We start from the raw sequence: 72,089 nt of genomic DNA, 5'->3' as shown, positions 1-72,089 counted from the left end.
ATACAACAATCCAGTGTGTATATAAAGGCAATAACTATGAGCGCTCATGTGATAAGAGAGGAGATTGGAAGGGGGACTCTCCAATTCTCATTCTTTTTAGGTCTTGTTTTAAAACAATTGTAATATATTCCCCAGCACACGCAAAGAGAAAATAGAAGGATGAAAATCAGATTATATCTTATACATTCACTTATGCCCTGGAAAATCATATTTATTACAAAGTATATAGTAGAAATGGGGTTTTACTTTAGCAACAAATTAATCTCAAATGCATTTCCTCATGTCGTTGTGTGTGTGTGTGTGTATGTGTGTTAGAAATGTGTGTCTCAGATGTGTGTGTGTGTGTTTCATTCAGCAAACACAAATGTATTCAGCTTCCTTTTTCGTCTAATATACAAGAAAAATTATTAGAAATGCATTCATGTTGAGCAATTACCCATGCATTAAAATTCATCTTCTTCTCTCTGCTTTTTGAAGTAGCTACATCTATTCGCTCGGTATCTCTCAATGTATTCATAACCTCAGGCAAATACTAACAGAATAATTGCTTTACAGTTTTTTAATGACATTAGCACCTGAAGTCACATCACCTTGGTTACTTTTCTTTTTTTTTTAATTGTGATGATGTATGCTGTTCTAGGTGATGGGAGAATGTGAATAATCAGGAGTGTTTAAATCGCTGTTCGTCCACAGGCCTAATGATGAACACTTGTAATAATAACATTGTTATTATAATAACAACTCATCTCGGGTTTTAATAGTTTCAGTTTAACCTGAAGTCTGTTATGCCCCTGCAAAAAAAAAAAAAAAAAAAAAAAAAAGAGAAGAGAGTCAATTACACTTATCGTCGTGGCTTGGAAATTTACATTGAAATGCTTCTCAAACACAATTCCGCGGTAATCGTATTCACCGTGCGCGTCTCTATGCACGAGGAGGGCATATTGGAACAAAACAAGCTCGTTCAAAGCATCCTTGACTGATTGGGTGGCGCTTTCCGTCGGCTCGCGACGCGACTAGACCGCCACTTAAGCGCAGCCCGGTGAGCCGGGTTCATTAGTTAAGACACCGCGCTCCGGATAGCAGATTAAGCGTGAGAGGCGACGTAATTTTCTTAAACTATCCTTATGTCGCCTTCGCAAAGTACCATATGGACGAGGAGGGCCGGGGTATTTCCCCGAAATGAAAAAATTGCTCGCGAATATGACAGTCTTAATTGCTTTAATCGTTGCTCAAAATTGAAAGGCATGTAAAAAGTCTTGCGATATGATGGAAGAGATTATGAGTAATTATTAACACCTCAGGAAAACACTTTATCTCACTCAGAGAGCGCCGCTCTGCCTGGTGAGACCGGATTAAGACAGCTGGGCCATTCATTGATTGTACCTGCTTCGTGACAAGTCTAATTCTTTATTTGTATGCAAACTAGATGCACGCAACATCAAGCATAGACACCAATTTCAGAGGTAAAGGCCCATTTTAAGAGCCATCCATCCGGCAACTTTTGGGATTAAATGCTGTTTTCTGTGAACGTATGGCGCGCGCCTGAAGTGGCGTCTGCAGTGATTAATCTTGATAAATATAGGATCCAGGAAGAGATGCTTTTAGGAATGAGAGATCCATCGAGCCATGCGTCGGGGGCCCCCGCGCTCAGCTATCCCTCTCCCGGTTAACGCAGACCAAACGTAAAGAGCTGGCATTTGAAGCGGCGGCGTCTTCATAAAAGGCGTATCAACGACCGAGATCGTGTCTAACATGCATTTGAGGTGCCCGCGCGATAGAAACCACACATGCATAAAATTGGCGGGTCCCCATTATGGTGCACTCCTCAGCGTGTCAAACCAGGCTCCATGTGATGGAGGCCATCACGGAGAGTGAATAGGACTGATGATCTGAGCCCACTCTGTCTATCCACATAGAGGTAGTGTTAATTGAGGAAACTACGATGAACTGATTTTTGCTTGTATGCTAGATAACCCTACGTAGCTCCACATTGTACTGCCAGGTTTTTAGTTTTGGTTTTAAGGGAAAGAAAATCAACAAAAATCCAATTCAGGATTGTCTTGAGAGTGGTATGAGACCATGGCCATCTCTAGCAATGCAAGACTGATATGAAAACAAGGAAGTTCGCGAGCAATTCCGGACTGGCATTCCGGCTTTTCTAAAATTCGGAAGAGAATTGAGCAGCGCGCTAATCTGCGTTGTCAGAAAAGTATGAAGCATGCCGACGTGGATAAGACAAAATTCAGTGCATCCATGTCCCTGGGCACTGATACTCAGCATTCGCTGGATGGGAAGTCATTTATGAAGTCCTTTGCAACAGGCAGTGAAAGAGGTTAATTGAAAAATTTCTTAATGTCATTATGAAAGAACTAGATTAACCCAAGCTAATTCACTTTATTGTTCGGAAGAAAGAGAAATAAGCATTGAACTCTCTTGCAAATTTGAGCCATGAATTAGGGGTGAGATGTTGTCTTTAAGGACTCTGCCAGTTTAATTAAGATATGGAAAATTACTCATTGTTCTTCGCCACTAAAGTGCAAGGAATTAGCTGCCAAATGCAGTGCCTGGCCCTTTCATATCTCATCCGTGTGTTTGTTTGTTTAATACCCACAAGGCGACATCATTAAAACTGAAGCACTTATTTTTACTCATTTAGCATTAAAGCTGGCGAACGGCAAAGCCATTTTGCGTGTTTGTAAAATTTTAAGAGGTGTAACTGAGCAGGAGAAAATGAATGTTGCCAAATTATCTTGAGCAGGATGACATCATTGCTATCACAGAGATGATGATGGCGACAGCTATTATTATTATTATTATTATTATTGTTATTATTATTATGAGAAGTGAACAGCTATTTTCGTTTTATTTTTCACTCGAAAAGAAGGTGCCTTTCGGCAGAATGACTCATTTTATGTCCGTGTTGTTGCGCTTGCAGGAGGTGTTACTGAAGAGAGCCGCTGACCTTGTGGAGGCTCTGTACGGAATGCCCCACAACAACCAGGTAAAGGCACCGCGCTTCTGCACGGGCATCTGTGCAGACGCCTGGAACCGGCCTCTCTTTTGTGTACACACGGAGTAATTAAATCAGCACATTTCCCTGCCCGGTCCCCCCCCCCCCACACACACTTTGTACATTTCAAAGCTAGCTTCAGGCCATTGTGCTGTGCTACGGTGTCATTGCTCTTGGAAAGCAGTTTAGTCCTTCCCAGATCCATTCCTGGCCACTGCACACATCTGAGAGAAGAGTTAATCACTCAAAACGCACACGCGTGCACCCACTCAAATGAGAGAATAACCTTGAACGGGGTCCAAAAGATTCCGTACTCGGTGCAAATTCCTGAATAAATCTACGGAGCAGAGCTGCTCAAATATAGGACTATGTAAATTCAAACATAATTACCGTTTTTTTTCTCTCTTTTTTTTCATTGCTAATTCTGCTAGCATAACGTTGCACCAATGTAGTGTTGATACAGGGAATTACAGCTTGGTTTTAGGAACATTTAGAGTAATACCAGTTATGGCTGAGTGTGTGTATATACACTACGTGTATATACAAATATATATTATGTATATACACATATATTATGTGTGTGTGTGTGTGTGTGTGTGTGTATCAACACACACTTTCATAGTAATTTCTATTTTCATGGAAATAATTATTGGCTGCTTGCAATCAAAGACATACTGTAGACCTTAAAAAGTTTTATATATTTCTGATAACGCATGTGAGAAACAAGAAAAAAATAGACTGAGTGCAGAACATATCATTATTTACGATGATAACACCGGAATCGTATTATTTTTTCAAGCTGTCGGAATGAATTGCGACAGAGTGCGTCCACACTGGTCAGCCATGCAGTGCGGGGCTGAGAGGAGAAGAGAAGTACTGTGTTGATGATAACCCTGGTCCCCCCCCCCCCCTCCCCCACACTCCTTCCTTCCAGGAGATTATTCTGAAGAGGGCGGCTGACATCGCGGAGGCCCTGTACAGCGTACCCCGCAATCACAACCAGATCCCGTCCCTCGCCAACACCGCGTCCCACGGAGGCATGATGGGAGTAAACTCCTTCAGCAGCCAGCTAGCAGTCAACGTCTCAGAGACATCTCAGGGTAATGACCAGGGTATGTAACTATGAGAGGAGATAAGCTCCGCGCAGCAGCTAATCTACCTTACCCTTCAATATTACCTGGCCGGCACTCACTTCCCTGGCCGCGGCTATATCTTCCCCGGCTGCCTCTAATTAATCTCCCAGGAGGTTGCCTGACACTGTCGCTGCCTCCGCTGTTTACTTGGCGGTGAGTGACCGCTCCTGGTATTCACTTAACGCCAGAGCTGATAATAGTTTTACATCTGTTCTGTGTTGCCGCTGCTAAGGTCAGGTTGAAGTGGAAATTTCTCTCTCTGTCTCTCTTTTTAACGACAGACACTTGTGTGCGCGTCGAACGCTCACGCGTTCGCACGTGCACGCGTGCCGCCAAACCTAAATTCTGACACGTAGAATCGCACGTGTCCTGTGTATATTAGCTGGCTGCTGGCTTCAGGGATACAGGCAGGCAGATGCTGTACAGCATGGTGTTCTTGTGAAGTAAAAAAATATATCTGCAATACAGGGTTTCTTTTGTGTTCTCTTGTATTTGAGATTAGCGTACATATGTACTGATATGTTGAGTTTTAAAGGTCAACTACGACTGTTCTGAGAACAAAAAAATAATTACTGGTATAATATGCATGGATATTAGGAATCGGTGATAGGTAATTGAATTTAAACCTAGAGAAAGTGTTTAGTTGTACGAAAATGGCCTGCACCAAACCGGTTTATAAACGGTCTTACCGATGGTCACACCAATGAGCGGCCAACCAAACACTTTCCTTGGGTTTAAATTCCTCACGCGACAGCCTTCTGAAAGGAGCTCTCTGCCTCTCTTCCGACAGTGGGATACAGCCGCAACACCAGCAGCGTCTCTCCACGTGGGTATGTACCCAGCAGCACCCCACAGCAGTCCAACTACAACACAGTAAGCAACAGCATGAACGGGTACGGGAACGCGGGGATGCCCAATTTAGGGGTTCCCAGCTCCCCGGGATTCCTCAACGGGTCCTCGGCCAACTCCCCCTACGGCAGTAAGTATCAAGGTAATACGACTTCCATTTTCTCTCGCACTTGAAAGCGCCTTGTTTTTTTTGTTTTTTTTCCGGTTATTCCTTTCGTTGTTTTGATATTTTGGGAATGTGTGCTACTGGATAAAAGGAGGGGTGACTCTGGAGGCTGAACACCCTGGTCAGAAAGTTTCAAATCCGGAATAAATAAACAAATAAATCAAATATTTTTTTAAAAGGCAACAAAAAAAGTAAATCTGGACCATGTTACTGAAGCAGTGGGAAAAAAATCTATATATATTTTTTGCAATGAGTTTTGCCCCGGATATGTTTCACAATCAGAGTCCAATACAAAACCTATTATCCAGAGAGTGGCCATGGCAGGACATTTCACTCCCCACTCCCAACACCAATGATTTTATTGCCTTTTTTTGTTATATATATATATATATATATATATATATATATATATATATATACACTCCCATACCTCATGATTTCCTTCCCTCTCCATCAAAATTTAAGTTGTTTTTATTTATTTAATTTTTTTTTTTTAAATGATTCTTTTCAACAAAGAGGCAAGGCCTGATTTAATAAAAAAAAAAATCCAAATAAAATAAAAAAACATTTTTGAATCTCCTCTTTGCCGTGAACTCCTCTCTGAGTGGTGCTTATTTTTGCTTTATTGCAGTAGTGCCGTCGAGCCCTACCATGGCAGCCTCTTCGGTCAGCCTCTCTTCAAACTGTAGCAGCACACACGGCATTTTCTCATTCTCACCTGCCAATGTCATCTCTGCAGTGAAACAAAAGAGCGCCTTTGCTCCCGTTGTCAGGCCCCAAGCCTCTCCACCTCCCTCTTGCACCAGTGCAAATGGCAATGGACTTCAAGGTGAGCCGCGCGCCCTCCTTTTACCCGCGATCTGCAGACGCCTTTCCTCCTCCTCCTCCTCCTCCTCCTCCTCCAGCGCCACCCTACCCGCCCGCCCCCCCCACCTTAAATGCTCTGGCCCTCTCCAAAGAGCGGGCCCGTACCCACGCGTAACTTTTCGCCGGGTTACGCGGACGTACGGCGCCCGACATCGATCACGCGCGGCTAGATGGGTTGAACGGAGAGACGAATGGACGGGGGTGGCTAGACGGGTGCATTATGCACGCTTGCATGTATGCATGTGCATGTGTTTAAGAGTTTTATTTATTGATTTATTTATCTTACCATCAATGATTAAGGGAAGTTAAGAGACTCCGGGGACTGTTTGGGTACTTATGGTTTGATGCAGCGTTTAACCTGTTGTATAGTAAAAAGGAAATAAAATGTAAATGAGGGTGAATCATGGCCAGGGCCAGTAGCGAGAATGCAAAGCTATCCTATTCCTTTTTTCGACTGCTATATTTGCTTGGAGTCCAGTTTGGAATCTGATTTCCAGCAAGGGTCCTGATATTAATATTCATGTGTGCTGTAGGAACTCGAGGCAAGTCCTTAGATGTGAACTACGTTTCCCAGAGAAGCCCACCTGGGTTACTGTGCCCCAGATCAGAGATTACACTATATAAAATTTGTTTACACGTATGTCAATGTTCTGCGCTCTTTGTAAGATAAACGCATATATATTATAAAATATTACATCTCAGGTAGTTTTACTGCTTTGTCCTGAAGCCAGTCCCACGGCAACCAATTGCAATTGCAGAGCAGGATGGCAGAAGAATTCAACAATATGAATTATTTTGGATGATCTATATTTTTTTATGGAAAGTCAGACTTGTTTGCATTGACTACATGTCTTAGCAGTAGTGTGTGCATCCAAGATTAATAATGTTGGAATTAATGAAGTGGGAAATTAAAGTTCATGCTGTTACATGCATGCACTTATTAATATGTGGTTTGCAGAAATTAATGAGGAATGCCTTGTCACCACGGGCTTTTGCTAACTTAAAATCACCCGAACCATGACGTTACAAACAAACCAAAAAGGACCTAAATAGTTTTCGTCCTAGCCCTTTCGCCAGACACCTAATTGTTTCAAATGGGCGAAATTACCGCGAATATCAATCTCGAGTCTTTGGGTGGGACCCCCTCATAATGACTTCCAAGCCCACGGTCTCCTAAAGAGAGCCTTTTGATCTCAGGGTGGCCCCGAGATGCACGCTCAGATATTCGGATGAAACACAATTAAGGGAACATGAAAAAAAAAAACCGGGAAGGTTTGCCTTTCGGGGGCGTCGAGGACACGGGTGGGAGAAAGAGTCGAGGATTTCAATTTCGGAGGGGGAGAGGGGAGCGGCGTCTGGGCCTCGGCTGGCGAAGGAGCCGGCCGTATCTGACGTTACCAGAAGTGACCGTGTTGTTTCTCGGCTGTCAGCATGGACGGCCTCCTGGGAGGCCAGGCCACTGTTTGCCATTAACAAAACGCTAAGAGAAATATCACACGTGGGGGAGGCAGGATGCTTTCTGGCGAAAATGTCAGAATGCTCCTCTTTGAGAAGTGAAGTCTTTTCTACCATGTCTTGTTCGGGAAGCACATTTCACTTACCACCCCGCTCACCCCCCACCCCCCCCCATCTCCCACACAACCTTTACCCCCCCCTCCCTTCATCCCTCCTTCCCCCCACCGCCATCTTACGCACATTTTTCTTCCCTCACCCAGAGCAGGCTTATAAATGTTTGCATGAAAAAAGAGGAAAGAGGTTGCATTTTAATACGCTACTTCTTCCGTATTCGTTACTTGATTGTACTTGAAATCGTGTGTTGGTTTTGTTTTATTCTGTTTGCTGTGCGGTTGAGGCCTGTATGCCTAATGCATCTTTCTCTTTCTCCTTTTCAGCGATGTCTGGGCTGGTTGTCCCTCCCATGTAAACTGCACTTGCCTCTCTCAAGCCTCGATCTTCACAAAACGGGCTTCATGGGACCTATTTAGTACATACGGAAGATTCTGGTCGAATCAGTGTCATCAATCATGAATATAATCAACAACAAATTCTGTTATTCAGAAGAAAAAAAAAAAAGAGACTTTCTTTCCAAGATCTTATTCAAATGAATATGAATTAACATGCAAGCGACTTCTTTCATGAACAATTCCATTTTATTGACTGAATTTCTTGTCATATTTTCACATTTCTCAGTCTTGAAGAAAAAAAAAAATGAAGGAAAAATGCCTATTTTGTATAAACGTTTCTGGTTACATCTTGGCTATGTCTAGTTCTTGTTCTGTATTGGGAGAAACTCTGTGGATGCACCGTTTGATGAAAACACTGATGAAAAATGCCTCTGAACTTGTTTCTCTTAAATTGATGCTCAGAAATTGGCATCTATATAATGTGAATTTATTTCTTTTTTTCTTTCATTTTTATGTTTGTGGTTAGAATAAAAGGGGGCCAAGAAAGGGTGAGCCATTGAACTGGAAATAATAGAAATATATGATTAAAAAAAAAACAAAACAAAAAAAAAAAACAAAAAAAAACAAACAAAGTAAATAAAACTAAAACTGTGGGGAGGGGCAGATGGAGGTAGGGAGATTTTATCATGCTTACTTCATCTTAAAAAATGAACTTTGTAACTTATTGTAGTTAGAAATAGTAACTTTGATATTGCAAAAATCCTTCTCTTGCCTTCAACAAGCACACTGACAGAGAAAAACGCTACTGTCTGTTGGTTAAAAAATATACTTCCACTGCTAGAGCTTCCTGTTTAAGCAAGTGTGATCTGCAATGTTTTTCAACTTTTTGCTAGCACTGTATACTATTGCATTCTTAGGCTACTGTGAAGTCTATGTTTCTTGTACCAGAAAGTTGTCCTTTTACTTCTAGCTCCTTATTCCCTGATGTGTTTTGTATGTGGTTATACGATTGTAGACTTTTGTGATTTTGCCAAAGTTGTAGCTAAATATTTATACACTTGTCTTGAATTTTTCCAGATCCACTTAAATATTTAGTACAGAGTTTTATTCCTTCTAAAATGACAAGGAGTAAAATAGTCTTATACATTGCAACACTTTCTTTCACATTACACACTTGCGGTCACTAAGGGAATTTTTGTAACATATCAATTATAAATAGTGTATTTATCTTTGAAATTTTGTATATTGCTTTCCATCATTTTATTTGATCTTGTATGTATTGTTTGTCATAGCCTGACATTGTGATGCAGCACAGAGCGTTAAGCCAAGAATCATTGCCTACATCTGCTTTTTTTGTATCGATAGATTGCAATGTCCATACATTTCATTTGTATTTCTGGAAATTTTGTTACTTTGCTGAGACTTTCCGTCCATTTCTTTTATTTTTTTTTTTATTTTGAGGAAAAGTCAAATTCATTGTTTATTTTTATATTATTTTTTAAGTTATGTAAACAAATACTTTTTTGAAATAAAAAAATGTTTGTTGTATAGTCAAATAAATTGTTTGTGACACATGGCTGTAATAATACTAGTAGAAAATGTGCATGTCAAGCCACCTTTGGGTGGAATGATTCAATTTGTGGTTGTATTTTCTTTTCTATTTTTTTGTAGAATGTAAAAACTCATTTTGATCTGCCACCCATGACTTTGCCATATAGCTTAACTGTGTTTACAGGGAACAGAAATCAAAACATCTAAATTTGGAATGGAATCGTAAATCAATCACTAATGTTTATTAAAATTTGTCAAGAAAAAAAAAACAAAACAAAAAAAAAAAACTCTTATGATGCCTTTACAGTGGACTTCTTGAGAGTAACCTTTTTTTTTCTCTGTCGTTTGAATGACAACTTTACACCACAATTGCCAATCATTGCTCCATAAGGATTATCAATGGTGTAAAAAGCACAAACATTTTTTTTACTAAAATAAAAAAGAACTATTGTGACCCCTCACCTTTTGGACTATTTTTTCATTATTTTTTTATTGTTTTGCTGTATTCTGCAAACCAGTATGAAAGTCTGAGAAGTGTTTAAAGACTAGAATTTTTATATTGTATCATAGAAAATGCCAGGATTTAAATGTTATATATTGTACACTACATTTTGTAACAATTCCAAAAAAAAAGTACTGTAGCATCATCGTAGCTATATACATATGGCCATTTTTGTTGCTTTTTTTCTGAGATATTCATTTTCCTGACAGTGCCAAATTAACAGATCGAGGCAAGTGACTTTAATGTATTTGTTTTATTATTATTTTCTTCCTTTTTATCTTTTCCTTTGCACTGAAGCCTTTGTAAAATGGCATGTTGTAATGTTTTGCAGACTACAGCATTAAGGCTCAAACGAAAAGAGGCGTTCCTCTTTGCCAAACTGCACACAAGTTTTATTTTTATTTTTTGTCTTGAGGACGCGAGGGTGGGACCTGTACGAATATAAATGATGAATGGGCAATGCATTTGCTTGGTGATAGCTCAACAAGGCTGAGAGGGGGAAAAAAAACATAAGAAGTCACCTTGAAAGTAAGATAGACTCAAGGTCATGCAGCAAACATGTGCAGATTTCATCATTAATGCAATCTGGTTTCTGTTTCAGTCTAATTAGTCCATGCACTCATTGCTTTGTTAACTTCAGTTTGAGGATTTCACTGAATGGTAGAACTTACTGTTGGGGAAAAACTACAGTAAATTTGTTTTATGTGTACATTTTTTCCAGATATTTAACTGTATAAAGATGTTCATTTTACACAATATTTAATTAAAGTGTTTCTTGTCTGTGAATGACCTCTCCCAGTATTATTAATTTGGATTTTATTTTCGCACCTAAGTACCTGAAAAAAGAAATACACAGAGGGAGAAAAGGAAACCGAGACACACTAAATTATAATGACCACGATCTCTCAGAATTTTATGTTTAACAAAAGCTTGTAAGTTTTACTTCCACAGACAGATTGTTTTTCAGTTCATATCATTTACTCTGCCCCACTAGATAATTTATGCAAGGACAAAATATTAAATCCAAGGTCTCCGATGTGTCAATCAGTTCTCATCTTCCTTAATACATGCAGATGATAGTGCTCTAGCTACTAGAGTGCAACACTCCTCATGTTATCCAACAAGTAGGAAGTATGGCCACTCACATAGCAAAACATACATGCCTATAGATAGCCAATGAGGGACAGGATAAAAGACCTGCAGGGGTCTCTATCTCTATCAAGAATGAAGGTGTGCAATGCATTTGTCCATTTTTTAAGTGGTAGAAGCAAGCATGCCGAATGTTCAAAAGTGTTCTTTTATAAGTAGCAGTGTATCTTTTCTTCATAAGGTTAACTTTGAGAAGCTTTTTTTCTTTTTTTCTGGCCTGCACTTCATTAGTCCAGTGAATAACAATGGCTGGAAGATAATACTGTACCATCACGGGTGTTTTCAGGCTAAATTAATTAATGTAACGCCCAAAAACCAGAAGCAAATACGGTTTGCAAAAAACAATTTCTCACCTGGAATCCAGAGCCTTTTGATCCACTATGCAGGTCAAGCCGTTCCAGTTTTAGAAACAGTCCGCCTTCGGAAAGCAGAGGCAGGTCACGGAGGTGCGCCTTAAGAGATAGACACAGTGTTCCATCAGAGTGGTAAACAGCCCATTTCCAGCTTTCCATGACCCTCTTAAGTGAGACCGAAGGAGACCATACTTACTGTACAGTCACCAGAATTAATGTGGGTTAACACATGCAACTCTGTAATTTTCCACTGCTTTGAGCTGGTAATGCTGGCCTTGGTGGCCAGTAATGTTCCCATCGTAATGACATTTACACTGCAGCAAATGGGACTGACACTACTGTTAAAATGGAAATTTCTGTTTAGCTGCAATCTATGGTGGACCGTCATTGGTGTAACAAAAGGAAAATGACAGTAACATGTATATTATAAAATAATTCTGGATAGCATAAATAACTAGACATGAACCAATATTAATTGAAAATGTATTTTAAAAAGAGTTATACAAGTTTTATTGAAGCCTTTGAGAGATCAAAAAGGGCATTCTGTGAGTGTGATATTTCATGTTTCACTGCATTGAAAGGAGCCTTGATTATTGGGCAATCAGGCAGGGAATACACTACAGACTGTCAACCCTCCCTCCCTGTGTAACACTATAGCCCGTTATGCATTGCTCTACTGGAGCCAAAAATCACTGGCACAATGGCACAATCAGGTTTCAGTTCTGGACTATGGGATATACTGTATCACTATGCTGAGTAGCTGTACTTCAGCTGGATACAATACCCGACATTTTCTAGATGTCTTTGTCCTGCTATATACTTCGAAGGGAGGTGTGCATGTGGCTCCTACTTCATCCTCTTTTAGAGAGGAATAAATGTTTGTCATAGTTTCATTTGTATATAAACAGGCCAAACATCTGAGAGAAGATGAGGTCCATACACATAATACTTATTATGTTGCTGGACATTAGAGGTAGGGACTGTGTACAGCTCATGTGTTTGAATGATTCTTATTTGCGCAATAACAGATATAATATTTCCTCATGGGCTTGGATAGACTTACCATAGCCTTGAAGTGGTCTTGGATCTTAATGGGGTGTTAGTTTTTGGGTGAGCTGGTGGCTCAAGACTTCCATCTTATGTTTCTGTGAGTTCCTGGAATACTCCTTTCTCCGAGGAACTGACCGCCTAGTCAAGGCAGTGATCCCTAAAGAACATGAGCAGATTTTGGCCTGTTGCACTGCCCACATAGAGTCCAATGAATCCATGGCTCTTTTGTCTATAACATGCATTAAAGATAGAAGTACAAACATTGCATTTTAGACCCACTGAGGGTTGTTTTGTCACAACTCCAATCCAAACACAGTTTAGAAACCAATATTTATTAAATATTAACATTCCAACTAAACTATTCCAATTTTCTTATCTGATTCTCTCAAGCAAAACAAACGGAGACCTCAAAAACTGCGTGTTCTCCTCAAATAAATACTTCGATTCTATGTTGCTTATTTTTATGTATTTTTAAAAATAATTTTATTTTTATATGTCATCCCCAACTCCACCGTTATACAACAGTCCTCCACGCTAGCTTTGTTGACACAAGCACTGCACGTCCTTCGAAAGGAGTCGTTACATAACGGCTATGACATAGTTACACTAAATATAAAACCATAACATAACTAGCTGGAAGAAGTACCACAGCAAACAAAGACAGGATGAAATCTGCCAAATGCCTGTATTGTAAATCAGGCCCTATAGACTGACAAACATGAACCTACTATGCAACAACAGCACCATTGCAATTCCCTTGTGATTTTGGTAGTCAAATTCTGGTCAACAACACAATTCCAAATATAAATGGTATTGTGTTGATAGTACAAGTATAAAATATCATGGCAAGGTTGACTGGTTTCATTCCGGAGCATGCCGCTGTCTCGTTCATGTCACATCCTGAGATTTCATAACTTTTCCTAAATTAATTATCATTAGCAACTTCTTCAAAATCTTCAAAAATGTTCATTAGGTCAAGTAAGGCAAGATGATTTGTTGTTTATCTATGGACAGAGGCATTATGACGTTGAAGAAAATGGAGTCTTAGCAAATTACAAAAGAAACCTAACAGAACCTAACAGAACCTTTTTCCACAAATCAAAATAAAAATATCTAAATAAAAAATCCCTACTTTCTTAAAACACTTCTTTAATGCTGTTGAGAACTGATTGACAAAATGTTTGATTAATAAAGTATTATTGTTGAACAGAATGATTATGAATTATTGTTATTATTTGCAGTATATATTTTCAAAATTGTATTACACTCACAATTGTACATGAAGGCCCTGTTTATAAGTCAACCAATTATTAGCCTTTTAAAGTCTTGCAAGCTTTTTAAAGATTATTCAAAGTACTTGAAATGGGCTTCAATCTAATGCTGCATTTCATTGCATTAAACTGCCTAGTTAATAAAGAATCAATATATTCAAAGGGCAAGGTTATCTTTTGTCTATAAGGGGTGGTATCATTTTGATCCTTTTATAGTTCAGATGCTGAATAGGGGTTGATGAAATCCATACTCATCAACTGGGTCAACCAGACCCAATATAAAGGCTCAAAAAGAATGGCTGCCCTCCTTTAAAACAACTATACATCTTATCTACCTTCCTGAGTGGGGCGTGGGTCAGAAAATGTCAATTTCTCATCAAGACAAGGGCCTCAATGATCATTTTTTTCCCCCAGTATACATACAATTAAAAGAATGCAGAAAGGCAACATCAGTGCTTTGCGCCTTATTATGTCACCAGCGAGCTCAGATCTTGCAGGGCAGCCAGATAATGAGGCACTGCTGATAGCCAGAGTGTCAATATACCGAAGAACAATATTTGAATGTAAGCCCTTGTGCTTATTTACCTTTGGCGGACGATCTCGGGGCCTGATAACCAAACACCTGCTCTCTGACACCGAACGCCTCTCCCCCGCTCACAATTAACACAATGAACAAACAGCACAAAAGAGTTTGGGCCTCTTTATCCTCCCTGAGACAATCCCGTGCCTGTTTTTCTGCTTTCTTTTTTTTTTTTTTACCCTTAGAGGACTTCTTTTATCTTCAAAAAACAGACTGCTTGTAATGAAAGCCTACCACCTAGCTCCATTAGAGGAAGGAAGTAAATAAATAAATAAATACATAAATAAATAAATAAATACTCAAATCAGATTACAAATTGATTTTTGGTCACTTGTCATTAGGTCCAGCAACCACGGCCATGGGACATTCACTGGCCAGCACACTGACCGTGATGGGATTGCGGGTCACCGACGTCACCCTAAAAGCTGCTTTCCCATACAAATCTAGAGCATCGCTGTTTCCTTCGCACTACCCCAAATATGACTTCCATCCTTTGTTATGCATCAGAGTAGGGATCGCATTTCAGCTTTGGCTCTTTAATGGCATTGCCTCATTAATGCAATTATCCACTGAAAATATCTGAAATGTATGATACTGAATTCCAGTCAACTGAAATGTTTGCTTTTGTAATATCAGTCATTATAACTTGTGAGTGACAGATGACTAAGTAAAGAGAATAACAACCTCCCATTATCCATTCTTAAGCCACACTCAAAATTGATTTAAACCAATTGATTTGTTAAAAAGAAAATGTTCCCATCTTCCTGAGCAATTTTGAAAATGAGGTACTCAGTGTTTGTACTTGAAGTGAAATGAAAAAAAAACAAAAAAACAAAACAACCTCTCCACTCTGTTCCAGTGAAGCTCTCCCCTTCTCAAAGGGTTCCCTTCTAATGTTTCACAGCATCCACCCCACCACTCAATCACAACACAAAAGCCTCTTTATTGTCCAACTCTAATGGCTGTCCTGTACCATATTTTTAATGTGAACATTAAATATTTATAAATTCCAGGTCAATAATACCTCATAACCAGAATCTTGTGCAGATTCATTCACTGCGGCCGGTACTCTCTCAAATAAGGGTCAGGGGGGTCATGCAATCAAAGTGGGATGCTGCCAGAAGATTGCATCTGTTATCATTATTATGATACCAGCAATTATTTATGCGGTAGGGGCTATTTCCTTCCCAAAATAAAGCAAGATAATATCGACCTGAACTTTTTGTGTGCGTGTGTGTTGTACCAAGCTCATGTATTGGTATATATCATAGGACCCTACCTTTCAATATCTGGGATTCGGGCTGTAAATCTTGCACCTCCATGTTAGTTCCCAGTGGAAAACACTCATCGACAGCACTGCCTTTCGCTACATAAACACACACATCCAACAGTAACGAGAAATATAGATAACAACTTTGGCCCGGATTCAATCTAACTGCAAAATTTTTTACATTACTTCAATAAGAACTTTCATCTGATTTCCTTGTGCTGAATGAGAAAAAGACTGGATCCATGGCACTGATAAGCTCATCTGAAAACATGTTAGTGGATATAAATTCTAGAATTTTAGAATTTTAGACAAAATAATTTGACTCTAGCTAAGATTAACATAACTAATTCTACATCTTTTTTTAATAATTCTTATAAACGTATTATAATTACAAAAAATAAAAACTTAACCTTTGTATCTCAATGTAAAGATCCAACAAACAGACATTTTATTTTGAATAGAGGATTACAATTTGAGCATTGGTGATGTTACACAAATGTTCTTTAAAAAAAAGAAAAAAAAAGAAAGAAAAACAGAAGCTCATTTATTCAGCATCTCACTAAAGCTTATTAGTTTCACCTACCTATTTAAATCAAAATTTAACCCCCCCACCTGATTACAAAAGGTAGGCCAGTATAAAAAGACATAGTAATCACTGAATCAGTGAAGGTCTAGAATTTATACAAACAATATATACTTTATACAAATTACAAAATATAGTTTATATGAGTGAGTTGAAAAATTAAATCGCTACATGCAATGGAATTTGCAGTCTTTGCAAAATACACATCAGGTTTGACAAAAAGAATTAAACACATGGGACTTGCGAGAAAATATGGGAAAAGCTGGAGGTGGCTCAATACAGAATCAATTCTGAGCTTCACGGCGTGACCGCCACATCAGAAAGTATAAGGTCAGAGGGTTGCACTGGCCATTGTCAACTTTCTTGGAGTTGATATGAAGCATAATCATCACTAAATAGGCACAGAAGATCCCAGCCAAAGGGATAACTGCTCAGAATAAAATGGTAATCATACAGTTTGCCAAGAAACTTAGTCAATATAAAAACTGACAAGGGACCAAATATTACCCCTAACATGAAACTAAAGCAGAATCCACCGAGTGAAGAATCATTGGCTGCTGTTCTATTCAGACAGACTGGCCAATGGAAATCCATTTAAAGATGTCAATGAGGTGAGACATGGAAGCAGGATCCTATCAAATATGTATTACATATTTAACAATGATGTATATAGTCCTCTAAAGCCATATGCGTTACACACACGCGGGTATGCACACACACACACTTACAAACACCTCTCAATGGAATTGTGAAATATGAGAACAAATGTATATTTACAGCAAGCAAAGGAAAATTGTGATCTCCACAGTGCTTAGCGACCCGTTCTCATCAAAATAAAAATGATCTTGTCTTCTTAAATGTTTTATGAATATGCCATACAATTTTGATTTACCGTCAATCTGTAAATGGCAGTGCATCCGCCCCTTACCCCAAAGTGCTGTGCCAAGTCATCTGGGCGGGCATTGACACACACGGCTGCTGCATCCCGTATCGGGTTTCTCTAAAGTGTGATATCACTTCCTCCGAATTCCCGCTCCGTGGCGTAATCTCTGTTTGGTGGCTCCGCTGTCCGTACCCATGGCAATGCCCCAGCGTGTCTAAAGCGCTCCCGCCCCCCCACTGTCCGCTGGGCGCAGAAACCCCGTGCCACCGCTGGGCCTGGTGATCGTTGGCTCGCCCGGGGAATTACAGCCTCATCCTGTCTGCCCAAAAACCCTTCATTACGCATGCTGAAGGCATTCATGGGATAAAGTAGTGAAGTGCTGAGCTCGAAGCACAGGCTCTTATGCACATCTACAAAGCTCTGCATTTTGCTGGGCGTTCCTGATATCGATAATAGTAATTAGCACTGAACAACAATATGGTGTCAGCTAGATGTGTGTTTAGCTTTATTTATTATTTTAGGAATTTATTGAACAATCAGGGCACTGGCATTTCACATTTGTCTTTATACTGAGCTTGGACAAGGCAGAATCTACCTTAAAATCGGAATTCTTCAAGTGTTGTATGTGCACACATGCCTGAAAGCAATAATAATAATAATAATAATAATGTCTTAAAAAGTATATCTATATAAATGTTCAATCACTGTTGGTATGTAATGTATTCTTTCATAATGGAAGAATGAGGCTGCATGAACTGCACAATGGGTGGATTCACCACCTGTTATGACTAATTGTTCTGATCCAACTGTAGTGAGTCACTGACAACAGGTGACAGTGACTCACTGATCAGCTCCAGTTTTTCTGAGAAGAGCATTGAAGTCTCTCATTGTTTTTTTTTTTACAAACCAGTGATCCACAGGACAGTTTAGCAAATCAGTCCCATCAGTACTTAGTACAACATTCAGCTGAATCACAGAGGTTCCAAGGCTTGCTAACAACAACCGGTTTGACTCAAGGGGTCACTGTATATGGGATGTAGAAAAAAGTGTACAAACTTATTATTACAGTTACTAATGTAGTATGCATGCAGTTCCACTGGCACACATTTCATAAGAAATATGCACAGATTATTGGCCGCCTACCCTGCAAATACACAGGCGATTGATCTCTCCTGGCCTATACTTGCACTCTCCTCAACAGATAATTCCTATGATGATATAATTCATTAGACGGATCAATTTTGCAACCATCCCACAAACCAATTAGTCTTATAACTTATTGCGATTGATTAATTGCCAAACACTCCTGTTGACAGAGATGCATCCAATACGCGCCCGACAGTTAACGACCGGAGCGGCGCAAAGTGTGTCTGAAACTTAAAGGCTGCCAGGATTCAGAACACCTGGAGGCTTCAGCGATTCACAAGATTGAGCGTAAATGTCAACGTTGGAAGGTGCTGTCATTTCCTCCGCAAGCGCTTGTTTTCTCCCATTTTCTCACATAAGCAAATTGAATGAGGGCTTGTAACTTGTCACCTTGACCATAGTACTGTAACACCTGAACTGTGCTATAACAAGGACTGAGTGACAAGTGAAAAGAGGCTTACTAGTATCTCAGAGCTCACAGAATCCATGGCCACGGCTGGCTCTTCGCTGTGTATTAAATGGTGACCGAGGGTATAATTACAAAAGTTACTTGGAGGCTCCGATTCAGTGAACTCTGTGGGAAGAATAAGTCACTAGGCAGATAACCAGAAAAGCTCAAAGACCAGTAAAAATAGAAAGAATAAACCTTGATGGTAAGCTGAATATAAATACTAAAGTGGCAGGGAATCACGATGCAGAGATTAGTCTTTAAGTCCTGATGTAACCACACGCCGGGATAGTGGCTTACTGTAACAGTCCCACAACAGTTTCATTTTGCACCCATCAGTTTGGCTTGTACACTGTGATGCTGCCCTGATTCCTGCCGCTGCTAACTACAAAGGCCACGGATCTATCATTGTTTCCGCTTAAATCAAACCAGGACTCTGTGTTTTGGTACTGGACTTTCATCACATCGCCTTTAGCTGAGCGGGAAAAGGACTGGATCTGTGGTGCTGTCAGAAGCCCAGAGAGCTGTCTGTAAACATGTTTGTGGGTGACTTTGTAGTGAAAGACAGATGGTGCATTTCAGAGTGGTGCTCTTGTATTTGGGGGAAAAAAACACCAGTTTGTGCTGAATCGGGAGAAACATCAAAGACCATCTTAATATCGCCGAAATACCTGCCTTGTGACGAATAACGTGAAACCATATACAGAACATTAAAGTCATCCTAAGTGTTGTCCCTACAGCAACAAGGCCTCTCAAGCAAGAAACAAACAAGAAATGATTTACTGAGTAAAAATGAAATTAAAACATGTGCACACAAGCCTGTGCACAAACCAAACCTGCTAGAACGGAGACTCATACAGTCCATTGCTGCAACATCAAGTGAAAGGTTGACATTCCTTCTTGTTGAAGTTGATTTAATTAAATTTTCTCATTGATGATTCGTTTGTTATCCATTATTCATTAACGTGGGAATAACTTAATGAAAATGCAGACACTTTGCAGCATATAGCGCACCTGAAAACTGTAAAAATTTCCCATCCATCTACATTTCTGATGGGTTCTCCACTGTATGTTGTACACCTTCCATCTAAATAATGCGTTTGCTTTTCTTGCAGTTGCCAAGGAATCACTACTGCTGCGGCGGTGGTGAAATGTCAGTGAAAGACGCCTGTGACATTTCTCTCTAAATTCTGTGCTGCTTTCTCGGCTTCGTTGTGATATGCGGATTGTCCTCCAGCAAGATCCATCGTACCGAGGTCAGCTGGAATTCAATGCCCCTTCTCCTTTAAAGGGAACTAAATAGACATTTGCAAGACATACCTTTAAATAATCCAGGAGACAGCAGACATCACTGTCCAGGGTTAAGCAACAAAAGCCTAAAGACAGATATTAGCAGTTTAGACCAGGCCAGAACATGTACTACATTGTGAGAAAACTGAATGAGTGTTAGGGCTAAACACCAGTCTTTTACAGCAGCTATCATTCTGCTAGTGCTGCTTATGAGAGCTTTTTTTCCATGAATAACATTGAAGACTCCTTTGAGGTCCCAAGAAAGTCGAGACTTTATCAATCACTTTTCTTCTCCCCTGAAGTTCAATTATCAACAACAGAACTATACATGAGAAAATGTACAATTCAAAGATGATAGATAATAAAAATGCGTGTGTGTAATGTGTCCGGCCTCATACACTCATACACGTTCACTGTATGTGTCATATTTCAATGAGGATTTGTTCATTTGGCTCCTGGGTGTAAGACAATAAATGACATCATCATCTCATAAGAGAGTGAATTGCCTTTTAGGGATAATTAGCAGCTGTATTCCAGAATCTGTCAAAAATGTTGATGTCTGCAGTGATGGCCTCATTGTGATTTGGCAATATTGTTTTTCTTTCCATTTCAAGCAACCTCTGCTGAGCATTTAGTTTGAAGATTTTCCTTCATCTTTTCCAAGTGACACTGCATATGTGGACACAATTTTTCATATACACATCTCACAAAGTAGCAGTGAGCATAAAACAATAAATCACTTTATACTTCAGAAGAATTCAAGACAAAGCACACAATTCAACTTTTAAAAAATATCTTAAACCCATTGTTCACTAAAAAAACATTGGGACATATTTTAATTTGATTCAATACTGTGCATCGACTTAATTACCTTTAATTTGTTGCTATTTGGTTTATATAGTAAAAGTGAATGTGTTCATTTTCAATAAAATAACATATTTTAAAATATCTTATAGATGAGCTAACTGCACAATGAAAAATGTTAAGGTTTTATATATAAAATATAATAATATTAAATTATTATTTTATTAATATTTAAAAATATGTTTCATTATTTTTAACCATGTGGAATTGATAATTAAAGTTGATAATCACTGCCAACCTGGTCTCACAATGAATTTGTATCTATTCAATGAACACCCTAAAATCTGTACTGATCTACCAATGACAAACGCCTCACATCTGTAGGTTAATGCAATGGAAAGACATTTTAAGTGTAGATTAATATACTATGCATCACAGGATACACTATTTATTTCTGAGAATAATAGGACCCATGAATACATTTCTATCATTGGGGGTTTCATCCTTACCAAACAAATTCGTGAAATTTTTGTGCTGCTCAGATTGTCTTGAAAATTCACAAATAAGTGCAATGTGATGCACAAATGTGAACTAGTTACATTTATTTGTGGATCAGTTGCATTTATTTGTGGATCTGCTACACTTATTTGTGGATCAGCTGCATTTATTTATGGATCTGCTACATTTTTTTGTGAATCACCTGCATATATTTGTAGATAAGCTACATGTGGCAGTGCCCATGCAGCATGAAACAGCTAACTGGACAAGAAATAGCAACTGCCCACAACAGCCCCTGCGACAATACTTTATCAGTTGTAACATTTTTTTTTCCATTAAGGTGGCACAACAATAGATGGACAAAGTGAAAGCAAACTACAGCGAAGAAAATAAACTTAACACTCAAAAAAAAAAAAAAAAAAGTTTAGTAGATTCACGTTGTAAGAATGGAGATGTATGAAGTCCAGGCACACACACAAACATAGTCATAGAATTAGTTTTTCTGAAGTTATGGTACATTAATGGTAGTGTGACATCATCTTCAGGTAGTACCATGTGCATGCATTACTTACTTCTCCATGAGCAGACGCACGGTGCTCTGGTGCTTATTCATAGTTTTGTTTGGCTCCATCTGATGTGACTGAATATTCGGTAATTTTGGTCATTTCACTTTTAGAAGTGTGTTTTTCTGGTTTTGATGTGAGCATTGCTGCAAAGGCAATGTGTCAGTTCCCATCACAACTATATACTGAGTGCTTGCAACAGAAAAAAAAATCACCAATTTGAAACACTTCCATCTGAGCGATCAATGTAAATATCTGTAGATGTGTTATGACTTAAAAAGAGAAAACCAATGACTACCATGATGGTAAATAACATACAGTGGAAAAGAAAAAGGAAAATAGCAACTTTCTTTTTGTCCCCCATAGAGAACTGGGAGGAGTGAGGAACCTGTGACCTGTGTTTGGATCACTGAACCAGGTTGAGGGAAAACAATAAGTGAAAGAAAGCTGACCTCCTGGATGACCGCACTGTGGCACCAGAACCATGTTGGTCAACCGTAACCAAGAAGACCACACAAATATTCAATAATGGTTGAATTCAACCAATGTTGTCCTTATCTTTGATTTACAAATAATTCCATGTGTTACATTTTTGTTCGCTGTATAACTGCATGCTTGCAAATCTAAATATCACTTTAATGATGTCAACTCAAAGGAAAAATGTTGACTGAATCTCAGTTAAAACATTGTCTTTAATCTGGACTGAGGCCTTTACTCCACTTTAGATACACCTTTACACCAAATAGCCTGCTCATCCCATTGGCGAATCATATGACTGCTATTCTATATGGAGCAGTGGTCTCCAACCCTGGTCCTGGAGAGCTACAGGGTCAGCTGTTTTTTGTTTTCACCTTAAAATCAGCACCCAATTGAGACCCAAGACACCAAGTGAGTTGAGTTAACTGTGCAATCAACTGCTCTAATTGATTCATGAAGTGCAGAGTCACTATGAAAACCAGCAGAACCTGTAGCTCTCCAGGACCAGGGTTGGAGACCACTGATATGGAGTATGCGACATGGTGAAGAGCAGGGGTATCCAATCTCATCCGAAAAGGGCCGACGTGGGTGCAGTTTTTTGTTTTAGCTCAGCATTACAACACCTGATTGTAATTATCAAGGTTGATTGACAACCATGGTTAGTTTATTAGTAGTTAGTTTGTAGAACTGGGTATCTTAGTACTGGGCTAAAACAAAAACCTGCACCCACACCGGCCCTTTTCGGATAAGACTGGACACCCCTTGTGAAGAGGTTTATCTTTTTTTTCAACCAAACATTGGTTATCTAATGATAACCAAACATTCAAATGGGCAAGAGGAGTGTGACTTTGACTGTGGTATGATTGCTGTTGCCAGCATCTCAGAAACAAACTCGGTCCTGGGGGCCCCTGCGTATGCTGGTTTTCATTCCAACCTCCAACCTCATCCCAGTATTTTAACAGGCTGTTAATTGTTCTTAATTAGGTGCTTTTCATGTTTTAGAGCTGGGGACCCCAGTCTTATCCAGAAGGAGCCAGTGTGGGTGCACACACCTGATTCTACTAATCAACCACTGCACCTTGATTAGTAGAATGAGGTGTGTGCAGATTGTAGTTGAGGCTGGAATACACAGTGGTCTACCAGGATTAATTTTAAGAACTGCTGCTCTAGAGTTTCCAGAGAATGACGTGATACAAAAACGACCAGTGAGCAGTGGCTCTGTGGACCTCTGAATGCACAATATGTCAAACCTTGAAGCGGATGGGTTAATGCAGCAGAGGACCACGCCAGGTTCCGCTTCTATCAGCTAAGAACAGGAAAACGAGGCTACACCCAAACTGGATGATTGAAGATTATAAAAAGCCTGGTCTGACAAATCTCAATTTCTACTGCAACATGCAGATATCAGTGTCATATTTTGGAGTAAACAACATAAATTCATTGTTGCTGACCATGTACATCCCTTTGGGGCCACAGTCTACCCTTCAAATGTATACTACCAGCAGGAGAATGTACCATGTCACAAAGCATGCATATTTGCGAGCTGGTCCCACAAACGACAGTGACTTCTGTTTACTCCAATGGCTTGTACACTACTCAGAACTCAAGCCAAAAAAGCACCTTTGGGATGAGGTTGAACGGGAGGTTCACAGCATTATGCGGTCAACAAATCAACAGGAACTGCATTCCGTCTAGTCAGCATGGACCAAAATCCTAAAGGAATGTTTCCTGCACCTTTTCGAATCCATGTCACAAATAATTCAGGCTGTTCTGGAGGCAAAAGAGAGTCCCACCAGGAGCTCGATAGGTGTGCCCACTGAAGTGACCGGTGAGTGTATATCTTTTTCCTTATACAGAGCTAGTTTTGTTCCATGCATTCAAATCCAAAAAAGGGGTATAATGTGTGAATTATCTATCTTCTGGTCTCGAGCACCTCCCTTTTGAGAGATGGGTGTGAAGTGTCTCGAAACAAGAACAATGCAATCAAAATATCTTGAGGTTAAATAAATGTCATGAGTGGTAATCAATGTCCTTTTCTGATAGCTTTTGTGGTGCATCTGGTGATGACCTGTCTGGTGGTTTGTAGTCACAAAGAGATCATTTTTAAAACAGAAATGGGGACACAGTTGCCCTCATGAGCCAACATAGGTTATGTGCCTTAATAATATTATGACTGCCAACCAACTTAAAACAAATTTAGTTATTTTAATTGATACATTAATCAGGAAAATATAAAGGCATAAAATACATTATAATAGAAAGATTCTTTGGAATCTGCAAGACTTCTTCCAACCCCTTGGGTTGACTATGTTGCTTGGTTGGCCATTTGATGCAATCCAGGCCGCAATTCAGTTGGAAAATGTTTTTTCTTGTCAATGCATTCTGTGCTGTTCGTTTGGAAACTACTCATTTGCTTAACGTTATGTGCTGCTAGTCTAGCTGAGTCAGATGGGTCGTTGGGAGTTTGCCCATCACCATGCTCATTTAGCTGGCTAATAGTAGCTATACAAAGACGCTTTGCCTGCAAAAAAATCAGTAAACTAGTCTCACTATCCTTATACGAAAGGTTCTGTTTACAACACATAAGCTGCATGATGTTTTCTACTGCCATGTTTCCCTCTGCTAACTAACCACCAAAATGTCAGTTTTTATCCTGGTCAACTTTACAAACTTCAACAGCAACTGCATTACATATTTAAAAAGTTCAAATTTCATACTGATCAGGTTTATCGAAAATGATTTGATGATCAATGCATTAGTCGATTAATTGTACAAATGAATATGTTCATTGACACAGCCATACTTAATGTCATAACATGATAATAGGTTAGACTTGATTTTAGTAAGCTGTACTTAGTTAGGTTATATTGGAGCGGTGCAGTGTGTGTGTGTTTGTGTGTGTGTGCATGCGTGTCGATCAGATGAACACCATTTAGAAAATGGTTCCCATCTCCACAACCACTGCACATCGTCATGCTCCACACTCCAGTCGCTCTGCAGTGTTAACTCTTAGGGGGAGCAGAAGTTACATGGATTTCTGACCCACTGTTAAATAGCCAGAGCTTTCCAAGTTTTAGGCACTGCCAAGCTTCCCTGGCCTAATATTTCCACTTTAATTGTGCCACTTGAGAAATTTACGTGCCTTGGAATATGGCATGAATCTTACACTTATTGCAGTATCATTAGCAGCAACATTTAAGCAACATCTGTGTGCTATAGAACTAATTGAAGTAGCAGGAGAGGCAGCTGTAAATCCGCAAGAAGATGGCAGTTCTTAGCCGGCACTGCTGAGCTAGCTCGTAACCGTCAGCCTGTTCTCGCAATCTGCTCAGAGATCCACGGCGCCGATACACAATGTCCAAAAACATACAGAGGAGGGGCGGTTGGGGGTGGGGGCGGTGGAGGGGGGTGGGCGATGATCCTGTTAACCACTGTTGCTGTGTCAATTTGGCTGTTTTTCAGCATCCTTGTTTAATTGTCATTACATCTCCATGCAGGAATGCTAAACCTCGAAAAAGGGTGAAGCAAGGGCCCAGAGGCCGAAGGCCGCCTGGGTGATTTGCCACCTCCACAGAACCGTTTCGTCTCCTGGAAACGCCTTCATCTTGAGGGGTATGTTCAGACTAAGCCACTCTAAGCGGTTCCGGTCTCAAATCGCTCCTCATATCTCGTCGTTCGGCGTGCGTGTGGCCATGCCGGCCAATTCTACTGTACCGTAAGTGGACCTGGCTCTCCGTTCAAACTGTTTGTCAGCTTCAATTCTGGCACCCCTTTGTTTGCTGTGGCTTTGCCCGGAAACAAAAAAACGAACGCTTTGACAGAGTCTAATCAGCGGCAACATTTAGAGTACATTAGATAGGAACTGAAATGGCTTGTTTTTGTTTTTTTGGGCCGGTATCTGTAGACAGTAGAAAGAGCTCATAATTGTTTAACGGGTTCATTCAAACAAAATTCAGATCGCAAAGGGACAAAAGAAGGAGCCAGGGGTGTGTTGTGGGGGGGGGGGGGGGGGGGGGGGTGGATGGCTGGTCTGTTCATATTGATGATGATTAGTGTGTTTGTCAACTACTCAACTTCATTAGGAACCTGGCACGTCCCTCTCCCTACCTCTGTGCTGGGAGCTGGGCCTCAGAGGTTACTGTTGCCAGAAGTGAAGGAGCAAGCTGATAAGAAGATAGGTTTTAAATTTGCTGCATTACACACTTTGGGTGGCATAGATCCTTAAAGTATTGAAAATCAATGATCACATGACAGCTAGCAGGTCAGGGGCCATCTGCATTAAGTGTTTTAAGCACTTTGGTAGCACTGTCTGCTTGTCTGGGAATGCTCTTGACACTGTATATACATATCTATTTAAGACCCAGAGTGGCTGATAGTTACATTGCAGAAATAAGTAATGACTTTTCTTGCCTTTTTTGCAGTGAACTCCTGAGATGTTGATGTCAAGATTATTGTTAGTAGTCCGTCCAGCTTTTTACAAGATCTGAATGCTCTTATTGACATTCCTGTGCATTTATTATTGTTACCTTTTCTGCAGCTTGTCAGAATCAGTTGTGTATGAAGTCCTATATATGTGCACAGTACTATGTGCACATGGACACAAGACCAATATCAATATTTATACCGATATCCTGTGAAGGGAACTGCATTTTTAGAAGACTTCAGGATATTGTAACCACGGTAAAGAGTGGAGATGATTGTGAAGTGATTATTCTGTCAGAGATGAAAATCTTATCTTTTTAGCTGCCAAGAGTTAACAGTGCCTAAGTAAATGAAATTAGTCGCATGAAATTATAATGGAGCCTTATCTACAGGTAATTGGCTGATTGAACACTGAAATGCATTACTCCTGCATGACGGAGGGTAAAAAAAAAAATGGAATGGCCCCTCTTTTACGAACAGCATCTTTTCACACAAAAGATAATGAATGATTATTAGTCTGCGGGCTCTGGAGATTTAAGAGAGCAAAAGTTGCACCTCTTGAGAAAAACCTACTGTGAAAAAATAATACAGTAAATTAAGAGTAAAAATGCACTTTATACATTTATTTCCCTGTGGAATACACTCTCCTCTGATTTTTACTGTTGTAAAAACACAATTATGCCTTTTTCTTGAAAAAAAGTATTATTTATTTATTTTATTTGGTTTTCAACACGCAGTCCTGATGTGGCTAATACAGTATACAGTCTAGTCTGTGTCCATTTGAAATCAATTCAGTTCAATTTTTGTACGAGTATCTTTCTGTAATAACAAGGCAAAATAATGTCTGAATTAAATTTGTTTGCCTGGTGTGAAGATGGTAGCTTTGATAGAATGAAGACTGCATGTGCAGGTTCATTCTAAATAAGAAGGGTAGACATCATATACTTTCATAATGATACAGATTCTCAAGGGTAGCTTATCAACTGTTAAGAACACATACTATATTAAGGCTTAGCTATATTGGAGCTAAGCTTGGTTAATACTGTCACATAATACAGCTTTACAGGGTTTTAGTGGTCAACATTGATTTGACTCGTTCCATTGGGGTGTTTTCAAAATTCATATTACAGGTGACTACTGGCTTTGACAAGAAAATGTTACAGTGGAATATGGCACAGAGGGGGGCAAAAAAAAAACCTCAATCCTTTGCTTATTTTTGTTCAAGGTTAATGCGTTTACCTTGTCTGGCACTATTGGTTAAGGAGAAATCCAGTAACCACATTCAGAAAAGAAAAAGAAAATCCACATGTTTATGTTGAAACTTAACTCTACGGTAAGTAACAAGCTCTCGGATGCTGTTTCCCTGATGCAGTGTCGAGAAAATTATAAACGTTGCTGTATTGTACCGAAGCTTTTTTTTTTTTTTTTAAATAGGCTGTACCACAATAGTCAATTCAACTTGCTATCATTAAAGTGTACTATTTCATATTTGATAGATATTCCTTACATGTGTTTCAACATTCTAGTCAGCGTAGTCTCGTTCTCTAACTGCAGGGTTCAAATGAAAGGTCTTGGTTTTTATAATGGGAAAGGGAATACCTACTTAGAAAATTTTAGTCAAATCTTAGGACAAACCACCAGAAATGGGAGGACTGAACATTTATCTTTTAAACACACGTACAGGGACACACATTTTCTGAATATCCCTGTATGTGGGCACATGGATTTATCCAAGTTGATTTCTGTTCTTTCAGTTTCAAATGCTCAGTGGATTTAGCCATCGAAGTATGTTACTGTGCTGATGACAGTGTTTGCAATGGGCTAGTACTCTCTGTTATGCAGTACCAGCACTTCTGAATTTACAGTCCCTGCACCTCTTGGTGAATCTTTTCTTTTTTCCTTCCTTTTTTCTTTTGAGTCTGGGTACAGTATTTCTCTTTGAAAGCTGTTATGTCTCAGCAAATTTCATTGCTTTAGAAATGGTACCGCTTTTAATGCAGCTTTAATGCTGCTGAATTTGTCCGTAACTTCAGCTCAAGAGTTTATACTTCTGTTCAAACGCAGCCTTTGAAGATTTTCAGTTACCAAAATAAATGCACCACATTGTGAACATGAGGAAAGACTTGAAGTAGATTAGCCTTGCATTTCATTTTGAGTTGAAGTTAATAACTGTTTTGAATATAACATTTAGTATGAACATTGTCCAGTTTTCAAAATGAAGCTGCTACAGTATGTTCTGTACTTTACATAATTTATTTGTAAAAATAAAGGAATGAAAGGTTGTGAAATTTCATATATATATATATATATATGTATAATGTGTGTGTGCGTGTGTGTATTCATATACGATGCACATAATGGCTTCTTGCGAGTGGCTATTTTCATGTTGCTAAAGGACCCTTTACTATATCTATCAGATGCCCGTGGCTGAGAGGAAGCTGGACAGGGGGAGATGGAGCAGCACGGAGACGGAGAGAGGCAGGAAACCGAAATGGAGAGACAGCTTGTCACAAATACAGCCACAGCCAGCAGGGCACAGAGGCACACATGCCAAGAGGAGCGATCCAGAGGAGGTCGGAGAACAGCAAGTACTTGCACCCTTTTCTCACCCATTTCACCCACTGTTTGATGAGCACTAGTGCTATTAATATAGTATTTTTACATATGGACATGTTTGTATATGAATCATGGTCTTGAGTAGGTGGAGCCCCAAGCTCAGCCATTGACCAGGAGCATAATACTGGCTAAAACATGACAGAGTCAAACCGTTTATGGGAAACCCAGTTTCACCTAGCCAGTCTGGAGAGAGAAACATCTTGTGTCAAGACTATATTTGTAATCGAATGTAATTTAAATGAAATAGGCAGTGGGGCTTCTCAGTGGCTCAGTCAAGGAAGGCAATCACTCACAAAACAGGATTTGAACCACAACCCAGAAATTGCTCATTCAAGTCTGGGCTACTGTACGTCATTAGCCACCCATGACACCGAAGAGTTCACAATGGTAGGCACAGCTGCCTTTGTCCTGTTAGAGGAAGCTATGCTTAAGCCATTTTAAAGTGACCTTGCTCTGCAGTTCCTGCTCCCGCAGCTGCAGGTGCCGTAATGGTCAAATGGTGATTCCACAGTTAATATGCAAAAAAAAAAAAAAAATGGGGGGGGGGAGGGGGAGAGAGAGTTGGTAGTCCAAAAACAGTGCAGTCATTAAATCTGTGCCAGTACACTGAATTTTGGCAAATGTCATGTGTGCCTCTGTATAGGGGCCAGGAATTAGACTGGGTTCAATATTTACATGGCATATATTTAAAGGCTAAAATAATAATTGAAAAAAATGTTATTGCAGTATCATTGCAATATCACACATTGTACATTCACTGTCAAAGATGTGGTGAGTTTTTCGACTGGTGGCTGCAATCTCAAATTACCTGAGCCATTGATTCTGAATTTGTCTAATACCTGCGCCACCTCGTGTCAGTTGAATTCTCTCGGCAGAATAAATAATATATTGCACGGCAACTCATTGGAAAGGATAGCTCAGCCGAACAAGAACTCATAAGCAGTGTGGCTTTTGATATATGCAGGGGAGTTTCATACTGAAATCATTGGTTTCATTATAATAAAGTACTACGGTGAATATATTTATTAAGAGATTTGACAAACAAATGTATTCATAACTGAAATGTCATGACTTGGAAATGTTTCTTTCATAATGCCGTGTCTGTACTTCATTTCATATCTAAAATATTCAGTTCGTAACCTGGAAAATGGTGGAACTCAGTTAAAATTTAAAAGACAGAACTTTTGTTACTTAACTTTTGGCAACTTCAATTAGTAACCCGTGAAACAATATATTACTACTTTTCCTTTGTTTTTAAAGCATATCTCTCACAGTCATTCACACATTAAAACTTAAAATTTCTAGACAATAATGAATCTTAGATGCTTCAAGGTATGTATTATCTGGCTATCTATGGCAGCCTACTGTGTGTTCATTGAAATACATATATTCAAGAATTAATGTCTCACTAGGTGGCTTTTCTTTGCTCTTTATGCCGTATACAGGTAATATTCCTGACATTAAGCCACACTTGAGAGAAAAGTAAGTTTAATTGAGAAGCAACCGTTTATTGCCAAATTTCAAAGTGTGGACAAAGAAGATATTTAAGATTTTAATTCTAAATAGCATGAGCAAATTGCTGAAAGGAAAAAAAAAGATACAAAGAAAGAAAAAAAGACATGTCAATGCTAGGCCTTCATCAATCAAACCCAATGTCAAAGCAACATGCTCGGTTCAATTTTCAACTCGCTGCCCCACAAAACCACTTCTTATTTTCTCTCTGCAATCTCCCACCGCAAATGTATGGATCATTGTCTGGTGGGAGCCGAGGGTGACGGAGCCCAGACGCGCGCTGTCTGTCTGACGCTGGTGCCACCGGGTCCGGGAGCCTTTGGACCCCTGCCCTCAGTCAGCCGGCAGTTTGCCGTACCTGCATTTTCTCCACAATCGGGCCTCGCCGCCCGGCCGTCTCCCAACTGCCACCTACGCATAACCTCACACTGATCGGAGGCTGTTCTGTGTCAACCCCCCTCCCCCCCCCCCTCCTTCTCCCCAAGCCTCCCAATGCTGTTTGCTTTAAAAACAAATGCTTCGGGAAACAAAAACATTACAAAGAGTGAAAATAAATAAAAGCGCTCAAAACAAAACAGGGCATTCAACGGGGGTGCTTAAAGTGTACATAGCGTTGCGAAAATAAAATGTAAAGATTTGCGAGGCTCGAACGAGCCGGTAATCTGATGCTCGACTTTTTTTGTACCCGAATGAAAGTGCGGGAGCTGTCTGATGAATCTACAACTTTGTTTTCTGTGTATAAAAATACTCGGGCTCCTGGGAGCGTGCTTCATTCAACTTCAGTGTGAGGTGGAGAACATGCTGTTAGAGTAACTTGTACAGAAGTGTTTAAGTTATGACAATCGGTAATGCAGACTTATTTTTTTCTTTCTTTTACTTCTCGAGTTGAAAACAGTGTTTTTAAGTTACTATTACAGTCATCTTTTTTTGTCAATTTCCTGATACTTCCTAGCTATGAGTTTAATAACCAGATAGTGGTCATTGAGCATGAAACATGGTGCCTGAACAAGTAAAGTAATTTTATGTAGTGTGGAAAGGAGTGCAATATTTATCAAATTGTTTTTCTTTCCTCAGAACTTTGTCCAATTTCTCAGTGTTTTGTGACATCATTAGTGTGCTGGTAAGGTGTTGAATCTTCAGTTAAGTGCCAAGTGTTAAGTACCTTATTTGAGTAAACCAGCACACATAGCCTAATTTACGGTAAGCGCTGTTATTCCTTGTTTCATTTCCTGGCTGTACTTTTAAGTGGCATTATAATCAGGAAGTCAAGAGGAGAGTCCTCTTCAGAGCACATTTATGTAATCCAAATCAATCCATCAAACTCTTTTTAATATGTTCTTAGCACAGAAAATGAACTGTATATATTCACTGAATGAACTGCAAGGACATAATGTGAAATTTGGGGGAGAGAGCATTCAGAATAGGCCAACACATACATGCTTGAACAGACAATTAGGGAATCACACGTTTTCACAATAGTTTTCATATCATTTTGTACAGTATGACCACAGTTACATTGACCCAGTCTTGGTCAAAATGTCAAGAAATGTTCTAAATAAAAGTCTGATTGAAATATAACCATATTATTCCAGCCCAGTTCACAGAATGTGTAAATGGGCATAGAACCTACGAAAATGCATAATGAGTGTTTGGGCTACGCGTGTTGTGCCAGTAATTTGCTCCGCAGACCAGAATGATGTTTGCTTAACGTCCATTGCATTTAGCTGTACATAGCCGCGCTGAGCATGGGGGTGGAAGGCAAATGAAACCTGGGATTGTTGAAAATCTGCGACGTTGGGAAGATCGCAGATGGCTTGCCAATGCACAGCCTAGCGGAAACCAAGAGGGAGGGTGAATCTGAGCTCCAACTTCTGCTGGAGCTTTGCTCTCTTTGAGATCCAAAGCTGCTCGTTTTTACAACAATCTTGCAGGAATTATGACCAACGGAAATCCCTTTCAGGCTTCTGCGGTTCTGTGTTGCGGTTCTCGCTGTGCACTCCTACCCCGTCTTTAGATTTCAGTTTTTTTTTTCTTTTAAATTGCATCCTTTTTAAAAATAACCCCATGTAACATGCATTTGACCCTTTCAAGATATATGGCCATTCGTACAGTCGCAAGCTGGAATTACGAGCGCTCTGAGAATCCATGTGAGATCATGTGTAAAATAATTACAGGTTATGCTAATAAGAATATACAAATGTTGCAAATAAAGACGCTGCTGTTGGGATAACAAGTCAGGACAGTTCAGAGGACAAAACAATATTTATTACAACCTACACAACAGAGAGATTTCTAAGTAAAGTGTATCGAATTCCTTGCCAAGGGTCTCAAGCTCTTTAAAAGCAGACTCAGCAGCCAGTAGTTTATAATTAATAATTCATGTCTTTGTATGGGCAGTACAACAGCTATAACGTGAAGAAATATTTCAAATGAAAAAACGTATAGAAATTCATGGATGTGGATTTTGCAGTATTTTCAAAGTAGCCACATCTATAATCAGAAATATATTATTTATTATGGGACATGACCGGCTATATTTTATTCAGCAGAAAAATAGAATTCATGCAGGTTACCGGAGTTAGTCTTGTGTAAGGACCACATGTGCCCTCTTCCTGTTTGAATTTTAAAGGGACAGTCAAAAAGACAAGCACTACACCGAGAAACACATTTCCTGCACTGGATAATAGACAAACCTAAAAAAAAAAAATAGAGCATGAGAGAATCCGAGAGAGGGAATGGGGAAGAAAAAAAAAAAAAAAAAAAAAAACACAACAGCATAACATGGGTGAACATAAAGAATTAAACAAAGACGTTGACCCACAAACACTTTTCAAAAAGGGACGACCGGCCCCGCTCCGTTTTCCCCGCTCCCCCCACCCCCCCTCCCCTCGTCAAACAGCCGGTTGTTTCCATGGTCAAGGGCATCTATTTCATTATAAAGGTAGTCCCGCCAAAATAAATATTATTTTTGAATCTTTCATTATCTTTCTCTCTGGAAATGGGCTAAAGCAGCATGTGTTGGTATTAGATGCTGCAGAGCCAGCTGTCGCGCCTGGCTGCACGGTGACTCAATGTCAGCGGTTCAAAGCCGGCCGGACCGAAGGGGGAGGAAATCGGATAGGTCAGCGGAGCCCGCTTTGGAGCCCGAAAGGACAGGCCTATCTTTGTAAATCATATTCTTCTCGCAATTTTGGGCACGGAGCTTGTATCTGCTCCTGTGCGGTGTCGGTTTAGACAGTCGTTCTGGGGCGGGCGGGCAGGGGGAGGGGGAGGGGGAGGGGGGGGGGGGTGACAATATATGAGGCCCCGTCAAAGGCCTCAACACATCACTGGACATAATGATGAACTTTTGACAAGGCCATTGCACTATTTAGGACAACAGCTATAAAATTCTAACAATAACAGCAGCAATAATAAACACTTATTAACGCCACATAATGACACACGACACTACTACTACTACTACTAATAATAATAATAATAATAATAATAATAAAATGATTAAGAACATTAAATCCAATTACTGATGAGGACATAATGAAGTCTTTGTCAGCATGCACCTGACAGGTCGACGAGTTTAATGAATGCTGAATAAGGGCATACCCAAATCAATCGCGTTTCTTTGACCATTACCGGTGACCAGAAGCAGGCAAGTTTGTCTGTGTCCAGGGTGATTTACTGTATGTAGTCAGCATTGACTCTGTCGAGTTTAACGACACGCAATAGAAGAAAGCAAATTCCTTGACACAAGCAGGCAGTGGTCCACTTTTAGCGAAAAAGAAAGTGCAATGAAAGAGTAGAAAAGACCTATCATCTGTTTATTCCATATTGATCACTGAATTAGTGCAGATGGCCTGCGTCTTTTAATGAGGCTTGGGAGACTTCGATATCACCATTTCAATCACAAAAAGAACGTGGGTCATTAACGCTGAGATGCCATTCTTTTGTCTCTCCGAAAGACACCTTTAATGTTTAGATGGCCAACAAATCAACAATTGATTAGCTTTTAATTCTAACAACCAATTTTAGATTGCTTTATCTATTGCTCTCACCTACTCTGTGTGCATGCAAACGCACGCATGCACACCCAAACACGGGCATGCATACACACATGCACAGGTGAGCGAGCCCACATGTTTAGGCGCTTACACATACATGCACACACGCATGTATGAACCACAAGAACACACAGGTAACCGCACGCAAACTACATCACACACATGCTCGCACACACACACACACACTCACACATACTGTATGAAAGCACACCCGCACACACACACGCAGGTACTTTAAAGTAGCCATTATATTTTTGAGGTTCCAGAACGCTGCCAAAAATACGCTTCCATTCCAAATCAGGGGGACACTAGGCGCGAGCGTGGCAACTGAGACATTAACGGTGCACCTCAGTGGCAGCGTGGGTCCCTCCCTCTCTTTTTAAATAGAACCCCCAGAGGTTCTGTCACCACCCCTCCTCTCATTAGCGCCTGCTCCAGGCCCCCGGTCCGGGCATCATTAGCAATCTCGCAAACCGCTAGCAGAACACAGGCCCATTCTTCATCTACCTGTCCGGCTCCTCCAGCCCGCTACGCGCACCGCGGCGACCGTGCATATGCACGCGACGCCGCGCACGCGCGGAGGAGCGAGAACCCCGCGCGTCGACAGCGAGCGCGTCCGGGGGAAACGAGGCACGGACCGGCACGTGCGTCGCCGCGACGCGCCCCGTGCGGGACGCCGCAATTACCGGGAAAGCCGCGATGTACTTTTTGGGTTAAATATTTACAATAAAGAAAAAAATAACAAGCGAGTGCAATTCCACTAAACTGCACTGCCCTCTGTTGGAAAACTCACGGCAAATGAAAGGAGCAGGGAAGAACAGAGAGAATGCACCGTTGAGCACAGGCAAGGAGGGAAGGGTGGATGAACTGCAGTGGGGACAGGGTTGGGTAGATGTCAGGCATAAGATTATATTTGTTTAAAATATTACATATTTCTATCTTATGAGCCATAAATTCTTTCATTCCAAACCCTTAACAGTACGTGCACATATTGCTTCTGATTTACATCTGGAATGCATTGTACTGTACCTGGATTACGTATATGGCAACAGTAAATTAGAGATATAAAGCACGCAGAAGTAATGTGGCCTCAAAATTGTGAACGCGTTCTCTATATCAAGTCACTGCGCAAGTGTGCGCAAAGCAGACCCTGAAAATCGTTTCATTCATCCTAAGCACACATAAATCAAATGATATTCCTCTCTACCTGATAAAGTTTTTATTCAGACATTGTATTTTTTTTCTCTCTTGCCAGGCAAGGATAATTTGTAATTTCCCGTTCTTGGTTTTCATTTGAGTGTTCTTACAGCAATACTGTTTGTTATGTATAGTAAACAGATGTCTCCCACAGATTTTGTGGTAACATTATATGCAGTTCTGTGGTCTTATAAAAACAAAACTAAACGAACCACTTCCAACACAAACTTACCGAAACAAAAATTAGCTGGGTTTTAAGGTTTTGATTTGGAAAACCATGCTTATTATTAAAAAGACCAAAATAAAAAAATAACAGAAATATTGACACATTAAGTTAGCAAAAGGAGTGTGGAAATGTAACCATTTATAGAGTTCAAGAGGGTATATAATAAAAATAAAATGTAACATTCTTGTATGAACAATTAGGGCATTTTAAATGCATTTGAATCATTCACGTCCCACTTATTGCAAAACTTATTGGCAATGTTGGTGCGCTGCGTGCTTGCCTGAGCAAGCATGTGTGCATGTACCGTGTGCATGAGTGTGTGAAAGCGCAGTTTGGTGTTACTGCCATTTCCGAATGTACTTTTGTTCCCTGTTAACACGCACGCTGTGCCAGATTGCGGTTGGTGCTCCGACAAACCAGATGCTTCCTTAAAGCGGCAGTCCTCTGTCATAATTGCGGCTCTCCACCCATCCTAGCCCCCCCCCCCCATCCCTTGCTTTCATAGGCATTAAAAATAGAACAAAACCGGACAGAAGACAGGAGCAAAATGCACAGAAAAGACACGGTCCTCTGTACTCAATCCAGTGTAAAATGTAAAAACAAGAAAAAGGCATAAAAGTGCAGCCCCTCAGGACATAAAGTTTTTTTTTTGATATAGCACTGCTATCACACATTTCACCTCTCCCACTGCATTATGGGTGTCACTCACATTTACAGGCTTCTCCCCCTCCACCACAGGCATGCACAGAAAGTTGTCGACTGCTGTGCCCGTCCTGTAATGAGTCAAGGACTGTTGCAGCCATAGCGAGAAAGTTTGAGCCCAGGAGACATGAGTGTGTGTGTTTGTTTGTGTGGGTGTGTGTGTGTGTGTGTGTGTGTTGGGGGTGGGGGGACTGGGGGAGGGTGGCCACGGTTTCCTTTGTGTTTCACATTTGGCCTCTGAGGTTCTTAAGTGTCAGCCACCCTTGTTTCAGGGGATTCCACTGACCACCAGTACGATCTTTAGGAAACAAAATCTCCAGTGACACATCTGATCATGTTGCAGTTTGTTTTTAGTGCAAACATCATTTTGAATACATTTTCAAAATATTTGAAGTCTTCGCAGAACCATTTAGGGAAACCAGAAATAACCCTTTTAACTATGAATGAAAACGGAAAATCAATTTTGAATACTGTATTTTCACTGAACCACTGACATTTTCTGTCGGAAAGAAAATGCAAACATAGATCTGATTAATGTTAACAAATGTTTTAGAATAGGAAACTGTCATGTTTAGACTTAGTGGTTATACACTTTATGTCAGGATGAGTTGTTAAGAGAAAACTTGGGAAAAGAATGGCTTTATAGTATATCATCCAACATCTGGAAGTAGTTTGATCCACAAATAACTCAACTGATTCCAGTGGCTAGCTCCTAAATTATACAGATATGACTTGCATTTGCTTACAATGTGCGTGGCATGAGCACATCTGCAAACTTTGTTCCACATGGAAAATAAACGTATAAACTTTCCTGCGTTATTGCTCTTGTTTAGCCATTCATACTGTACTAACATAATCAAGCAAATTAACTTAATCAAGTAACAGCAATCAAACGTTAAAGGGAATAAACATTAACATGATTGATATTAAATTAAAGGCATATCAATATTAAGATTTGATGACCCTTAGACTATTAAAAAGAGATATTTCTGCAACATTTACTCTTCCTGATACGTGTGGTGGCTACTGTGGCCTGAATGTTCTTCTTAAACAGTCCAACTAATGGGACAGTAAAATGAGGGATCGCAAGGGCTGTACTCTCTAAGGGAGGAGTGTAGAAAACAAACGCACTGTGGTGAATGATTTCATTATATAAATCCTGAGTGCTCTACTCTTGATGAACTGTTAAGGCCTGGATTCCATGAACATTAGTCCTTATCTTGAACTTAATTTGCTAAAAGAAAATGCAAGTGTAACTTATTTTCCTCACAAACATTGTTTGGCAGGTTCAGATATCATCAATAGTTGTTTGCCAAACTGCATTTGTGAAGAAAATAAAGTCTACATGCATTTATTTGCAGTCAGTTTTTTAACTTCTAGCTGACATGTTTTTAGCAGTTTTGTACCAGTTCCTACAGGGTGTCACCTTTGGGCTTCCAAATCAAATTTAAAGAGAAATTGTAATCTTAGTCCCGGCCTAAGGCTTCTTCATATCCAGCCATTGATATTTGATCATGTTGTGTTTCAGTTGCGCTGTTCAAGCTACAATATTTATTTTGCTATGTTTCTTTACAGTAGTCTCAAAGTTGACACTTGTATGTAAAAACATATGTTTTAAGAAAGAGGTGAAAACCACTACAAAAGTTACAATTCTCTGTTTGTGCCAACATCATAAAAGTGGTCAGATTCCAACCAGAATGTTAATTTAGAAAATCAAACCAGAAGGTACTTTGTACAGACCCAGAAAATTAAAACACAACAATGTAGTGGTCTTATTAAAATAAAAATCTGGAAGACGTCTGCGAGATCAGTTCTAATTTTGCAGCGTTCTTTGGGATTTGCGTGCATCTGGCTGTGCAGAAGTGCAAATTTCATAAGGCCCCTCAGGACTTCTGATGGCAAATGGGTGTTTCCTTGCAGATTGCACACTGCAGCTCCAACAACATGTATTTGAATGCAAAGTGATTTTTAAAAATTATTATTATTATTTTTTTTTTTTTACAAAGTTTACATTTCAACATCTTTTTCACATGACGTCCCTATTAATGGGTATGTTGAAATATATTTTTGTGCTATAGCACTGTATTCCCAGGTGGCAGAGTAAGTGTATAAAAAAAGGATATAAAACATTCCCGCTTTGAAAAAAGAGGAAATCTTGTTTTCGGTTTTGATGATTTAAAAAAAAAAAAAAAAAAGTTGTTTTCGTGCACCAATTTAATATAACGTTTTATGATTGTGTTAAGGTGAAGCATCAATAGTGTTTTGGGAAATCAGGACAGTGCAGTCGTACTCAACTCATATTTTCACTGAAGCAGCAAATCCTTCAATGTTCAGATTAATATGATAAATATCAGATTGAACAGATCAAATTGAATTATTAGTTTAGAGTAGTCAACAAGCTAGTCAGATTGACTTGTACGTAGCTAAATAGCGTATTTTGTCAATTCATTTGTCTCTTTTAATATATAAATAATTTGTTATTGTATCATTTTCTGTTGTTTAGCACTTTAGCAGTTATACAGTTAGAAGACTTTGTAATGTCCCTCTCCAAATAAAAAAAAAATAATAAACTAAAATAAGTAAATAAATAAATAAACAGCTACCTGCGAGAATGTATAAATTATCCATTGAAATTCTGATGGTAATGCGGCTCAAGACAGATTTTATTTACAGAAACAGAGGCAGGGCCCCTTTCTCTCTCAGCGTAGACTGCAACAAAATTCAATTATTATTATTGATAATCAAGGCGTTTGGCAGCCTTACAGCAGCCCACAAACATACGCGCGCTGTGAAATCTAATTCAGCTGAAGCGCAAATCCATCATTTACACCGTCCCCATTTCAAATGCTATAAAACTTCCAAACCCATAGATTTGTCTCCGACAAAAATAACATGAAGGTGCTTTTCGATCGATGGCGGAATCCCTCGGATTCGGGCACCAGCTGAATATTTTCTACGACTTTGCATTTTGTTCTACTGGGTTGGAGCCCACAGGGGAGAGGGGCTGTTTTCACTTGCGGCATCATCAATACCTAAATCCTGGTGAACAAGTGACACTGAGAAGCTGTAATCAATAGTTCCCTGTGCATTTTTTTCCTCTGGTCAAATGGTTCAGTGCTACTGACAGGCCTGACACTTAGAACATGACGCTAAATCTTTATCAATAGCCCATTGAGATGAGTGGCAAAACACGACACAGGCGGTCATTAATGCTCACGGTAATTGCTAAATAAACTAACTCCTTGATAACACGTTTGTTACAAAAAGGAAGAAAGATGGAGGAGGGAAACTCTGTACGATGTATTGATTGTCTCTGAGCCGCATTTAGCAAATCCTGTCCAGGACAATACAGAGCCGCATTTAACCGCGATGTTGGGCGTTGCCGGGTGATTTAGGTCTAATCTTACCGGCCACTTTGAGAGACTCGTTGACCTAGCCCGCCAGCAATTCTTGTGAAAACAACATCGTAGGAGCATCGCATTGACACGTTTAGGTATTGAAACCGTTTGGGATGTAATATTGCTGTAATATCCTGCTTTCACATGCCCCCGTCAAAAGTGTGTCGCCCTCCCGCTGAACTCAGTTCAGTCATCAGTTGTGTGGCCTCGGACCGTGCAATATAATGAATACCGAAATCCGGAATTTCAGAAAAACCGAGCCCAAAAGCGGATTGTTTCCAGATGTGTGAGAATGTGCTCCGTGCTACAGTACATGTTCTGTTTTCAGAATTCAGAAGAAAACATTGATTGCTCTGATGATCGTGAACGCATCGCTCTCCGTCACGTCTCTGAACAGCCATTTGCCATGACCTTGCACTAATCACCCCAACACTCCTCCAGTCCCATGAGCCTCTCTGCTTGTTTTATGGTCCTCCTGTACTATTGTAATGAGCTTGTTAAGTCAACTCCACGGGTGCCTTTTAAGGACCACAGACATCACAATGAATCTAAACCACGGGAAAAAGAGAGCATTTGAAGTTTCCTCTTTTCTTTCTCTCTTTCTTTCTCCTGTAAAAAGGTAAGTTAGCCCAACAGTGTCCTTGGTATAATTTGCCGGAGCGACTCTGTACCGTGCACAGCTGCTAGCGGCATCTCGCTTTACCGTCTCATAAAGTTGAAGGTCATTGTATGAATTATGTGAGCAGAGCAAACTACAAAAAAACGAATAAATAATAAAAAAAAGAACCTGTGGAATATGTATCACCCAAATATCATTCTACTGACTGTGCTGCAGAGATGTGAGCCCTCAACATGATATATAGTGCATACACGCCAAATTACTGAGAAATGATCTTTTTATAATAAGGTCTTAGTAGGGTTTCCATTCAGTTTTACTGGGATTTATTTTTAAAACCGCATAAGCAAACCATGAAATGATAAAATGTGCATGCCAAAGCAAATTAGCATTGAATAAATAGAAAATGTCAGGATTTTTTTTTGCATTATAATATGGCATGCAAAAATCTAGTGTTATGTATTGCATTTTATTACATAACTGGATAAAGCTTCCGGATGCAACGGTTCATGTAATAAAACTGAACCATTGGGTCCACCGCCTACGGTTTGGGTTGGAACGTGTTCAGTTTCATTTGGTTGGTTTGCTTCAAAAATTCTCTTTGAGATCTAGCTCGAAATAGGCACTCACAACTTTGTGCTCTTTTGAAAAAAATTGTCATGTTATATTGGTCAGTGACCCTGACCAGACGGGTATAGATAATGGATGGATGGATCAATAAGCGGGTATAGATAATGAATGGATGGATGTTGGGAATTTCTATTTGATGTCATACAACGCTGAACATAACGAATGCAAAGATTAGGTGATTCTGCTTTCCTTTGCATCAGACATCCAGCAGAACCATTTGCACAGGTGAAGTCATTGCGAGTGAAGCCTACAGCTGAGGCACCAGTCAGCTGGTTAATTTGCAGAAAGTTCTGGGAGAACATCAGTTAGAGGATCCTCCAACATTGTTTGAGTCTGGTGTTTGGGAGCGTTATGAATAAAGTATTAACAAAAGTAGTGATGGGGATAAGGTAGCAGAGAGAACCATATCTTTGTGCAAGCATTGCTTCACAAGTGTGCTCTATGCTTTTTCTGCTTCTTGTAATAGCATTTGAAACAACAAAGGAGAGACAGTCTAGTGAACAGTAAAGAACTTTGGTAAGCCACGTATTGCACATCTTTCAGTGTCTTACAGCTTTGACTGTCTCTGCTCACTGGTTACATTTCTTGGAGCTGCTCTTCACCTTGGGGAGACGCTCAAAAGAAAACACCTCCCCCACGTCATCGTCAATGGATGGCTAACAGTAATAGGGTGACCAGTGCCACTAACATAACTAGAGGGGGAGCAAGTGCATCTGCAATGCTCTGCTCCATAACCAACTGAATTCAGTGGTCTTGCCAATATCATGTCTTCACTCAACTACTGATTTAGGCAATATACTGGATGTAAAATGTAATAAATTGATGAATAATTTTGCATTGAAGTAGTTGAGGAGAAAGGGTGTATTCTGAAATCCTCCTCCCCCCTTTCTTCACTCTCTCTCACTCTCTCTCTCTCTCACACGCACACAAACTTTGATGTTTGTATTTATTTTCAGTACTGAGAGGATGAACGTTAATGACAGAAAGGGGACGGTCACAAAGCTGAACTTGTAGTATACTGGATGACACGACCCCTGTGGATACATCAAATACAAGTATAATAAGTTTAAAACAAAGTGAGTAACAAAGTAATTCCAAAAAAGATTTTGAAACTTGCAATATAGCAATTAATGGCCACTCTTTCTTATGGCAATACTTACTGGGTGCATAATAGCACTTTAGGCGGGGAAGTGTCTCAACTCAATTAAAAATTAAAATAAAACATTTTTTACAGAGGGTGCACAATTAACACAAGTTGATGAATATAGGTCACGAGAGGAAGAAAGAAAAGAACGCATTATTTAACTAATAAAGAAAATGTGTTGCTATTAGACTTAGCCAAATCAGCTTGGAGAGGTGAACTACCTTGAATAGTTTAAACATATTTCAGTGCCGGGGGTGTTTATACTGATAAATGGAGTTGTTACAATGAAGGAGAAAACAGGTTAAGTAAAACCTGAACTTCTTCATTGGCTGTAGAAGAAGGTAATCATTTGATTGAAAAAATCTGATTAGTCTTTAACATTATGACATCAAGCATATTGCCAAGCAGCATAATCCAGGTTATATTAGAATAGGGTCATCACAGAAATTAACTTTTTGTTCATTAATTTGTATGGATTAGTAGAGGGCAAAAAGACAGTAAATCTGTTCTAGTTTTTATAAAAATCATTTAAAAGTGCACACCAATTGTGGCTGTTGGGTGACTTTGGGGTTAATCAGACTGATGTGTCCTTTTAATTGCTTTCTATTCAGAGTAAATTCATTAGATAATGTTCTCTTCAAAATTCATGAATCAATTTAACAGAAGGAACCACATTAACAGCTTTGGGTTCATTAGCACATGCAGTCGCGCTACCAGCCGACCGCTAGAAGTGTTCCTTTAGGCAAACAGATTTTGTATACCATGATTACTTAAGAAGGATTTATTTGAAATCCATTTCTTCTCCCTATTAAAGCATTTTTTTTTTGCCTGCCCAATCTTAGTGTTGAATAAAAGCTGTGAGAGAGCACTTTCTGAGGTGGGTTCCCGTGTGCCTCCTGAGAGAGAGGGCCGTTTCCCAGTGACCGTTTCAACGACTTTATTCGGATTTCATTTTGATTTTCTCACAAACTAAGGGCAGTCAGTCTTGGCCTCGTACCAAATGTGCAAGAATTAAACAGGCAGACTGTACAAACATGACCAGAACATGGTGCAGATCTCTAGACCACTGGAAGCTTTCCAGAAACATCAGTGTTGAGTGATGGAATATTGTTGCAGGGTCAAGGTATATCCCATGTCAGTTTAGTTTTCTACTGTGAAAATGAACATGCGTTATTGGAATCATACACACAAAATCCACAGAACTGTTTTATGTCAGCATTTCACTGTGGATTAGCTACATTTTCAAATTAAAAAAATCTTTAACTAAATTTGTACAAATATAAACAGTTTGTATATTGGAGTGTATATATATATATATATAAATATACATGCTGCATAGTAGTTGTTCTGAATAGAAGGCACCAGCTAGAAATAGGATAAGGCTACTTTTTGTAAACAGATTATGCCATTCATACAGTGATTCTGTCTGTCACCAGGCCTGTGTAATAGAGAAGGAGAGGTAATCCATAGATAAAATGATGGTCATTTGGTCTGTGTGTTACAATATGAGAAATGCCATGCTTTGTACCTGATGTATGTGAGAGATAAAATTGTCAGTAGCTTTGGAGGTACCAGATATGCTTGTTAAGCAGTAGTCGACTGAACACATTTGTTAAGAATGAATGTAGTACAAAATGAACAAATAATAAAGTCAAGTTAAAAATATTTATTCATCTGCTTGCCGATGGAGAGAACCAGTTGGGAATGGATGTCTACTAATGCTAAATCTAAAAGGATGTGTGAGACTGCTACTTTCTCAGCACCTGCAGGTATAAGGTTTCACAAACCTTTCAATGTATCCATTAATTGCTTCAGCAGATTGTGAAAACACCTTCCACAAGTTAGATCTGTGTGGTCCTTGTTCACAGGAACAAGGATTTCTTTGTTATGCATACTTCTATAATCTTATTTAAACTGCATGTAGTTGCAGTTCTGGTACTTGTAAAATGTGTAATATGTGCAAAATAACAAAAATGACAAAATACCAAATAATTCATGGTAATGTATCAATAAATCACTGCCATTTATACTTGTTATGATTCAATCAATACATTTAAATATGTTGTTCTTTATACTGGAATGCCTAAACTTTCAGAATTCTATAAAGTACCTTTTTGAGTTTTGTTCTAAAAGGCAAACAGCTTTTAATTGGCTATAATGTCAGCAATGCAGCCATTCAGCTATAACATTAGCAAGACCCTTTTGGCTAAATATACCAGCAGCCATTAAAGATGTCATCAGTGAGCTCACAACCAGCAGCGCTAAGCAAATACGAGCAAAGGGAGCACATGACGACGACAAGCAGTCGACACGAAAACATTCGTACTTAGCCCTGTTTGACTTCCCGATATTTCCGAACGCAGAGTGTGAATCTGTGTCAGCTTTATTAGCAAACATGTCACGCCGCTGCCTCCTTGCTTCTAAAAATACACCCCGTTCCCTAAACCAGGCCTGCACCCCAAAGTCACTCCCCTCTCCGTGCGGTGGAGCCATATAATCAAGGTAATTTGCCGTAACTTGGGGGAATATTTACAAAAATCTAGTGGGGATAAATTTGATTGATATCCACCCATGTGACTTATTAGGCTTTGTCTAAAAAAAGGCCCCAAGGTACCGTTAAATAATTTTTCATTGATAATCACGCTGTCACCGCTATCAGCCAACTTTGCGAAGACAAACCTGACTGAAGGGAGGTAAGCCCCTTAATTTCTTAATAAATTATTCCGCGCTGCAGGACTATAGGGCTAGGGCTGGCGGAAGGCACATCATTACTGACAGAGCTGTCAGAGGGACAGGTGAAAGGAAAACTGGCAAGCTTTAATTTCTCTGCTGAGGAACGGGAGGTTCTTTGGGGATTAATCTCCTTATCAGCGCTGAGCCTTTGCCTCAGGGCAGGCAGGGCCATTCAGAAGACATCGGAACAGGGTTTTTTTTTTTTTTTTTTTTTAAGTGATGGAATCCAGCTCAAAGGGGCGGCGTTGACTTTTGGGTTCTCGGCTGTTGAAACAAGGAAGTCATGATCCGTAAAAGTGGGCATGGGCTCTGAGTAGCGTTCGTCTCCCTTCCTCAACCCCCTTGGGTTAGAAGTGGCCAATCATGTATTGGAGAGCATTCAATGTGGACCTTGGCATGTTGAATCATATTTTAACCAAGGTCTGGCAAGCATATTAAATGACATTGGGTTTATTTGCCTACCTCAATAAAATAATCATAGTTTTTTTTTTTCTACTGAACTGTTTTTTCTCATGGTATCTGGTCAAAAAATAAATAAATAATTAATAAATAAGGTTTTAGCAGTAAAATTACTTTTTTGGGAATGGTTCTTATGTTTACATTCCCAGATATTATTATTATTATTATTATTATTATTATTTTATTATTATTAATTATATTTTTTCCCAATATGCATAGAACATGGAGGTCTCAAGATATATTTACACATAATCCTTGTTTGTTGCGTTAGTGTGCTTTTGTCTCACAGATATACCCTCCATATTTACCCTCTAAATAGTGCTAAATACCTCTGTTGTTTAGGAGTCAATTACATATCAGAAAGTGAAAATGCATGAGCAAGCAGGCTCACCCCTGGCCGGGGGCCCTCGGTCCCCTTTCCCTTTGCTGTGAGGCGCACGGGGATCCGGAGAAAGCGTGTTTTGTCTTGTGATTAATATTAATGTACATGAGCACGCAGATCTGAACAGGGGGACTGTGTGTGCTTAAGCAGGGACGGCGTCATTCGGAACGGCGACGCGCCTCGTATCGACAGCTCCGCGGCTCTCTCGCTTCGGTGACAGTTCGTCCCGACTTCAGACGTTATCAATTATTGTTGAGCGTCCCTGACAGATGCACACGGGACAACCTGCCGCCGTCAGACCTCGGCATAAACAGACGTCTCTGACACAGCGGAGGCCGCGCTAATTTAGCTCGTGGGGGGGTGCACCTTGGGACTTTGATCATTTTGTTTCTGTGCCCGCACTCACTTCTTTCTTCCTTAAAACATAGACCTCGGGAAGGATGTGGTGAAATAAATACAATTTGTTCTTGCCAAACTGCTTGTCAACTCGCAAAACTGTCATGTGTGATTCTTTTTCCCAACAATGTTCTCTGAAAATTAAACAACGTATTGCACACATTGAGATTATTACGTTTTGTAACACATTTGAGTCAGACACTTGATTTAGATCCTTGTAATTCAGTAGAGGTCTGTATCGGGCTAAAAATAAGGCCCAAGCCTGGCTAAGCTCAATATCTTTACGGTCTGAACCAGCCTGACAAGCTCTCGCCAAATTTTAAGCCTGAACCCGATAGAGCAACACCGTAGAGCGCAATAGAAAATAATGCAGCATTTTCCACAAGAAGCACTGCATCCTGACCTCAGTGAATGACCTCACTGAGGAAAGATGGTGCTTCAGCATATTGTCCCCATTAATACACTGTGGCATTCTACTCTGTCAAAAATGCCATGATTACTTACAGAATGGCATAGTCTCCCTTCTAAGTGCTAACCGTGCCAATTAGGATCCACAGTGTTGCAGGCATTTGACACGTGAAAATCGAGTGCTAGTGAGCTGAAAGCAAACGGCTAGCCTACTGTTATCTCCGCTCATGAGCAGCCTAGTATGCACTGCATAGCATCTGCTGTGATACACACTATGAGATTATAAGCATCTTTTCCTTACCGGAGCAAGACCAAAAAGGCTAGCGTCTGCACCAGGCCCGAACAGCCTCTTCTTCTCGGCTATAAGTACACAAGCTGCGGCTTCCAAGAGAGAGATCCGCTTTCTCTAGTTTACCGAGTGGCCCATCCGAACCCCTCCAGCCAGGGGCCAGGTATAACCACGGAGTCCCTGCAGCGTCAACAGTCTCCCTGGGAGGAACGCTATTCCCCGCATCAGGAGCAAAGAGTGGCTTTCATTTGGGTCACCTCAGGTGACTGAGGCGGCAGTAATCTTCCGTACTTAATGAAAGGTTTAAAACACTGGGTGAAGGGGTCAGGACCTTAGTTTTCTGGGGGATCGCCGGTGTCAATTGTTTAAATAAGGGTTGAAGGGACTCTCAGAAATCTTTGCCGTGCATGCGCCCCCGTACATGCCATAAAGACGTTACAGGTCATTAAATTCCACATGGAAGCAGATTATGCCGGTATTGGCGATCGGGGATTCGGGCTCGCAGGATTGGCTGGAGGAAAATGTGCCACTATCGATCAGCAGAAACCAATTGCATGACTTTATGTTTACCATTTTAGCAAATATTTATGAGCAGAGGGGAATTTCGTTTTAGGCTATTGCCATTCGGGAATAAGCAGTAATGCTGTAGAGAGAAGCCCCCTGCTAACAGCCACTCGTTTTCCACTTTACGGAGCGCAGGCATTGTAAATTTGCTTTGAGCACAAATAATGGCTTCGTATAAAACCATTTTTTATCCACGTAGGTAAAACAGGCCTTAAGTTGTTCTGACTAGAAAATTAACATAGCCTTTGAATGATATTTTTTATTGCTCAGGGCATATTTCATATTGGTATGTGAGTGTAGTTTACATACCCACTGTGTCATTTGGGCGTGGGGGGTGGGGCTTAAACATGTTTAATGTCAAACAAGGCTGATTTGTCACTTGTGTCATAACATTTATTGTTGCATGTTTCACATGTTGAGGATGTACTTACTCGGCATTTATGTAAGGTTTGCTTTAAATTGACATTGTCATCGTTACATGGTGTCCAATTCAAGTAAAGACCTTACTGCTTACATTAGTAGTAGTTGTGGAAGTAGTAGTATCGGTGGTAGCAGCAATGGCAGCAGCTGTCACTATCCATAACACAACACACAGCTTTCTTGTTATTTTTTTCTGCAGACAAAGCAGAAGCTTAGCTCTCAGACATTTTAGGGGTCCATAGATCAGAAAGGCAAGAAACTCTTATTGCTCCCCTGATTCTAAGATGAACCGTAAAATTCCACACCAGCATCCGACATCACAGGACACACTGCTTCTCCCTCTCTGCTTCTCAGAGAAGGCGATTAAAACTGCTGGATGAAGCATGTCACTAGGGCTTTGAGAAGCCCTCCTTCTCCTGCAGTACTTACTGGGCAAAGACACCCTTGTCGTCCGCTGGTGGAGGTATTGTGGGAAGAAGTTGAAGGATGATTATTCTGGTACCCGTGTTCCGTTGCAAAATGGGGGGACACTCTCACCCCAACATGAGGCTTTGCATCTTCTTTTTTTTTTGTTGTTTTCTTCTTTGGGTGGTGTGACGGATGAACACTCCGACAACAAGCTTGCCGCCATTATTCTGACTGCACTTAAGGGCCTGGAAATTGTGTCACCCTTGTTTTAAACAAGTTGTTTTGCTACAAAAAAGGGTCTTTTTGTTTTAATGTCTCCATCCAAGTTCTGTTCATTATTGAGCACATCAAAGTTAGCTTCCTTTTTATAATTGTAAGCTATGCTGAAACAATCTCCCTGGGATGTATGATGAAATCATTTAATCATTTATAAAGAAAGATTATTATGAAGATTCGTAATCAAAGTGTAACTGCAGTGAAGTCTTTAACCCCACCCTCCACCCTCATCGTACAGCGAACACTGAAATCAGTTTGCAAGGGCAAGAAAGAACTGTCATTCGGCGTCTTTTAGACAACAGTTTGAAGAAGTTGTAATGAACTTGCACTATAAGCAGAGGTTTAGGGAAGTATTAACTTGTCACAAAATGTTGACTTTCCTAACAACCTGGACCCGCACCACGAGAGTGATTGACAGTAAATATAACAAGTCAACAATTAGATCCCTAGTTTACATATGTAAAGTCTGTTTCCCTGTGCAAAACAATCTATGTGGAACATGGATTCATCCAGACTGACTCCAAAAAATGGTGAAAGGTTCTTTCCACTTGCAGCAACTAGGCTATATTAAATATAGTCAGAGGCTAGCCGTTGTGCATAATGGTAACTGATAACCGATAACTGTTTGAATTATTTATTCAGTCAACTGAGTAGTTCATTTAATTACAGTCACTTTTCAGTTTGTAATAGCTTTTTATTTGCATTGCACGTATATGACTGATACACATGCTGCTTCACCATCTTACATATTAATAAACCCGCAACTACCAAACTTAGAAACGGATGCAAAATAGGAAAATGAGCATATTAACACGAGAGTAATAATGGAAACAGTAGTTAAAGACCAGAAAACACATTGCATCATTTGAAATGCCTTGGGCAGAAATGCATCACACATTGCATCATGGGTACTTAAGACCAGAACTAGCTCATTAAAGCCACCAAACTTTATTAACTGGTAAAATGTTAGTGCGGCGTATAATGCATTCGGCAGCCCGGCCGAATCTGTCCACGGAGTAGAATGCGCACTTCCAAATCGTGGCACGAGTTATTGCTGTTTAGGGATTCTGTGCATGAGAAGGAGACATTATTATTTGATGATCCTGTATTCTCTGTGTGCAGAGTTCAATGGGTGGTGGTGTCTCTAATAGCAGACGGAGGAGGTTAGAACCTGACATGCACTGTGGTGCGTGTGTGCAGCGGGTCTGTCAGATCCTGGCCCCGATTTTGCATTTTGTTAACGGGGTAGAGGGGGGTGGAGGGGGGGTGCCACCACCAGAAAATTGTCAGCGTGCATCTGCACCATAAAAATGGCTAATTACAAAAGAGTAAAATGATCTTAGGAAATACAGAGTCTCTCTTCTGTATTATTATTATTATTACTATTATTATTATTACTACTACTATAATAGACACTTAAAATATATAATAATGTAAACCTTATACATAACTCATATAAATGAATATCCTAAGAAGAATGTATGGCCCTTTTGTTCACCAGTGTATATTGCAATGATAAGCTTCAAGCAAAGCAATAAAAAATAAAAGACAAATTTGTTCATGAAGCAGTCCATCTCGTAGCACTGAAAAGAACATCAAAAAGTTTTAATGGTTTCAATATTTAGCTGCTGCAGGGAAAAAAACTCTATAAAGAACACAGACAAAATCCAGTTAATGGCTGTCTCTCCTATTAAAGTTAAAAAAGAAGCGTAATGCTTCTTATAATCATAGGACAATTTGCAAATCATTAAGAGAAATGTAAGATTCCATTAAAATACAAACTGAGAGTCCCTCACTGGATTAATAATCTTTTTGATAATATTTTGAATTTTTACTCTCCTCCACCCCCCACCCCCTCACACAATCGCCACTCCCCACCCCCTACGCCAGCCAGCCAGCCACCTCAAATGATTCGCTCCTCAACCCGCAATTTGCCGCGACCCACCACTTTAACGAGACCGCGAGTAGAGCCTGATCTCCTATTCAGAGCAGGTACTAATGAAGAATTCCATATATTCTGAAATTTAATTAAAACCCCAAAGATTTCAAATTAGATGCAATTTGAAGTGCCTAGGGCAGAAATACATGCACTCGTGTGGCAAGGGTATCACACTGAAAGTTGATATTGTAATTGGTCTTGATGTATTTTTGTGTTGCCAGGCTAGAGCACAGAGCTCATAACCATATACAAATTCTCTGTAGATTACCTGCTCATTGAAAATGCCATCACTCAGGTAGTCCTCCGCTAAATTACCATGCTACTAAAATGCACAAAGTGATTGGAAGGGAAGAGTGGCACAGCTGGCCGATGTTGCCAATGAGTTATGTATGCGTTGCCGTGGTTTTTTATTTATTTATTTATTTTTTGTCTCTGTGAAATATGCTCAGCTGAATATTAAAATATAATTGGCATTCAACCTAAGTAGCTTAAACCATTTTGTTATTTTCTTTTAAAATGATTTGGATCCTCCACAGTCATTATTTTCAAAGAAGCAATTCATAGTCTAATGACACCAAGGTAATCAAAAAGATTCCCGCTCTCAGATATGCATCTCGGTTAGGAGAAAAAGATACTTTTATGCATACCCCGACTTATTTATTTATTTGTTTTTTTTTTTTTTTTGTTTCAAAATTCCTTTGAGCATCTATTATTTCCAGAATGCCGTGACTCTGAAATACCTTATGATGAGTAGGAGGACATCTTGCAAATCCACCGCATACCGAATGTCACTTCTTCCTCGCTCGTCATATATTTTTAACTGCGAGGGTGCAAACGCTTTCCCGGGCATGCATAATACATTGTCTCCAAGAAATTAGTTAATGGGTCCGGGGACCCCTGCCGAAATTGACTTCAGATTTGAGGCTGCCGCTTATTCTGTTACTGTCTGCATCAAATGTTTGTACGTATGCAGCGAGGCTGGTATATGTGCAAAACCCAGTGTGGAGGAGGAAAAAAAAGAGGAAAAAACTGCAGGAATGGGCCCCTTTTACATTAATGCTTTTGAAATGGAAGACTGCATGAAATCATCGCGGAGTGTCCACGAACGCCTATTTATTGAATGAAATGAAATCTGTTAAGTGTCAAAGGCAGTTCAGTAATTATTACGTGTGACCCCCACTTTGGTACAATCACAGGAGGGCAGGCGCTTGCAAAAAGACTTTTTGAAGCATTTAGCAAAGAAGCATCACTCTGCCCGTCACCGGCATTCTCACATCAAATTGTAGAATATGTACCTGCCAATCACTCCAATTTGAATTTCCTGTTGACAGGAAGGAGCCGGCGGAAAATGGAAATATGATGACTTGTCATCTCATCATAGAAAAATTCCATGTCCGGCAGTTGCAGGGGAGCAATAATTTTGCAAAACCCCTCGGTTTCAAAATAACTTTTAATATTGAAAAAAAAAAATAGATGGTGAATTATAGACGCCTGCCAACGCAGTGATGTGACAGTGCCATCTGTCTTTTTGATGGAAATGGAGAACTGTATCAATGCCAGTGTACCTGCTGAAACTCAGCCGCTTTCTGAACTGAATTTAACACGGACAGATTATACATTCGCATTCATACGATCCATAAAAAAAAAATATACTGTAAATGCAAATTGAAGTGCGAGGGGGAAAAAATCTGAAAAAAATAAATAAATAAAAATCAGGCCAAAGCATGGCTGACGTGTTTGTCTATGGAGACCTAAAGCAATTTGAAACCTGTTCAGAAAGTGATATTTTGGTGGAAAATATTAATGCTTCACTCAACGGTGTAACGGTATCACTGTCTCCCCACATTGACATTGCAGTACACAGTAAGCTACTGAAAACAGCTCTGAATGTTCTCCAAAACAGAGAGAGAGGGGGAGAGAGAGAGAGAGAGAGAGAGCTTGTTAACCAGAAAGTTTGCTTCCAACAACTGTGCCGACGTTGTGAACACCCCTCCAAGAAATGAATAAAGTAATGACATAAATATGCTAAATAATGACTTGCAATTTGGCAGAATCAGCCCTTCTCTCTCTCGTCCACAGAACGGAAACAAATGGCTGTCTCATGTTGAGTAATTGTCATCAGACTGCTCTTGGAAGGCTTGTAATTGTCAATTCTTAAGGCGCTCTCCTGTTTTTTTGGCAAAGGGACGACCTGCGCTAACAAAAGGCTCATTGAAACTTTACAGCCATTCAGATGTGCTCACTTTTAAAAAAAACTTTCAGCCAGCAAATGTCAAGAGTTGAACTGCATCGTTTTCAGCGCCTGTGCCAAGAATTATGGAGAGCCGGGCCAAGACTAACACAGGCACTTGGAGCGGCGGCGGATTACCAGTCCTCATAACTGGCCTGTGTTATGCGCTGTCTCTCGTTTCAGGCGCTATAAAATACACCATTATGGCGGAGAAAGTAAAGAGTAATGTGATGTAACTCGCAGTGAAATCTCTAACCCCTATAGCTTTGCGGTTTGAAACAAAAAGAAACAAAAATCCTTCACAAACCTCAGAACAGGATGGGATGTTGAAGCGCACGGGGTGGGAGTACATCTACGGGCTAAAGCTAGCGAGTGGGCCATAGACACACAACTAGCCCTGCAACCGTTTGTCTCTGACCCTCAAGACTTACACAAGAAATATTGGGGCTACGTCAGTGCTGTGAAAGTAGAACCCCGGGCGACTGAGATGCAGTGGTTCATTGGTCCTATTAGGCTCCTTTAAGCTAGCTGTGCAGCATATTGCCAGTAAAGCGTGTACAATCCGGTGACTCTCACGGACATAACGTAACAATTAATACGATCAATTTTCCAGAGATGAACAGGTGTTTCCTGAATGTTTTTTATTAGTTTGTTTCATATAATTGTGTGCACCTGCTATGGCGATTGGTGCTATGCAGTAACACTTCTGCTGCAGGGTGTGACACCGATGACTCGGCATCATCTCTGCTAGTTACATAATCTTTTATGCACAAGTCACTCTCGGATTAGAATTTATTATGACTACCAAAAAGGTAAAAATGTGATGTCGTATCCATACTCGCTGTGAAGGTAAATGTAAATGTGGATTGTAAACTTTTTTTAAATAAAAAAGGACTCACATGTCAGGATTCTATCATTTGTCTTTAATTTGGACTCATTTTAAAATGCAAGTGTTCATTTTTATTCTTTGCTAACACATTTTGGTGACAACTTGCCAAATTGTGTTTGCAAAGAAAAACAAATGCTTACATGTATTTGTTAATGTTAAATGTTAAGAAAAAAAAAGTTTATTGAACCCAAACTGGAATTTATTTATTTATTTATTTATTTATTTATTTATTTATTTATTTATTTATGGATATGCTACACCAGTCCAAAACAATTCAATACAGGCAACTAAGATATACTTTAATCATAATGCTAACTGCAGTTCTTCCTCTGGTATTTGAATGGACTGTCAGCAGTAGATATGACACTCCATCTACTTGTTTCAATATGGCTCATTAAGTGATGCTTTCTAGTGTTGGATAAAGTAAAAAAATAAATAAATAAATACAAAAACAGAAGAGAAAAAAGCAACGAGATTAATCCTCTCCAGAGAGAGAACATTCCTGAATGATAGAGAAACCGACTTCAATGTGATGAGGGGGATTTACATTCCATCTTATTTGTCTGCTTGCATCTCTGAATTAGAATCCTTCCTTATTCATTTCCTAGACTATGAGCAGGGAAAAGCCTAGTTTCTCACCGGTAGTCCCCACCAGTTTGGCCATTCAGCTGAGTTAGCAGCATTACCTTTGTGCCCTGTCCGTTTGACCAATGGCAGTGTCCATTTGGGTTACCCAGCACGTCACTGATTGGATGTTCAAATATTCATATTTACTAATGAGACGCAAGGTCCAATCACATGTTAATAAATGCATCCCTTCAGGGAAGCATTCATGGACAGGGTCTTGATATACACTGACTACTGAAGGTTGCTAACTGCAGAGCTTTATAACTGAATGTCTGGTGAGCTATAGTCTGAAGTGTGTCTGTGCAGATAGTGTCTCTGAAATACTGTGCTGAATATTAGCTGTTATATAAATGCTAGCAAACCTAATGTAGAATACTTTTTGGAAGATCTATATGATCTACATTCAGGCCTGAAGTCCAGGGCAAATCCAACCTTCAGCAACTGAAAAAATTAGGCGGAGAATCCACCCAGTCTGAGTGAATCAGAATTGGACCTCAGTAGTCTTGTGCCAGGTTAAATATTGTTCATGATGAGGGTGTTTGTCATTTAATGACAGTAAAAACAAAAGGCCTAGCATACGTGTTTAATTTTATGTCCATGTACTTAAGTTCAACTTCTTCATGGACATGTGTAATTGCCCTTGTAGTTCAATAGCTTCATAGGCGTGTGTAATTGTTCTTTCCACAATTTATTTAAATTTATCATAGCATGTGACTTTGTAAACTTATTTTCTTTGACAGTTAAATTTGAAAAAAAAAAAGATTCAAAACCAAAAAAAAAAGAAATAATAAAATCCTCACCAACTGTAAATGAATAATTTAGTCCCTAATGATTAAAAAACAATTACAATATGCACAGCTATCAGGTTAAATTTTATTCAAATGCTGGCTCTACTTGTGTTTTCTCCCATTTTTTTCCAATCATTGAAACCCTTGAGATTTAAGCACAATTCATTATGTATGAGGCTCAACTTACAGTACTTGACTGTTGATTAATAGAAAGTTTTCACCATGTGCATTTGCAACACTGCTTGCATACAGTACAGCTTCTTGTTGTTCCCACAGACTAATTATTTACACGCTGAAAAAAAAAAATTCAGAAAATGTGTCTTATTAAATGCACGCATCTATTCTTAGTATGGCCCAAAGGGCAGATGTAGAATGAAGATTATTCAGTAGATCTGACAGCTTGGAAATGGAGTTATTAATACTGTAAATCTGACACTTAAAGGGCAAACAGAGATTTTTTTTTTTTTCAAGCCACAACTAACTACAGTACAGCTTTGACTCATGAATAAATATGAGGTGTAAGACAACAGTGGTCTTTTTATTTGAATACCTCAAAAAATGTGATAATACACGTAATTTCCAGCTGGAGTACTTGACACCAGGTATGATAGATACAGCCTTGTTTGACATTAATGTTCACAGTTTCTGCTTGGGTCTTCTGGAGTAAACGCATAGCAGCTTGACATTTGTTGCATAGGTTAGGTACGATTTTTTGCATCTTACTTCACATATGCAACACCTTTAATAACTTCCATAGTGGTCTGCTTGAACGATGGCTTAATGCATTATTGTAACTTCACTGATGCTTAGATGCAAGATTGGGGCTGATGCAATAATCCACTGGTGAGCTCAGCAATAGCAAACAACCTGGTAGACAACGGTAGACCACTGTAGTGGATGACAGAAGAATACTTTCAGCTGTGAAGAAAAACCTCTTTTCAACTGTTGAACAGATCAATAACACTCTCCAGGATGGAGGCATAGATGTGTCAAAGACTAAAATAAAGAGATGGCTTCACCGGCATAACCTCAGAGGTTTCACAGCAAGGAGGAAACCACTGATAAACCACACGAATAGAACGGCCAGGTTAGTTTGCTAAAATAGTACATACAGAAAAAAAAACTGGAGAGTTCTGGAATAAAGTCTCATGGACAGATGAGATGAGTATTAACCTGTAGTGACAGAAAGAGAAAAGTGTGGAGAAATAAAGGAACTGCTGATGATCCAAAGCACCCCCGCCCCTCGTCTTTGAAGCATGGCGGCTTGCATATGTTACAGTTTAGTGCATGCATGCAGTGTGATTCTGTGAGTGGCCATATCCTGCATTCCGTGATCTCGACACAGCGCTGCATGCATCTGCAGTGTCTTTGTCTCCACCATACGGTATGCATCGCTACATTCTATTCTCAGCCTAAGCCTCCAGAAACACTCATAGGCAGTTAAAAGGCACCACAGCAACGGCTAACTCGCTGCATGCTTTTTTGCTATATCACCATTTGCTTTCCAAGCCAAGAATTTGTGTAGAGCTTTTCATTGAGAGGTCAGCAATAGGTAAAAGTGAGTGGATGAGAGTCCCGGTCTTCTGGAAGCAGAGGTAGTAGGCATCTGTGTGGCACTGAACGCCTTTACTGATTTGACATGCTGGACAGATTAAAGGGCAGCTTGAATCTGTTCAGTAGATTTTGGCTTGTAATTGCTACAGTATGCAAATTGTATAATAAGAAAGGACATGTACACGGACAGCCAAGTGCACAAAAGTGCGCAGGCAGCACAGGTGCAGAGTACACACTGCACATACACTGGTAGACTGGGCTTCGCTACCCACAAGAAAGGAAATTCAGATATATGTGATGACAAACAAATCTCAAAGTATGTGAAGAAAACTTTTTTTTTAACTTAAGTATTATCATTAAGTGGCTGTGGCTTGTAAAGGGGGCATTGGCTTGCTGATGTGTACTGGCACTAAAAACCAAACCTCATTTACCTGCTTAATGACCCACATCACATATCATTTTCTTGTCGTCATTTCAGCAGCAAATGAGACAATAGGTGGTTGCAGTAATGAAATAAATAAATAATAACGTTAACCTTTATGTTTTGGCAAAACTGGAAGGCTGGCCCGTAAAGTGTAATTGTTCGCACTGGGCATACTGAGATGTTGAAATATTTGTATCCAGTAACTGCCAGCTGACTAATCTAACAAGAAAAATTACACGCAATAAAAGGTTGTGGCCTTTCCAGCATAAATCACTGCATTTAATTACATCCATCTTTGTGACAAATTACACAGGCGATGTGTAAAAACACTAATACTGTGCAGTAGCTCAATAATGACTATGTATCGCTGCTCTTATCCAGTGGATCTTTTCCTTTTTTTACCTTTTCTGTTCCGCAGATTCAGATTATACTGCTTAAAGCAATTATATTTAATCACTACCTTTTTCTGATGATGCATTTTTATTTATATTTTTATATTTTTTTAATTTTGTGGAGCAGTGCTGCTGGAGATTTCTATTTTTAATACTTCACAACATTTATTTTTTCTCATACCAAATACAAAATGTCAAATTCTTGCACTATCTTTAAAAATGTCAGTATCTGTATTAATTTAGGGTTAATTAATTAATTTTGAGTATTGAACATGTTTTGCAATGCTAATGTATAGTTTAATCATTAAAACAGTCCATAAATTGTACAAACATTGCATTTTATCAGGCATATGCACTGATAGGCACCATCATATGCTGAAGCATATGCTCCCTACCCTTAGAAAGCAATAGTGTTTCGTCAGGCTGCGGCTATTTTAAACAGTCCAGCTTAGCACGGGTATCTTTTTTTTATTTTGAGCACATGCTCCCCAAAAGGTCTGTGCACGACCTGGCATTTTATCACGGACTGTCCCACAAACTGTATTTCTTGGCATTTTTAAACACTCGATGGGGTTAAGAAAATTTGAAAAATGGTAATGGACCGGGAATGAGCTATTGAGAGCATAGTTGTTATTGCGTAAGACATCATTGTGAGTGAAGAAGATGAACTGGCCTAGCTGGACCTTCCACAAATTGCAGAGTTGCAGTGAACTCCAACAGGGAAATACAAGGTCTGTTAGGATGGTGTATCCACCCAGGCTCCCTACTCCTTCAAAAGACAAGGAACAAAGAATAAAGCATGAAGAGTGAAGACCTGTGAACGATGACCTTTTGGTTCACATCGAAATACTTAAAACCTCAGTATAACCTCCTTGCAATTTAGTGAAGCGTGTGAATTATAAGGGTATAGCGTGTGAAAGGAGAAGTGTCCATTAATTTGTTCAGATATGATTTTATGATTATACTGCCATTACGTGTGCTGCGAGTAAGCTGGCTGTCATAATGCTTAATGGCCATCTTGATGTACATTTTATATCTGGGATCCAAAATGCATGCATTGTCGATTTTGGCGGAAATATTAATCAAATTCATCATGAAAAATATTTGTTATAGTTGCTAATAATGGTTCAGTTTGTCTATATCAACAGATTAATATCCCTTTTTAACCATTTTTGTGCAATTTATGATTTAAAAAAAAAAATTATATGTAGGTTATAGACATGTTTTAATTTGGCTTAAAATATATGTTATATACGGTATGTTTCTTTGAATTATATTTAGCATTTTAGGCATTTAGCTGACGCTCCTATCCAAAGCGACTTACATTTAGTACAATATTAGATATAAAAACAGTAACAAGTTAAAATTGTATTATGCCATCATTGTGTGTTACTTAAAAACTACTTATAAGATTCATTGAGAATTCTAAAAGCTGCTATTGCAAGATTGACTCCCACCACCACCCTCCACCCAGAATTACAAGAGAACAGTTTTATGACATGCCATAGGTTGAGACTTGTATGTTTTGAACCTTTATTTTATTTAAAAATACACGAATGCACTAACATCTATGACCATGTATTCAATGATAATTTCTCCCCTGCGAGGCCAATTATGATGCCTTTCTCTTTAGTAAATTAAATGGGAGATACATTGATGTTGCATGTGATAACATGAACATAACATTTTCCTACTGAAATCTGTAGTTTTTACTCTTTCGTAAGCCTGCTTTAACAAATTTAACAGGAACTCTTTGTGTGAACCCTCATGATCACAGTTTGCATGAATCTTTCTGCTGGAAACTGGAAACGCTTCTCTATGGAAACCTGGAAGTACACTGATCTCTTAGATCAACTCTCCTTTACTTGACTAATCCTACGTGTTGTGTCTTATTAAAAATAAAACTTACTTTCCAGTTGAGAAGTGGCTATCGATAATACGAGGCTTATACAGGGCTTATTTTGTCGTGATTTGGACGGAAAACACCATCTGTGAATATTCCTGTGCATGCTGACCACAATTTTTAATTTATTTTGCAGCTTAATCTGCAAAAAATGGGATCTGGAGTGACTTGCCAGACTTTTTTGGAGTTACATGAATAGTTACAGACCCCAGGTCTGAAATAAATTATGAAAGTAATTGCCATAGCGATAGATGATGGCTCTCCTTCAGAGAGATGAATCACAGCGATTAATAGTGCCTGTGATGCTGTCTATTTTAGCCGTATTGCACGTTTTCTTTTTGTTTGTTCTTTATCAATATGAGAGAAAATCACATTGATTGTATAGCCTCTCTTTTGTGGTTTGCTGAAGAGAGATACAATCACCTGTGGATAGACAGACTTTCCACTTGAATATGTGCCCTAAAGCCCTATAGGAAATTCATTTAAAATAGAAGTGGAAGGTACATTGTGATTGACAGAGATATTACAAAGCTGCTGATGCAGACGTGGATTATCCACAAAATCCATCTCCATATCAAAGTAGAATAGCCTTTCAAAATGGCATGCTGAATGTCTAATATCATGCAAAAAAAAAAAAAAAAACTTTTAGGAGTAGAAGGAACAACTAATCATGGCTTGTTTTTCACATCGTTGCAGGTTTGATGGCCTTTGAAAGCTAGAAAATACAGACGTAATATTTGCTTAAATGTGTTGCTCAGTATGAATAATATGTGCCATTTTTGCCCTACAGCAGCAGTTTTTACCCTGTTAGTGTTGACTCCTACATCTTGCATCTACCATTTTAGCCATGGCTCACAACCGAGAAAATTATATAGAGTATTTAGCCATGTACAGTATAGTGAGCTGCTTCTACAACACACAAACATGTGTAATTATCCTGGTTAAGTGGCTGTTTTCTTCTCTTCTCTGTTGTAATTCAGTTTGAGTTAAGAAAATAAAAATAATGTCAATAGTACAACAGTAAAATAGAAAATTTATAGCTGAACCAGTTGCTGTTGAACCGATGGCAACTCTAATTTATTCTTGAAACTGAAAACATTCTGCAGCCCTTCAGAATAGGCTAGCGGCATGTTTGCCTGTTACTGTAAATTTCAACGGTCTCAGTGTCTAACCTTCAAGCCTCAAGGTTGTTTTGCATCATGTGTTGCCACAGTAATCATCTCTTAAGGAGGGTCTGAATCTGGACCCCCAGGTAAGATGTTTTGGTTGCCTGTGTAAGCAATTTATAACAGGCACCGTCACAGAAACCTCGCGGTACTGTGAAACCACTGTGTGCAATGCATTCACTCGAGTGTTTGTGTTCACTGACCTTTCAGGAAAATATCAAATATAACAACATTACAGCCTTTAAAAAGTAATTAATTGTGTTGGCAATATGTAGGCCTTAACCGAATACTCTGATGCCAAAGAGCAGTAAAATTATGGGCCTGGATTCAGTCAACATTAATGCCTAACTAGAACTTGCCAGCATTCGTTTTTATTCAGCATTAACTGAATCTAGCCTATGATGGTAATAGCATTTGCAGCAGTGGAACAGCTAAAGGTGTCTGGGAATATGCCTGATTTAAAATTTTCTATTCATTCATTTGCATGCAAACATATATGTGTACTTACAAAAAGTTTGCCTTTTATAGAAATGCATTTAAGGCTGCTGCTTCACCATATGTCCATTTGGTCATGCTAAGCTACTCTGCTACACAGATAAATGAGTAAATAGCCCATTTTGAAAAAGAAAAAGTCTTAAAATAAGTAACAGTACAGTCTCCCCTCCAGAACAGAATGCTCATGTGACATGTAAAGGTACTTTTCAATTAGTCCCCTCTAAATGTGCATTATTCCTACATGCAATAGACATGCAACTGCTCTACAGGCTGCATGGTGGTGCATAAATAATTTTATCAATTTAGTAAGGTTTTTATGAATTGGTTTATGCTGTTCTGTGTAAATAATACACATTTCTGCTGTTATCCGGCAAGAGATTTTGCTGTACCAGAGGTATCTTTATATGACAAAGAATTTACACTTTTAAAGAAGAACTGGTGTTCCATTTAAAACCCACAAAGTGCCAATGCATTGGACCATCAGTCCTAGGAATCACTTAAGTGAAGATTATATTTAACATTCTATGAAGTTCTTCATTGTATTAGTAACATTTCTAGTAGTAGCCATAATAATAATAATACTAATAAGAAGAAGAAGAAGAAAAATAATCTTTGTCAAAAGGTATTGACGTGAATCTTAAGTATCATGATATTTTGTGTTAATGCACTTCGCATATCATACAATGTCAGATTGATCTGCTGTTTCTTTAGAAGCAAATATACCGTGAATGCATTTACCACGACGCCTGGAAGTTCAATGTGGCATACAGGACATGTCTTTAATATTAATGTGTTGTGTGGGGCAATGTTTTGCTTCAGACACAACAGGCTGCATGAAGCACTCATATTGGGAGCAGCGCTGTTCAAACTCCCCGTGTATTTTTATGAACGTTTTATCGTTTGGGTTGCAGTGATCAAAACCTGATCAATATGCTGTAAAAAGCAATCTGCAACACTGGCTGTTGTCCACTCTCGCATCCGGTCCCGAGGGAACGAAATGACGTGTTCCATCCAGCAGAGGAGAGCTCCCCTAGTGGAACCCCGGAATGGGCAAGCCGCGGCGGCCCGGGGATCAGATTTACGGTCCAGCGCACTCTGTCCGACAACGCACCGTATCTGATGCCACTGTCACAAACGCGTGAAATCCGTTGTGACGGGCGTATTTCCCTGCACTGTTTTGAGCTTACATGCCGAATCCGTGCAGGTAATTTTATCCGAAACCCCCCCCCCCTCTCGGTGCCAGGGCACAACTTGCCCGTGAAGCAACCGGCCGAAGACATCCACAGAAGAAATGTTTAGTCATATCGTGACCATGAATGGGGAATGTTCTTGGCTCAAATGTTCAGCGATTTGAATGTTCCAGTGAGAAATATAGAAGAACTGATTTAAGTACTAATGGAACGACATTGTAGAAGTACGGGTTGCTTATCTTCAAGCTCAGCATCATATGATGTATGTATATACAGACCCCGGCCACTTTATTGAGTACACCTATCTTGTACCAGGTAGGACCCCCTTTTGCCTCCAGAACAGCCTGAATTTTTCACTGCATGTTTTCAAACAAGGGGTTCTGGTTTATGCTGACTCGACAGCATCATGCAGTTCTTGCAGTACTTTCATGCTGTGAACCTCCCATTCCATTTCATTCCCAAGCTGCTCTATTGGATTTAGATCTGGAGACTATGCAGGCCATTGGAGTAAATTGAAGTCACTGTCATGTTTGTGGAACTAGCTTGAGATGATGTGTGCTTTGTGACATGGTGCATTACCCTGCTGGAAGTGTCATTTGAAAAAAGGAAGGCTGTGGTCATAAAGGGATGCACATGGTCAGCAACAATGGTTAGGTATGCTATGGCATTCAAATCATGCTCAGTTGGTATTACGGGGTGTAATGTGTGCCACAAAAACCTTCCCCACACCATTACACCACTGACAACAGCCTGCACTGTTGAAACCGGGCAGGATGGATCCATGATTCCTGCTGTTTGCACCAAATCCTGCCCCTACTATCTGCATGTCACAGCAGAAATGGAGATTTGCCAGACCAGGCCACGTTTTTTCCAATCTTCAATTGTCCAGTTTTGGTGATCACATGCCCACTGTAGCCTCATCTTCCTGTTCTTACCTGACAGGAGGGGAACCCAGCATGGTCTTCTGCTATTGTAGTCCATCTGTTTCTTGGTTGTACATGTTTGTATTCAGAGATGCCCTTCTGGACACCTCTGTTTCAAACAGCTGTTATTTGAACATTTGTGGCCTTTCTGTGAGCTTGAACAAGTCTGCCCATTTTTTTGCAACCTCTCTCATTTACGAGCACTGCAGCTCACTGGATGTTTTGTGTTTATTGCACCATTCTCTGTAGACTCGCACCAAACTCTAGAGACTGAAGTGTCTATAAATCCCAGGAGTGTTTCTGAGATGCTGGAACCACCATGTCTGGCACTAACGATCATACCACAGTCAAAGTAACTTAGATCACACATCTTGCCCATTGTAATGTTTGGTTGAACAAAAAAAATTAAACTATGTCTGCATGCTTTATATGTTGAGTTGCTGCCACATGATCCGCTCTTTGGTGGAGCATGCTATTTGGTTAACGAGCAGGTGTACCTAATAAAGTGACTGGTGAGTACACACACACACACACAGACTAGTAGGTCCCTAATGCAATAATGCATTTGACTCTCGGGAGATAAAAAATGAGGCTCTGACCTGGGCACTTTCTGTGTTGAGGTTATTGTGTGTTTGGAGCAGGCTTGCATTTGCACACATTGATGGATCGTACATCCAATCAAGTTGTTGACACTGACCACTGTGATCATACAAGATACTCTAGGGAGCTCTGCAGAACATTACAGTGCAATTTCCCTTGACTTGCATGAAGTTGCATGTTTGGAGTTGGTTCCCAATTTCTATTTCTCCTATATGCTTGCATTTTAAGCAACCGTTGTTTTCAAGAAAAACAAAGGTATATATATTGTTTTGACGTTGCACTCTCAAAACAAGCTTGTTACAAACTGTAAGTTGAAATGTCAAAAGGCAGTGCATTGTCCATTTCTGGGAAAACGGAAGACATTGCCCAAGAAAAGTGCGAGAAGCAAGATGTAACGCTGCTTCTGTTGAAGAATAAATGCCTGTCAATGTGTCAGACACTGCTTTTTATTGGACGTAAGTTGGTACTGTTGCTTTTTGCCTCGTTATGTCGATTCCTTGGAAACTCGCTCCACACTTGAAAACTTGCTTATTTTTGATGGACCCGACACGGATGAGTTACAGTGGGTGGGCTGTATCATCAGACCACAAAGATAACCAGAATGCCAGATAATTAGTTGCAAGGACATAAAAATGTACCTGGATTAATTTTCCTTAAAACAACCTTTAAATTTTGCCAGAGGAAAAGACTAGAAGCCCTTGACCAAGGGGAAAGAAATGTTTGGCAGAAGAAAATAGAAGTCCCGAATCCTATGTGTGCTGAATCCACTCAAGGTGCAGCCGGTTTTGGTATCAGTCACTCGCACCAAGGGGTTTATTAATAGGCGAAAATTAATTGTATGTAGACCGAATTAATGAGATGGAAAAACATGCATATTTCTGCTAATACAGAGGGGAGCGGCCTCTGTCTCTCTGCCTCGCCGTTTCCCAATAAAGGAACGGGGGGCTGGGGCGGCGAAGTACCGCAGCGAGACGCTTTTCCCGAGAACCACGACGCCCGGCTGATCGCCTGCGCGATGTAAACACCAGGCGACGGTTCCCGCCGACGGTTCTTCACCCCTGACGCGATTCTGCACGCTGTTATCTGCCGAATTATGAATAAATTATTTGATGTTGACTCTCTGGAGGGCCACATCCCCCACCCCACACCCACCAACACCACCAGTACCCACCCCCCCCCCCCACAACCCCCCCCCCCTTTGCTGTTTCTAGAGCAATTACAGCAGAGATTATTACCATTCAAGCGGGGGGGCCGCGGCGAAAGTTCATTGACAGACAGGGATCATTCATGGCTGTCCGGGAGCCTTAAGTCGGCGTGACAGAAAATTCGATGTTAGCGTGTAGTGTGAAAATTCCTACCAGGTTGAGTCAATACGTGGCGAGCGAGCGCGGCGGCGGGTTAAAGCGCATTACTCTCCATAACAAAGTGCGCCACGTTCTCCGGAGCTGACAACATTTTAGCCCTTGTGGGAGGCCCGTGTCCCACCCCTCTCCTTCCTCTCTGACTGTCAATTTATTCTCTTTCTTCTCTCTCACAGGTGATTACTCGCTTGTTTTAACCCAGGGGGTTCAGCCATGAAAATGAGATGCTAATCTGTGCAGTTTTCTGCTTTATGATGGATCATCGTTTGCCTCAGAGTCTTTTTAACGCCGAGCCAGCCACCGGGCTGATGCGCCGTAGTGAGGCTGGCGGCTGTCGCCACGGAGACGTGCGAATCGCTCCCGCCTCGGCCGCGCTTCTACTATTAGGCGCGCGCGCGCGCGCGCAACGTGAGAAAAACAGACTGCGACGATTCGGGCGTGCGGTTTAAAAGTATAATGCCTCGAAGGGCGCGAGCAGCGGGTTGCGTAAGTCGCGAAGGCTTCCTGTTTGGTAGGGAAGGGCGGAAAAAAAAAAAGCGTGCTTCTCGGATCGGATTACCGCCATGAATGAGGCATTCTGGGAGCATTTCCTCTCATTCAAAGAAAAACAGAAATAGCAGTCTCTTAAGTATTTCATTCACGCCATAGCAGGATGCGTGTCTGTACTCATTCCATCGGACATATTTAGAAGTAACGGCATGATTCCAGCGTGAATCTGTCTTTGAACTCCGTGTTCAGTGTGTGTGCAGTTTCAAAGACATTAAACTTCAGGCACCATGTCTTATAATGTGATTAGAAGAACCTGGAAAAAAAACTGTAAAAACAATTTTTGAATTCAAATGAATCCAGCGAGCATATAATCAAGAACTTCATGTAAACTGAAGGCTGATTATGTAGGCCTTTAGCATTAGTACTTAGAGACAGTCCTATTTTTAGCTTTTAAAAAGAGAAGGTACATTTCTATTTAATTAAATCATTTTTTTGTGGGTGGCGATGTGGGTGTAGCAGGCCTAGATTATGGGGATGCCCGTTGTGCCAAATCTTTATTAGGCATATAAAATCTTTCTATATGGAGCTCTTTCTCTCCTGCTCTCTACCTGCTTTCCTTCCTTCCTTCTCTCTCTCTCCCCCTTCTCTCTTTTTCCCCTCCCTCTCCCTCCTCCCCCTCCTCCTCATTCTGTCTTTCCCTCCTTATCCCTCACCCCTCTCGCTCTCTCCGCGTCTCTCCTCCTCTCTCTCTCCCTCTCTGTCCTTTTCGTGGGCCTGTTCCATATTAAGCGTTCATTTCTTCCTCTCCCGCTCCGCCTGCGCCGGCGGTCCTCCTGACTCCTCCATGGCCTTGCCATTGTGCTCCTGGCCGGGGCTCGGTTTTGCTCCTACTTATTCTGACAGGAGCGCTAGCGCCGCGCCGCAGTCAGGGCACCGGTCCTACATACAGATACACTCTAGTAACCCACGCTTCTCCCCGCTACCCTTGGAAGATATATTCAAGGTGGCCTCCCTTCTCGTCGCCTACCCATTCTCATTTATCTTCCGCCCTGTTTGCAGATGTCTTACTTTTAATGTATTTTTTTTTTGGTGAGGTCGGTGTTTTTCTCTTAATGCATGTATCTACCAGTACCAAAATGCTCTCCACATTCAGCTAGGGCTAACACTGGTGCTAACTGTGCATGTACTGAGCCTGCTTCTGTCCTTCATCCTGAAGTAACCGCTGCAGATACCCTCTCCAAGTCCTCATCATTTTTTTGTACTTAAGCAGGATGGTGCCAGTTCAAATGTCACTGGCCTTAACATTTGAATTGGTACGCTCGGTGCAATTACTGGACGTGGATCACACTTAACACCCTTTAATAAGTGGAATTTGTGTAAGGCGAGTACATCATAAAATGCCATTGGTTACAACTTAAAACACTTGACATCCATTCCTTTCGCAACCCAGGTTGAACTATAAAAGCTTTTAGTCGTTTAAAAATACATATGCATAAAAATGTACCGCGCTAGTACATAATTTATCTTCAGCACTGATGCTTTTTTCTCAAATCTAATTGGGTACCATGTACTTACAACTGGAGAACATTTTGTCAGTTTGTCAGCCTGGCCTGTGCTCTCGCCATTGGCCTGCTTCCACACCGGCGGCCCACTTTATAAGTCAGCTCATGGAAAGCACCTTTAGCATCGTGTGTCATGCTATCTGGGGCATGCTACTTTAAGGAGGCTTCTTACCTCTGAGCGCGTGCGTTTCTATGGAGACCTCCCTCGGATGTCAGACCCCCTCGTTTCCACGCCGACAGATAGCCGGGCGAGGTTAGGCCGGAGAGCCGAGTGACCACAGTTATATTTTTTATTTATTTATTTATTTATTTATTTATTGGAGTCCTGATCATGCCCCTCTCTACATGGGTGACCGCCTGCCCGGCTCCTTAACATGGTTCCGTCTCTCTGCCCGCTAGCGGCGAGTGAGGGGCGATTGGCGAGGGGGTGGGGGGGGGTGTCCATGGTTGACGGCCAAGGCGCTCCGGGGGACCGCGTCCCGCTCTCGGGGTGGGGGGAGAACGGGCGAGGGGCTCCCCGGTCCTCCAGATGGTGGTCGGGAAGGCCGTTCTCCTGGTGTGACTGGAGACCCTAACCCCGCTCTCACACTCATTACCGCGCTCCCCTCCCCGGGGGGTCCCCCGCGCCAGACGTCACTCCGCCGCGCCTGTCTCCCGGTGCCGGTCCGGCTGGCGCGGACTTGGGCGACTGCCTCCAGCTGCAGGTTATTCACTTAACAGGCGATGGGGCTGTCACAGCTACCACGCCACACTCACACTCACACACACACTCACACTCACGCACACACACACACATGCACATGCACACACACACACATCCACACGCACACACACACACATAGGCATGCACGCACACACACACACACGCATGCACACACACACACATACAAACGCACACACACTCACACATACACGCAGGCAAACACACACGCATGCACACGCACACAGACCCTCACACGCACGCACACACACACGCATGCACACGCACACAGACCCTCACACGCACGCACACACACACGCATGCACACGCACACAGACCCTCACACGCACGCACACACATACACACACACAAACATGCAGGCACGCATGCACACACACACACTAACACATATACGCACACACACTCACACACACACACACACACACATCCGCGCACACAGACGCACACATATACAGTACACACACACACACATTCACACAGGCACGCATGTACACACTCACTCATACACGCACACATTGGCATGCTTGCACACACACACGCATGCACACACACACACACAAACGCGCACACACACGCACACAGACCCTCACACACACACATGCACACACACACTAACACATACACGCACACACACTCAAACACACACAAACATGCATGCACACACACACACACACACATATATACAGTACACAAACACACACATGCACACCTACACACACACAGGTGCACGCACACACACACACACACACAAAAGAGGCTTGATTTCTGAAAATATATAGATCCCCAAAACAGGTCTTTCACACACACTCACACACAAACATGAAGGGCATTGTGAGAGAAAGCAATTTTAAATGGCACTATTATTTTAAAATCACTCAAATGCCCTCTTCGTTTGTAGTATAATATAATCTCGGAACATATCAAGTACAAAGTAGGGCGTAAAAACTAACATGTGAGGGAAAAGGCAGAGAGAGACAGATCAACAGTGAATGATTAAATCAATAATCCTGATGAAACAAATGCTGAAAAAAGACATGTATCCTCTAAATCTGCATGCAACCGCTTGGCGAAAGGGAGCGAGGGAATACGGATATGAAGGAAGACTGAGATGTGCGATTGAGATGAAATAACATGGCCCAGCCCGGCCGCTTAAATCGCCCCATAAGCGATCCTTCACGTGGCAGTACATTACGGCAGCTAAACTTGTAACGGAAGATTCTAGATAGCAAACTTTAGCTATTTAGCATAGCATATTGTGCATTAATGCTTGGGGTTTCATGACCCTTAAAAATACCACATCAAAATTGGAAATAAATAATAAAACAGGAATTTAAATATTTCTTCACTTTTTTTCCTGGCCAGTACTACGCCTGAATCATAAATAAATGCTACAAATGTCATTTAATGCAATTTATGTTATCTTTCCCTGCTAAATAAATTATGATGCCGGTCTGCGAATATATCCACGGGACGTAGCACTCTCAGTTCCTTCACTGGGCCGAAGTGTGATCGGTCACGATCCCCAGGGGTATCAGTTAAGAATCTAACTCTGTAACCCTGACAGCGTAAGGCAAGGTTGTTTCCATCTCCACATAAATGCATTTAGAAAATAAACCCTTGACTTGAGGACAGCTCTGTCAAATTGATGGGAAGAATATAGTCACAAAATCTTCAAAGAACAGAACAACCGTCCAAAAAATCTATTTAAAAAAAAAAAACAGACCAAAATCACATTTGATATTCCTAAGCCACACCCAAACACACACACACACACATACGTGTGTATACACATTCACCCATACGTTTCTAAAACCCTCAACACCGGAGCCAGAGAGAAGTTTGCTGTGGAAACAATGTATGATGAAAGGGAGAGGGGATCTTAATATTTTATCGTGCAAAGCTGTGATAAATATTAACCGAGCCACCGGTCTATTTTCACTGTTTTGACAATACTGTGAGGAGGGCTGCAGTAAATCACTTTTCTATGAATTATAAGCACGGTGTATTAGAACTAAAGCCACGGCAGTCTATTCCCGACTGAGGACATACTATAGAAGCTTTAAGCTATTACACGTAGCCATTATAAGGAAACCATTAATGATATATGTCTAAATACACATATAATTGACTGCAGAAGCATTTCAATGAATTACTGGGGTTGTTTTACCAAAGAGATGTGGATTTGTTTCTGTCACTGACTTCATGAAATATTTTCAGTTAAATTTCCTTTAGACTACACTGAATTGAATTACACGATTATGAATTTCTTGAGTTGTACAAGTTCATATTTTTATTTGAATATCAATAATGTTCCTTGTAACTATACAAATTCATCATGAGCCATTAAAAAAAAAAAAAAAAGATTGTTAAAAGGATTATGAAATTATAAACTGGATCAATGAACATTCCTGGATATACCCTTTTATGACACACTGTATATAATTAGCATTTGATTTCCTGTAAATAACACCTCCAGGCGCTTTGTAATAACTCCAACTGAAGAGCAGTTCACATAACAAGGCAGCTAATAGAGGCAAGCATGCAGAATTAGGCATTCACTGACATGTAGTTTGCCCTTAGTGTGGCAAAACTTGCCTAGCATGCATATTGCATATTGTACCTAACATGGGATTTTTTAAAAATGTATACATATAAATGTGTAGTACGTTATGTTGTTTTAATTGTAGCTGTTTCGTGCAGTATAACAGAAAAAGCCAGTACCTGGCTTCCAGTTTAATGCACAAAAACCACTTACACACAAGTGACAGACCACATTACCCCCTTTCAATTCCATTAACTTTGATTTCTGGATGTCTGTCGGCAGCGGTTAGGGGCTTCCTCTTCGGCGATATAGCACCGAGCTGGACGGAAGAGACGTGGGGTTTCTGATTCCTGTCTGTCTTCCTTTTTATTACAATGGCAGTGGGAAAAAGGGGGCTTGATAAAAAATGCACAGAGCCTGAGAGGTCAGTGATTCGGAGCAGCATGTCAGGACGTTTACTTTGGGGAATTTATTAATGGCTTTATGGCCTCTGCAGTTATTTGTACCGCTATTAAGGACTACTGAAATGCTTATGAATCCAGAAAATCTGGAGTAAAGGGGTACCCTGCATTTCCTATCGCCTAACCAGTGGGGTTAAATATGCATGAGACACACCAGGGAATTTGGAGGGCGGTGGGGGGGGTAGATATGCTACATGGAGGATATCTCTCTGTCTCTCTCTCTCTCTCTCTCTCTGTCACACACAACCACCCACTGACTAACTCACTTTCATTCACTCCCACACACGCACACGCACACACGCATAAAACGCACACACACACACAGTAAGCTCAAATGTCTATTTGGGTTTGTTATAAAAATTCTGGAAGCAGTACTCAACATTCCACTCTGAATGAAACGTAGCATATGTTCACAATTGTATTAGACTCTATGAAGGAATGCTCATTGTAATAACCAACAAATAACCACAGACAGCAAGGAATAGCTTCCTGCCATCTAGTACAGTAAATGCAGCGTGGCGTTAGAACCTAAAACTTTTGGGACGGAGTGCATGGCACATGGACTCCGATGGGAATGCTCCTATAAAATACTGTGAAGTCAGTGGATGCAACACCTGTATAACAGAAGGG

General features: G+C 40.3%; 1 protein-coding gene and 1 long non-coding RNA gene across 20 annotated transcripts in view; both read left to right on the top strand.

The window, feature by feature from the left end:
• Nucleotides 1-10,498, top strand: part of ebf3a (EBF transcription factor 3a) — a 93,783-nt gene extending 83,285 nt beyond the window's left edge. For 4 of the 19 annotated variants that reach the window (XM_064320762.1, XM_064320763.1, XM_064320761.1 and 1 more), the window contains exons 12-16: nucleotides 2,936-3,001; nucleotides 3,945-4,122; nucleotides 4,934-5,122; nucleotides 5,898-5,987; nucleotides 7,918-10,498. In XM_064320762.1, the coding sequence (XP_064176832.1) occupies nucleotides 2,936-3,001; nucleotides 3,945-4,122; nucleotides 4,934-5,122; nucleotides 5,898-5,987; nucleotides 7,918-7,949 (555 nt within the window). In that variant the 3' untranslated portion in view covers nucleotides 7,950-10,498. Of the gene's footprint in view, nucleotides 1-2,935; nucleotides 3,002-3,944; nucleotides 4,123-4,933; nucleotides 5,135-5,789; nucleotides 5,988-7,917 lie in introns of all 19 variants that reach the window. The other 15 variants (XM_064320751.1, XM_064320750.1, XM_064320757.1 and 12 more) reach the window with 7 other exon arrangements.
• A 12,568-nt stretch (nucleotides 10,499-23,066) lies between these two features.
• On the top strand, nucleotides 23,067-33,756 carry LOC135247379 (uncharacterized). Its single transcript, XR_010328212.1, has 3 exons — nucleotides 23,067-24,175; nucleotides 25,845-25,959; nucleotides 29,187-33,756. It is a non-coding gene; the product is annotated as an uncharacterized LOC135247379 (long non-coding RNA).
• Nucleotides 33,757-72,089: the final 38,333 nt, after the last annotated feature.

This window comes from Anguilla rostrata, chromosome 2, assembly GCF_018555375.3.
Source record: "Anguilla rostrata isolate EN2019 chromosome 2, ASM1855537v3, whole genome shotgun sequence".
In the NCBI taxonomy this organism is placed as follows: Eukaryota; Metazoa; Chordata; class Actinopteri; order Anguilliformes; family Anguillidae; genus Anguilla; species Anguilla rostrata.
Note: the sequence above shows the minus strand (reverse complement) of the source record. Positions and strands in the feature narration are given on the sequence as shown.